The sequence below is a fragment of the Chlorocebus sabaeus genome, chromosome 1 (genome assembly GCF_047675955.1).
Source record: "Chlorocebus sabaeus isolate Y175 chromosome 1, mChlSab1.0.hap1, whole genome shotgun sequence".
Lineage (NCBI taxonomy): Eukaryota > Metazoa > Chordata > Mammalia > Primates > Cercopithecidae > Chlorocebus > Chlorocebus sabaeus.
In genome coordinates, this window is record NC_132904.1 from 13013730 (window position 1) to 13083983 (window position 70254).

Here is a 70254-nt window from a genome sequence, read left to right on the forward strand (position 1 = left end):
GACCTAGAGGGAGAAATTTGAATATGGACAGGGTATTAGGATTATAGAATTATCTTTAATTTTCCTAGTGTGATGATAGTATTATGATTACATAGGAGGATATGCTTATTCTTAGGAAATAATACAGGTAGAAGAATTTAAAGAGGAAAAGTCATGATGTCTGCAACTTTCAAATGGTTCAACGAAAACGCATATATACAAATGTATGTCTATTTATGCATACTATATATGTGCTATATATATATACTCACATACATATGTATATCTAAAGAGATAGATATATGTGGAGAAGGAGGGAAAGCAAATATGCAAAATGTTAACATTCTAATCTCAGGGGAGGTACAAGGGTGTCAACTGTACTATTAACTCTTCTGTATGTTTGAATTTTTCCATCATGAGTAAAAATGATACTAGGCTTAATTTAGGGCTGAATCCATATCAAAATCAGCTGGGTGTGGCAGCTCACACTTGCAATTTCAGCACTTTGGGAGGCTGAGGCGAGAGGATTACTTGAGACCAGGAGTTTGAGGAACCAGCCTGGGCAACATACCAAGTGCTCTGCTGAAAATAAAAACATTAGCTGGGTGTGTTGGTGCGCACCTGTAGTCCCAGCTACTCAGGAGGCTGAGACGGGAGGATTGCTTGGGCCCAGGAGTTCAAGCTGGCAGTGGCTATGGCTGTGCCACTGCACTCCAACCTGGGTGACAGAGCAAAACCCTGTCTCAAAACAATGAAAAAAAAGGCTGGGCATGGAGGCTCACGCCTGTAATCCCAGCACTTTGGGAGGCCAAGGAGGGCAGATCACGAGGTCAGAAGTTCGAGAGCAGTGTGACCAACATGGTGAAACCTTGTCTCTACTAAAAACACAAAAATTAGCAGAGTATAGTGGTGAGCACCTGTAGTCCCAGCTACTCAGGGGGCTGAGGCAGGAGAATTGCTTGAACACAGGAGGCGGAGGTTACAGTGAGCAGAGATTGCACCATTGCACTCCAGCCTGGGCGACAGAGTGAGACTCCATCTCAAAAGAAAAAAAAAAAATTGAAAAAAGAAATCAAAATAAGACTCGAATTTAAAAACAGCATTAACAATAGTCAAAGACTGCTTTCTGTTTCAGGCTTGGTGTTAGAAATTCTGCATACTGTTTAGAAGATACCAGCCATTCTAGCAGGTCGCGGTACTGATGAGCCACTCAGGGACTGGGCTGTGGCCATGCTTCCCCAAGACCAGCTAACCCTGCCCAGGTCTACCACGCACCTGCAGAGGCAGTGTCCTTTCAAAGAGAACATTGACAAGTCTACCACCAACTGATTTTTGAAAAATAGAAGTCGAACCAGAAGCCGTTTCTACCTTTATTGATGCAAACCATCAGTGTAGCACAATTGCCTGTTTTACAAATGGAGAAACTGGGACCTAGTGAGGGGAAGGGACTGAGTCAAACCCACACAGTAAGTGACTGGCAGAGCTAGAGTTTGCACCCAGGTCTTTACACAACCAAGCTAAGGTTTTCTCCGTCACACCCTTTCATCTTTTGAAAGATTGGGTTTCAGCCGGGAGCGGTGGCTCATGCCTATAATCCTAGCACTTTGGGAGGCCGAGAAGGCGGATTATGAGGTCAGAAGTTTGAGACCATCCTGGCTAACATGGTGAAACCCCGTCTGTACGAAAAATACAAAAAATTAGCTGGGCATGGTGGTGATCACCTGTAATCCCAGCTACGCGGGAGGCTGAGGCAGGAGAATTGCTTGAACCCGGGAGGTGGAGGTTGCAGTGAGCTGAGATCGCACTACTGCACTCCAGCCTGGGCGACAGAGCGAGACTGTCTCAAAAAAAAAAAAAAAAAAAAGGAAAGAAAGATGGGGTTTCTCCTAAACATTTGCATGGCTCTCTCTGCCACTCTCTCAGAACCTAATGCCTTACACTTTACAATCTATTTTAAAGCCAGCTGCAATCTATAGAATGCTAGAAGCAGCAGATCAGAAGTGGAGAAGAGAGGTGCTATGGCCAAGCTAGTGACCACAGCACGAAGTGGCAGCGAAGGACATGACAAAAGAAGGAGAATTCGAAGAACCTCAAACTCCAGGGATATTCTGTGCAAGGGCAAATGATACTGAGAGCATCCCTTTACGCAGGGATTTTGTAAGACAGTGGAGAGCAGACTGCTATCTCAGACAACCTGAAAACCTGGGTTGGGCGCAGTGGCTCACTCCTGTAATCCCAGCACTTTGGGAGGCCAAGGCAGGTGGATCACCTGAGGTCAGGAGTTTGGGACCAGCCTGACCAATATGGTGCAACCCTGTCTCTACTAAAAATATAAAAATTAGCTGGGCATGGTGGGGTGTGCCTGTAGTCCCAGCTACTTGGAAGGCTGAGACAGGAGAATCACTTGAACCAGGGAGGCGGAGGGTACAGTGAGCTGAGATCGTGCCACTGCACTCCAGCCCGGATAACAGAGCAAGACTCCATCTCAACAAAACAAAACAAAACCAAACAATCTGGGCTACCACATGTATCGAGCCGACAACTGGGTAAGAAATGGCTTATCTGAGAGGACAGGGTTCCCAGGAGCTATGAGGGCTGACTTTGCTGTATAGATCATCGCACTAGTCTTTTGTATGTACAAATCTCATCTTCCCAGTGAAAGTGCAACTTTGGGAGAGCAGAGGCTATGCTCCAACCAAGTTGGGGCATTGTCAGGCAGTGGTCTTCAGTTTGCAGTCTGGGTCCAGATCCCAGCTCCGTCAGTGACTACCCATATGTCCGGGGAAACTTGCTGAACTTCTCTGATCCTGCATGAAATGGAGATGTTAACAGTAACAGCAGCCAGGTCACAGATTGATGGGAAGATTAAATGACATTGAGATTAAATAACATTTACTTGGCTCAGAGTCAGTGGCCCAGTAAAGATTCAAAAAGTGAGCTCTGCAAATACGTGGGGAAAGAGAGTCCGGGTGGAGGAAGGGCAAAGGTGATGGCTCAGAGGCAGGGGTGTCCCTGGGGTGCCTGTGGAACCTCAAGGAAGCCATGGTGGCTGGGGCAGTGCTAGCAGGAGGAAGGGAAGCAGTGGGTGAGACCATGGGGTTGGAGGGGAAAATTATGTTTTACTTCATGTGTTTATTATTTTTGGGGTTCGCTTCTATTTATGGAAAGATACTGATTTCCCATATCTTGCTGCTACAAAGTGCCCCTTTAAAATAATATAGAAAAAAGAACGAGTGTGGAAAAAGCCCAGAATACATTGCAGCTCACAAATAAGCAAAACTCCTGAAGACTATCCTCAGATGACCGAAATTTGGAAAATGAGGAAGGCAGGTCCCTCCCTCTCACATTATTTACTTAGCACAAGGAGGTTTGAAATCCCGAGGCTGAAGTTTTACTGGCAACCTCGATGTCACAACTGGGATCTTGAATTCTCCTGACCTCAGAGCTTTCAAGCCGGGAGACTCCTGGATCATGTCATCCTCCCACCCCCACTTTACAGATGGAGACACTGAGACCCAGGGAGGCAAAAAGATTCACGCAGAGGGTCTTGTTCAGAGGGGAGAACTGTATACAGTTTCTATGGGACTCAACTCCCAGCTGCCCTCATCCTAAATCCAGGGATTCAGATACACAGGCTCCCCCAGAGACTTCTTAGTAGGTTGAGGCAAGGGAAGCCCCTGCCTGTGCCGTTCTGGATACCTTCCTTCCTGGCTCCCCTTATATCCTCCTGTGCATCCACCATTGATCAGAGAAGGCAGACAAGGGAGGTCAGAGGGCATGGGGGGCACCTCGGGGCTGCAGGCCCAGGAGTTTGCTCTGGAGGCTGGCAGGGAGGGTGATGGGTCCTGGTTGTGCCCAGGTTCAGCTGAGGTAGCTCTGGTCAACCAAGTCAGGTGCAGAGATGTTCCTGGGGGTCCTGGGAGTTCCTCTAGTGCCTGAGTATATAGGACCATTGCTGCCTCAGCTACCACTCCCAGGCCAGGCAGTTCTAGCTGCAGCACTGTTAGCCCCTTGCCCGTCACAGCTCCCTTGGGAACTGGTTTCTCTCCACGCCAGGGAGAAGGGGCCACGCGTGGGTTCTGAAGGTCTGGGGAGCCGGGGCCAAACCTCTTCACCTCTGATGCTGCTTGTGTTGTGTGTCCTGTTGAGTCACAGTCTGGTAGGATGGCGGGGGCTCCAGCGGCAGGCCTGTGAGATGCAATGGTGTGTTCGGAACAAGGCATGCGTCGTCATTCTGCAAAAGAAAAGTCACCGTCCCTGCTGCTCACAGCTGTGGAGCGACTGGCTGCTTCCGAAACACTTCTCTGCTAGTTCACTTCTGAAGACTCAAGTTCTCCATGAACATGGGGAAACTGAGGCTTGAGAGAGGAAGCGACTTCCAGAGACCAGCGTGTGACTCCCTCTACCCTCCTTGTTCTTGAAAAGGGAGAAGGGGAGGCCCACATGGGAGTCAGTGGATGGGGCCCTGGTTCCTGTCCTGCTACCAGTGTCCTGGTGACAAGGGGCAAGTCACTCACCCTGTTGGGCTTCCTGAGGGGGGCTGGGCCAGGTAATGACCCAAGTCCCTTCTAGCCAGGATACACTCTAGGGGCAGGTCTGATGCCAACAGTGTCTGCCAGTGAGTGCTGCCACGCCTCCATCCCCAATTCGTGATGAGGGTGGCACCAATTCAGTGTTGGAGAGCCTGTCCCTGGCACCGTCCTTACTGATGGGGAGGGCGCAGGGACCACTGGGAGACTAGCATGGCTGCTTACTGGCTTGAGACCATGGGAAGTCACTGAACTCTTTAAGCTTCATGTTTTCCTCTTTAAAATGGAAAAGCAGAACCTGCCTCCCAGAATGGCTGTGAGAGTCAAGGAGGTCTCAGCCAGAAGCACAGCCCACAAAAGATGTCTGTGTCCTAACCTCTGGTCACATGGCAGAGAGGAATTAAGGTTGCAGATGGAATTAAGGTTTCAAATCGGCCTTGAGATGGGGAGATTCTCCTAGATTCTCCCAGTATGATGACAAGGGTCTTTAAAGGTAGAAGAGGGAGGCAGGGTTATTGGAGGATGTTGGGATGCTGGCTTTGAAGGTGGAAGAAGGGCCCAAGTCAAGGAATGCAGGCAGCCTCTAGAAGCTGGAAAAGACAAGGAAAGAGATTATTTTTGATGCCCCCGGAAGGGATGCAGTCCTGGCGACACATCTTGATTTGAGCCCTTGAGACTCATTTCAAACTGCTGACCTCCAGAACTGTAGGATAATATAGGTGCCATTTTTTTTTTTTTTTTTTTTTTTTTTTGAGACGGAGTATTGCTCTGTCGCCCAGGCTGGAGTGCAGTAGCCAGATCTCAGCTCACTGCAAGCTCCGCCTCCTGGGTTCACGCCATTCTCCTGCCTCAGCCTCCCGAGTAGCTGGGACTATTGGCGCCCACCACCTCGCCCGGCTAGTTTTTTGTATTTTTTAGTAGAGACGGGGTTTCACCATGTTAGCCAGGATGGTCTCAATCTCCTGACCTTGTGATCCGCCCGTCTCAGCCTCCCAAAGTGCTGGGATTACAGGCTTGAGCCACCGCGCCCGGCCATAGGTGCCATTTTAAGCCACCAAATTTGTGACAATTTACTACAACATCAATAGAAAATGAATACAGCCACCTGCAGCACTAGCATGGTGCCTGGGACACAGCAAAGGTCAATAAACAGGAAAAATGACTGCTCATAGCTACAGCTAGGTGTGGGGCCTCCGTTTTCCCTATCCTTAAAAGTGGGGTTGGCCTCAGTGGCTCAAGGCCCCCATCTGGCTTTCTGATGTCTTAATGAGAAGACTTCCTGTCAGGCGGCCAGGAATTCACAAAGACAACTTCTCTGCTTGATGTTGAATGAAACTCAGAGGCCATCAACTTATATATGCGTTACGTGAACACTCACTCGGTGTGTGAGGAGGTCACTAACACGAAAATCAGCGTCAAACTTGCAGAATTATGGGGGATTTGGCACTTTCAAAAATAGTGTTCTACAGTTGAGATTGTAATATGATTTTTTTTTCTTTAAAGAAATAAGCCTTGGAGATCACTTCTGGTCAGGGTCTTTATTTTTTATTTATTGATTTCTTTTATAAAATATCCTTATCCTGAACTGTTGAGGATCTTTGGGGTGAGGAGAGACTTGCTTTCTATTTTAAAATATATCTAGCCCCAGTCGGCCGTTCTGCCTTCCCCATGGGTAGACGAGGGCGAGACTGTGGGTTAGACATAGCTCAGGCTGAGTCCTGGATTTCCTGATTGGCTGCTTCGCCTTGGGAAGTGATGTGACCTCTCTGAACCTCAGCTTGCTAGTCTGTAGTATGGGAATTTAGGTACCTCAAAGGGTTGTTGAGGGCTGGGCACAATGGCTCATGCTCGTAATCCCAGAACTTTGGGAGGCCAAGGCTGGCGGATCACTTGAGGTCAGGAGTTTGAGACCAGCCTGGCCAACATGGCAAAACCTCATCTATACTTAAAAAAAATACAAAAATTAGCCAGATGTGGTGGTACGTGCCTGTAGTCCAGCTACTTGGGAGGCTGCGGTGGGAGAATTGCTTGAACCTGGGAGGCGGAGGTTACAGTGGACTGAGATCGTGCCACTGTACTCCAGTCTGGGCGACAGAGTGAGACTCAGTCTCAAAAGAAAAAGGGTTGTTGAGAAGATAAAGTTAAATACAGCTATATTTATCTGTATATCTGCACATCTATATCCATCCATACATCATCCATCCATCCATCCATCCATCCATCCATCCATCCGTCCATCGATGGATGCATTGATTGATCCATCAATGTAGTGCTTAACAGAGTCTCTGGAATTCTTTAAATGCCCAATCTTTGATGACTCTGTCTCTCACTTGTTTCCACCACAGCCAAACTGCACACACACTGTAGCTTCCCCAGGCCTTCTCTGTCCTGTCTCCAAGCCAGTGCTCGTGCTGTCATTGCTCTGCTGAAAGTCCCTTTTCCATTTATGCCTGTGGGTTTGAACCCTGCCCAGTCACCACAGGCCTCTGTGATGCAATTTCCCCAGGGCCTTCAGAGCTGGTAGCACAGTATCCTGTTGTTCTGGGCACCCATGGCGTTTCCTCTCAGGCAGCCTCACCTTCTTCTCCTTGGATTGGCCTCCTCTCTCGCCCCCGTGCCTTGGCTCCCTTACCGGACTGTGGGCTGTCGCTTAATGAATGCTCAGCAAAGTGAGGAATGAATGAAACACGCTCCTCTTGTAACCCCCACATTTCTTTCCTTTCTGAGCCCTCTGCTGCCTCATGCCCCCACTTTTTTTTTGTCTTCCTGGGAAGACAAACCCTTGTCTTACCTTTGCAGATGGACGGTCCCCTCTCCAGGCTGTGACTGCTATGGGCACTGGCAGGAAGAGCTCCAGGACCGTGAAGCAGAGCAAGGCCAGCTCCAGCCTCTGGATGTGGACCTGAGAGGGGAGAGGGATGGAAGGCAGGGCGAGACCTTTCTGGGTGTCTGCACCCATTACGTGGGCTTAGCCAGGCAGGGGTCAGATCCACAGCAGACGGCAGTTGGGGCTTCAGCTCCCAGGTGTGCGTGGGGAGGGCAGGGTGGGTCTCTGTGGGATGGGGAGTGGGTCTGTCTTGGTCACTGCCCTACACTCAATGCCTGGCACTTATAGGTCTTTGGTGAGCATTGGCCTAATGTTTGAGGGCTAGAGAATCTCATGGGTCCCTGGTAAGACTGAAGGTAGCCTTAGGGTCGTCTGATCCAAGCCTACTTGACAGATGGGGATACCTAGTCCCAGAGTGAGGGAGCATATTTTACAGCAGGGGAGGGGAAGAGCTGTGCAGCTGAGAGACATCTCCTAGTATCACATGCATTTGACGGGGAAGCATATGTATATGTGTGTGTGTGCACGCACATGTGTGTCCATGCATACTCACACTTGCGTGTGATGTGCATGTGTATGCACGTGTGTGTATGTGCTGGGAGCAGATAAGGAATAGCAAACCACTATGGTCAGAACACTTGTGGATGGTGGCTCACGCCTGTAATCCCAGCACTTTGGGAAGCTGAGGCGGGAGGATCACTTGAAGTCAGGAGTTCGACACCAGCCTGGCCAACATAGTGAAACCCCGCCTCTACTAAAAATACAAAAATTAGCTGGGTGTGGTGGTGGACGCCTGTAATCCCAGCTACTCGGGAGGCTGAGGCAGGAGAATCGCTTGAATCTGGGAGGTGGAGGTTATAGTGAGCCGAGATCGCACCACTGCTCTCCAGCCTGTGTGATAACAGTGAGACTCTGTCTCTAATTAAATGAATAAATAAATAATTAAAGAATTCTTGGAGCCTGACCCAGAGGCACCCAGTGGTCTGCCTTCGGCTTCAGAGGCGGCAGTGGCATGGTGAAAAGAGCACCAGGCTTGGAGTCCAAGACCCACTAACCTAGCCTCTCTGGACCTCAGTGTTCACTCCCAGAAGTTGAGGGTAACAAAGTGGACTTGGCCAGCTTTGCAAGGCTGCTGGGAGGCTCCCGGATCACAGGGGCCACCAGGGACACCATGCTTAGAGCCCTGGCTGGGAAATCAGCAGTTTTAGGCTGTGGTCCTGGATTTGCGGCCAAGTTGCTGCTTGACCTCAGGCAGGCTCCTCCCCGTCTCTGGCCCCATTTCCCCATCTATAAAAGTGGACTTGGATTCAGTGATGCTGATCGGTGGGCAGCCCAGCACCCCCCTTTCCACCACACCTTGGGAGGGACAGAGATGGGTTGGCCAAGGGCTCCTGGGCTCCAGGAGAGGCTTTCTGTGAGCTAGAAATCTCCTGTTGGCCAAACCCAAGGCAGCACCTTCACTGAAGTCAGAGGACGCTCTAGGCCTGGGTACTCACCGTGGAGTTGGGGTACATTCTCCAGATCGGGGACTCAAATGGGCTCTCCAGAAAGAGATCCTTGGTGATGACGAAGAGGCCAGACAGCACACAAAAGAGGCTGACGAGGTTTGCCATGAGGCACAACATCTTCTATAGGTGAAAAATAAAGGTAACAGCTGTCCAAAGGGTGGAGACCTGGGGCTAGGTCCTCCCCTGATGCTTGCCAGTAGCTTCCTCTGTAGCCTCAGGACAGACTCTGCCTGTCACTGGCCCCTCAGCTCCTCACACAGGAGCTGAGCCACTGACCACTGAGGAGGGCCCAGCTGGCCCTCGCCTTCTGTGGGACAAATTGGGAGAACCTGAGAGCTGCCTTCAGCTCCAAGAGCTTTGCAATAAAGGATGCCCCATTGCCTTCTCCCACTCAAAGCCAGCCCCGACCATCCTACATCAGCTATGCCAAGTGTCAGGGATTCGACAAACAAGTGACCCCTCATCCAGCCCCTTCCCCACCAGAAAGGGCAGGAGGTGCTCTGAAAGTGCCCTATCCTCACATATCCTAGTGCCAGCCCCTTTTCTCTGCCCACCCACCATGGTCCCTGAAATGCCTGTATTCATTGTCCTCTCCAGTTAAGCATCATTCCAAGAGCCTCTTGCCAAGTGCAAACCTTCCTAGTGAGGAAAGACTATGCACGTGTGGAATCTGTAACCTTTCATACTGGAATGAGTTTCTTTACAGTAGGAGTGTCCTTATGCTCAGGTATACAAAGCAGGAGGCCTGTGGTTCTAAAAGGGGCTCAGCCCAGGAGGGTGAGGTCTGGGGAATGGGCACGTCTTTGTCAAGCGTCTCCTGCCTCTGCTGGGTAAACTGAACAACCATCGTTCTATTCTCTGTGCCCTCTGAGAAAGCAGGGAGCAACCACAGCCTAGCCAGGCTGAGGGACACAAATAGGGAAAGACCTGGCTCAGGATTCGGGGGCAGAAGGAGGGGCGGTGGGAAGATCTGGGTGTGGGATGTGATTTGCAGGGATGTTCCTTCCATCATCCATCCACCTCCACCCATCCAGTCTTGTGCTACGTGTCTACTCTGTGCCTACTTGGGCCACCTTGGGCTACCAAGATGCTCAGACATATTCTGCCCACACAGAACTTAGTATATGGCAGAGACAGGTAAGTCCACAGAGTGTGGGAGCACGGAAGGCAGCCATGGAGGTCAGAGAAGACCTCCGGCAGGACAAGACATACAGGTTGTCTTGAGTGGTCCGGAGTAGGTCAAACATGGGAGCCATGTGTGCAGGGGAGAGGGCAAGGTGTTTGGGCAGTGGCCAGCACAGGCAGAACAGGGAGGACCACAGTTCCACCTGCCTGGCTCTTAGAGAGGAGAAGTAGATGCAAATCCAGCTGAAGGCTAGGGCTTGCAGGCTATGTGGTGATTAATGTTAAAACTCTGGAGGTTTGAGAGGAAGCAAAGTTATGTCCTAGACGGACGGGTCAGGGTGCCTGGGAGCCATTTCCTTCTCTGCCTGACTGCACTGGAAAGAGAGAAGCTTCAGATCATTCTTCCTTTCCTCCCACAGCCAAATCCGTCAGCCTGTCTGCATCTGGACCCTTCTGCTTGGACATCCTCTGTTGTCCTGAAGGCAAGAGCCTGCTCTTAGCAAGTCCTGGAGAAGTACCCTCACAATCACCCCTACACACAGATGCCCTTAACAAAGTTCCCCCATGCTCGGATGGAAGAGAATGATTTCAGTGCACCCACTCACCAGGTAAGTTTTAGAAAAGTTCTTCATTGTTATCGCCAAGATCCCTGAAATGAGAAACTGCAGGACAGATTTGAAAGTCAAAGGAGAGAAGCTGGGCTTTCTCAAAACCCACGAATTCCCACCCTACCCCTATTCTCCAAGAAAATCAACCTTGGCAGCCAGTGGGGTGGAGAATACTATTCCTCCCGCAAAGTGAGCTCCTCTTGCCTGCCACGTGACCCATCCCAGGTGCTGCCCCACCTCACGTCTTCCCATGTGCACAAACCTCCATACCTGCTCCTGTCTCTACACCTTGGACAAAGCTGTGCCCTGTACTTAGAACTCCCTCTTAGCCCCTCCTACTTCCCTCATTTTACAAACCCAAACCATCTCTCTGGGATCAGTGGCACTATCCCCTCTACCCCGACCCTTTCTCTTTTCCTGAATCTTGCAGTTTGGAGGATATGAGTTATTGATTCCAAGGTCTCTGGGAGCACCTCTGCAATCTTTCTTTCCAATGTTCACTGAGCACCTACTATGGGCTAGTCCCTGGGAGCACAGGGTGAATAGACACTGCATGTGTAGAAAGTTCTATCACTGTGCAGTGAAAGCCCTATCCTGTGGGCAGTGGGCACAGAGGACTGATGTGAAAGGTAGATTGGGATACTTGCCCAAGACAGTGCCGTGGAGCTTGGACTTAGCGCATAGGCAGGACTCCACCTGGGAGTCAGGAATGGGGTGGGCTCTCTGGAGACCTGAAGGAATGTAGAGCTTCCAGGAAATGGTACATGCACTGGTCCAGTGTCATCTCCCATTCTGGCTGATGGCCTTGGGAGGACGGGAGCCACACCTTACACCCTGTGTGTTTTTGTAGCCCAACCCCAATAGGGCACCTGTCGCTGGATCCAGAGGCAGCCTGGCTACTCAGAAGGCCGGGGAAGAATGAAGCTGTCCCTGGGTCCTGCTCACCCTCCTCTTTGCCAAATGCATATATTCAATTATGGGAGAGTGGATAGCCTCCGAATGCTCTCTTGGGACTCAGAATTGACAGGGGCTTCCTGGAAGGAACTATTTCCATGGTGACCGAGATAAAAGAAGCAGAGATAGGAGCACTGGAGAAAGGGCCTGGCTTCTGCCGCACTCCTATTAGCTGTCTCTGTCCCATCTTGCATCCTGTCCCCAACGCCAGGGCCTCCTGCAGGCCTGCCTTGCAGACTCCCATACCCGGTCTGTGTTTTGCCTTCTACTCACAGAGGCAGCCCCCCAGAATGGATACCAAGACTTCAGCACCACCAGGTGAAGGCTCTTGACTGTAGAGGCCAGGTAGCCCCCAAAGACCAGGTGCAGCAGAGCGATGGTGATTTGGAAGGCCTGGATAGGGAAGAAAGAATGGCTGGGGTGAGGGCATCGGTGGCTGGCTCTAATTGAGGCCACTGGTGCCCTGGACCTACTGGCTGTGCTGAGTCCCTTCCATCCTCTTAGGGATCCCAGAGACCAGGCTGTCTAAGAAGGACCACTCGCCAGGATTTCCTGCAGAAAGAGCTGAAGCTGCCAAGGGCCCCATGGGTGGGAGCTGTGTATCCTGGAGCTGGCAGCCTTCTCCTACCATTCTCCCCAGGACGGGGGCCCTGTCCGAACCTCACAAGGCAGTATAGGTGTGGGCAGATTCTCTCCGATCCTCAAGGCCTTTTCCAGCTCAGATGAATGTTCAGCAGGAAAGCTGGAGCCTTTCTCTCTTCCATTTCTCCTCTTGGGGTCCCCCAGCATCCTCCTCATATCCCCCTCTCCTCTTCCTCCCACTGCTGGGACCCTGGGAAGTGGATGCTCACCCCCAGCTCCTTGAGAAGGCTGCTCCTCTTCTGGGACTTCTCGTGCCAGCGTGGAGGCGGGAGCTTGGACTGGGTCGTGCTCTGGGGTAGACTTGTCTGCCAGGGCTGGACTGGGCTGAGGACTTGCCATGACGGGAGCCCCCTAGCACAACCGCTGGGAATAACTGTGGAGTCTGCTTTCATTGACGCTGGTTGGGGGTCCTGGCTGCAGCACAGGGAGAAAGGCCATCAGAACCCGTCTCATTTCTGAGGCTTGTGGCTGGGAAAGCCTCTGCCAATCACCTCTGTTTACAGGATTGGATCTTTCCAGAACCGTGGTTGCCCTGTCCAGCAATCCCTGGTCTTGATTTGACCTGGAATAATCTGGCCCCTGAGGCTGGGAGTAATTGCTGCTCATAGCCTTTCTGGGGTTCCAGAGACACAGTTCCTTTTGGGGCAGAAAAACAAGGACCAGGCAAACTTCACAACCAGTGGAAGACACAGCTCACCCAAAAGTGGCCAGACTGCAGTTTGGAAGAGTTGGGAGCTGCGGGAGGTGCGGGTCAATGGAGGGGCTTTGTAAACAGTCTCCATCCACTGGTCCAAGATGAGTGACTGAAGGCAGGTGGGAAATAATTGTCCTACCTCCTGTGGTAGTACCCATGCCTCCTGGAGAGAAGGGAAGAAAATGTCTTCCACCGAGGACTTTTTATGAGCCAACACTGAGTCAGGAAGTCCGTATTTAGCGAAGCTAGCATTTACAAATACTTTCCCTGCTCCAGGCACTGAGATAAACCTTCTACATGCATTACCTGATTTTGTCCTCATTTCAACCCTATGAGGTAAATACTGTCCTCACTCTCATTTTGCAGATGAGGCTCAGAAAGGTTAAGCCACTTGCCCATGGTCACACAGCCAATAAGTGACTTGGACTTGAAGCATGGCAGGCTGGCTCCAGAGCCCGGGGCTGAAGTCCTTCATGCACTGTTGACTCAACAATTGAAAATGAAGGTTCTGGATGTTCTCATGGGCATGAAAGGAGTTGGGAAAATACTTAGAAGCGGGCTGGACACACGACCTGCAGACAGAGCCTGGTATTGTGTATACTGATGCCGCGGGATGTACGAGGGTTTGGGGGCTGCCTGGGGACTTGGTGAGAAAATCCAGGGTAGCCTTTCTGTCCCAGAAAGTGGAGAGCTGGGCAGGGAAGAAAGGGAGCTGGCTGGTGGGGACTGAGGTCAGAGATGGTTTCTCCATGGGGGTGGGGCTAGTGAACAAATCCTTGAGAGAGAGTGGGCTGGTCTCAGACTCTCTCCTGGATGAATGAAAGGGGAGGGGCATTCCTCTCACTTTTAAGTCTGACTTGTGGATCCAGGAAGTTCCGTTGAGTATCCACATTTTCCACAGGGGTGCAGGGAAAGAACCTCGGGAAGTCTGGAGGGACAAATAGCCCAGGTGACTATATCCTGGATTGGGTAGAGGGGAAAGGAAGGGACATTACCAAGAGCCAAAGAGCCAGATGGGGCCTCACAGTTGGGTGAGCACTGTATGCCGGGCGCTGTGCCAGGCGGCAGTTTTGCCGGGCAACCTCCCTTAATACTCAGGAAGTCAGCACCACTGTGTAGAAGAGGAAACCAAGGTTCAGAGAGGTTGCCTGCCTTGGCCATGGTCACACAGTGAGGAAGTGCCTGGAATTGGAACCACGCGTGGTCTTACTCCATCACCAGTGCTCTGGGCCTGGGCTGCTGGGTGGGAGCCCCCGATCGGTATCTCCATGGGCCTGCAGTGGCGACCCCTAATTTAGTGGGGCGAGTGGGCAGAGGGTCTCCGTCTTTCCTGGGCTTCAGAAGCTGAGCTCATAGACACAGTGCCGCATGACTGTCTTTGTGACTCTGCCCAGCTATGCTTGGGAACTGTCCCTTTCTCAGCTCCCAGCCTTCAGGAGTCCTTCTGACACCGCTGGCTGGACTAAGGGATGTATCTGGTGGCAGAGGCCTGAACCAGATTAGCCACCGGCTTCACCTAGACTCTGCATACCTGGGAGGACAATCCCTGGACCCAGGCCTGGACTCCGCTGCAAAGAACAGGAGAAGAGAGGCTTCTTATAGGGCTGCCTCAGATGGAACTGGTTGTCCATGGGGAGAGTGAGTGCCTGGGCACTGGAGCTGCACCTCCACCTAGACATTCACTTGTGAGAGCTGTGGCAGCAGGAATGGTTCAAATATCCACTAGGGTGTTGGATTCAAGAATCCAGAATAACCTTCCTCAAAGTATATTCCATGGAACATTGGTCCTGATGGATCTGCAGTCCAAGGGTTCCATGATCAAATAAGTTTGGGAAACCATGGATATCCTCTTCACCCTTTTTCTCATATGAAAGGTGCTGAGATTTTCTACAAGTGGCACACCCTGTCTTAGTATTAAGGGCATTTCCCAAACTTAATTGGTCATAGAATCTTTATTTATTTATTTATTATTTGTTATTTTTACTTTTGAGATGGAGTTTCACCCAGGCTGGAGGGCAGTGGTGTAATCTTGGCTCACCACAATCTCCGCCTCCCAGGTTCAAGTGATTCTCCTGCCTCAGCCTCCCGAGTAACTGGGATTACAGGCGTGTGCCACCACATCCAGCTAATTTTGTATTTTTAACAGAGACGGAGTTTCTCCACGTTGGTCAGGCTGGTCTCAAACTCCCGACTGCAGGTGATCTGCCTGTCTCGGCCTCCCAAAGTGCTGGGATTACAGGCGTGAGCCACTGCGCTCGGCTGGCCATAGAATCTTTTTTCTCATAGTCTGGTGGTTCTATGCAATTGGTATTCTATGGGGTCTGCTTTTGGGCAAAGTGGCCTTGAAGGTTTGAATTTCTGGTCCTGGGCTCTGGTTTTTGGCCTTTTCTCCACTTGTGATTTGCTCATGTGCGTATCACAGTGGGAATGGAAATTGAGTGATGGTCTCTAGGGTCCCTTCCGACTTTAATGTAGTGCTTGTCTCACGGAACAGGGAGCTGCTACAAGGAATTTTATACAACCAGGAGAGGAAGGAGTTGCAGAGGGTAGACCTCAGTCATCATGGGGAAAAGTTTGTTCTGACTCTCTTGTCCGCTTTTTCAAGACAAAGCATGAACTCTGATTCCTTAGAACACTTATTCCCTGCTGTCCTGGCCCACCTCCAGGACCTGTGCAGGGCTGCTAGGAGGTGACAGTGTGCTGACAGACGGGGGCAGGCAGCAGGCTGCTTGGGGGCATGGAGGAACTTTTTTAGCCTTGCCCTGCCCTCCGCCAGCGCCCTCAGCCAGCTCAGGACCACGCTCTGCACGGGGCCACGCGATGCCTTGGTCCCGTACGTATTCTCGTTGTTCCTTCAGTTCTGGGAGGGGAGGTAGGACAGGGACAGAGCTGGGTAGGGCCCTCCAGAAGTCCCCAGTAGAGCAGCAGAGTGGGCCCGGCCATGAGCCCTGGACGTTGTCGGCCAGAATGGGTGCCCTGTGCAAAGTCCTGGCTCTGCTCCCCGGAGCTTTGACCGTGGGCAGGTTGTTTACATCTCAGCATCTGAGTCTTCCCTCACCCTCTCATGGGGAGGGCCACTGCCTGTCCCTGCGGGGTAGGTGGTAGGGAGTAGCTGAAACAATGCTTGCAACAGACAGGGCCTGGCATATAGCAATCAATGTCAGCCACAGTCGCCACTGGCCTGTTATGTGTCTAGAATCCCACGAGCGAGCCTCCACCTTGTCCTCGTCTGCTTCTCGGTTAAGACATGAGACACCCTGTCCCTGTCATCTGGGGTGGTGAGTTTATTGCCTCCATCCCATCCTGCTTACAGAGGGAGAGAGCCATGAGAGCCCGGGGGCCCTGGGGTGGGGGCAGGGGGTCATGAGGGAAGAAAGGCGCTGAGTGTGTTGAGCTAGTGATCCAAGATCCAGCACTGTCATTCATGGATTTGTTCATGGAGTTTCTACACCGGACGCTGCAGGGACCGAGGCAGGAGTGAGTAAGATGTGTCCATGGGAGGTGAGCAGGCAGAGGAAACGTGGCATGAATAATGTGACCCTCAGCAGACTGTGCAGTGGAGCCCTAGAGGACAGAGAGAGCTTCTCAGGGTGTGTGCGTGTGTGTGTGCGTGCATGTGTGTGCATGTGTGTGCATGTGTGTGCATGTGTGTGCATGTGTGTGCATGCATGTCAAGGACAGAAAGGCAGGAACTAAGAGGTGCTGAGTGACAGGCAGGCTGGTGTTGGGGAGTGGGGTCCCTTCGAGGATCAGTGTTTCAGTGAATGCCAGTTAGAAAACCTCCTATGACTGTACTGAACCAGCCTCCTCCTCAGTGAATGCCAGTTAGAAAACCACCTATGACTGTACTGAACCAGCCTCCTCCTGGTGCTTCCAGACAGTGTGCCTGGTGTACACAGAGTTCACCCCCAAGCAGCTGGAAGACCTGCAGGAAACAGAGGCCTCCGTCCAAGGAGGGGGTCAAGAATCTGGATTCTAGTCCTGGCCCCTTGTGGCCCTCGATAAGTCCCTTCTCCTCTCTGGGCCTCTGTTTTCTTGAACTAGTCCCTCTGTGTGTATGCCTTTCCAGACTGCAAGAGAAGCGTCTGGGGCTCCTCTAGCTCTAACGGTCAGTGACTGGCAGCAGGATGGGGCTCCCCGAGGGAGAGGCCGATGGTGTCCGCTACTTCCCAGATCCACTCTGCTGGGAGGGCCCACCCATTCTCCAGCTGCTATAATTGTTTGTTGCTAAAGGCTCACATCCGCTCTCTTCTGGGAGTTTAAATTACACCGCCCCAACCTTACAGCCAACAACTGACTGGCTAAGGGTATAAGAGGCCGGTCCCCTGGCTTTAAGGTGGGACCAGGTCCGTACACCTGAGCAACCCCCCAACTCCACATGGAGACACAACATCACTCCCCTCTGTTCCTGCCATGGGGGGACCACTCACCCCAGGGCCTGGGACCGCAGCTCTGAGCTTTCAGCTGTGCTTTGCCCTCTGGTGCTGCCGGAGCTCCCCAGAGACAGCGCTGGGAAATCAGCACATCTTTACAACGTTAGACTTTGGATCTTCTCCATCCTGGACCCACCCCCTGCTTCATGCCCCAGTTGCATGGAAGCTGTCAAAGTCTTTCCTCCTCCCCCAAGCCCCGGCAGGTGAAAATCTTAGTGCCGTTGTTTATGTCTCACCTCGACAGTTGCAAATCTCCTTTGGCAAGGGAAATGTTGATAATTTAATCTGTTTTCAGAGCAGGACAGATGGAGTGAAGGTGGTTGTAATCTCCTTAGATCCTGGGAGTAGAGTAAGAAGTTGAACCTTTTGAAAGAATTATTTTAATTTTGGAAAATTTCAAGCACTCACAAAAGTAGAGAGAATGGTCCCGTGACCCCTGGTGCCCATCCCCAAGCTAAAGCCCCCATCAGCAGCTCTTGGCCAATCTTATTCTCCCCCAAAAGTAAGCAAAACCCAGACATCTTCCCATTTTATTTATATGCATTTTCATATTTATCTCTAAAAGATATGGACTCTTTAAAAAAAAAGTGTGACCACATGATCAGAACAAAAAAATTAAAACTGAGTCCTGGTACTCACTGAGGCCTATTTACGCTCCAGGTTTAACCCTGCAGCCCCACAGAGCTCTGCTGAACATTTGAAAACTAGTCTTTTAAAGGGCTGGGCTGTGGCTCATGCCTGCAATCCCAGCTCTTTGGGAGACCAAAGTGGGAGGATCACTTGAGCCCAGGAGCACAAGACCAGCCTGGGCAACATAGCGAGACCTCATCTCTACAAGAATCAAAAAATTCGAAAATGAGCCAGGTGTCTTGGTCCATGTCTATAGTCCCAGCTGCTCGGGAGGCTGAGGTGGGAGCATCTCTTGAGTCCAGTGAGCTGTGGTCACACCACTGCGCCTCAATCTGGGTGATGCAGTGTGACCATGTCTCAAAAAGGAAAAAAAGAAACTACTTTTGTAGAGCAGTGGCCCCCAACCTTTCTGGCACCAGGGACCCGTTTCGTGCAAGATAATTTGTCCATGGGCCGGGATGGGGGTGGGAGATGGTTTTGGGATGAAATTAGTTCACCTCAGATCTCAGGCATTCAATTCTCATGAGTGCACCGCCTAGATCCCTCACGTGTGCAGTTCACAACAGGGTCCGCTCCGCTATGAGAATCCACTGCTGCGGCTCATCTGACAGGAGGCGGAGCTCAGGCGGCAGGTAATGGTCACCTGCTGCCCCTCACCTTCTGCTGTCAGGCCCGGTTCCTAACAGGCCACAGACTGGTATAGGTCCATGGCCTGGGGGTTGGGGACCTCTATTGTGGGGCACAAGTTTAACCGTAGGAGTCAGAAAAACCTGTTCTTATCTAGTTTTTGTACTTACTGAGTAACAAATCACTAGTCAGAGCTCCAATTTCTGATTATCTCACAAATGTCTTGTTACTTTTGATTTGTTCAAATCAGGATCTAGGATCCAGGCATGGCCCACAAATCGCATCGGGCAGAACCAGTTGCCACATCTTGTGCCCTGAACTTTCCATGAGCACAGTGCCGCTCTGGGAAGCATGCAGGTCTTCCGTGAGGCTGTTCTGGTGAAGGAGGTGTGGAGTGGGCTCCAGTGAGCCCCAGATCCAGAGACCCCTAGATCTCATGACCCCAGATCCTACAACCCCCAGATCCAGTGACCCCCAGATCCAGCGACCCCCAGATCCAGTGATCCCCATATCCAGTGACGAGCATATCCTGTGACACCCATATCCAGTGACCCCAGATCCTGTGACCCCCAGATCCAGCGACCCCCAGATCCAGCAATCCCCAGATCCAGCAACCCCTAGATCCTGCAACTCCCAGATCCAGTGACCCATAGATCCAGCAATCCCCAGATCCAGCAACCCCTAGATCCCACAACTCCCAGATCCAGTGACCCACAGATCCAGCAATCCCCAGATCCAGCAACCCCTAGATCTCACAACTCCCAGATTCAGTGACCCCCCAGATCCTTGGGCTCTTCCTTTTCCATCTGGCTTCTCTCTCCACATTGCTATGCTGAGGGTGGACAGGGAAGTGCGAGGCAGAGCCAAGTGGCTGTGCAGATCGTCCCTGATGCTGAGACTTACTGACTTGGACTTGCTGAGCACAGCATAGCACTTCAGAGCTGACTTTGCATCTGGGATGCCTGAGTTCAAATCTTGATTCTGCCACTTAATAGTTGTGTGACCTTGGGCAAGTTATTTGACCTCAGTGGAGCTCACTTTTCCCCTCTGTAAAATGGGCATAATAGTACTCATAAACTTACTGGAGGGTTAAATGAGTTAGAATATGTAAAATGCTTAAAAGCAGTGCCTCACATGTGTCAGTGGCCGTGCCTAATTATTTTAGTTGCTGTGTGCTTTCAGGGTCGCTCGTGCTCAGCTGTCATGCATGTTCCACGTGGTATGACTTCAATGTCACACACACAATCAGGCGAGAGGCCACTCGCCCCTCTCGGACCTGCTGGACTATGCAGACTTCTCCTGAGGGCGAGGGCCCAGGCTGAGCAGCAGCTGGTAGCTTTGAGAAAGATCCGTTTCTTCTGAAGGCACTCACCTGCCCACTGTAATGCTGAGACACGTGAGGCCAGTAATCACTGTCAATGGTTGCCTTGCACCCATTCATCACCCACGACTTTAGCTTCTCAGACACGGGGTGAGTGTTTTCCCAGGACCAGTGCTTTTTTGCTGAGTTTAAGAAGACAGTCCCGATACCCTTGTTCATCAACTGACCCATTAATTGATAGAACAGCTAATGAGCACTTACTTGGGCCAGGTACTGTGCAACATGCTGGGGATTCAGGAGTGGGCAAAAGGCTGCCCCTGGCCTTGAGGAGCTCGGATTTGTGGTAGTCAGAACAACGGCACCTCAACAATGTCCACATCCCTAGAATCTGTGAATACGTTACCTTATGCAGTGAAAAGGGCTTTGCAGATGTGATTAAGTCAAAGTTGTTGGTAGGGAGAGATTACTCAGTGCGCCCAATGTGTTCCCAAGTGGGAAGCAAGAGGGTCAGAGTTAGTGGGAGAGCTTGGCAGGTGGAGGCCAAGGTCCCAAGCCAAGCAAGGCAGGTGGCCTCTAGAAGCTGGAAAAGGCAAGGAAATGGGATCTCCCTGGAGCCTCCAGAAGGAACTCAGCCCTGCTGACACCTGGATTTTAGGACCTCTGACCTCAGAACTGTCTAATCATAAGTCAGTGTTATGTTAAGCCACTAAGTTCATGGTAATTTGTTACAACAGCACTAGGGAATGCATATGAAGTCCATTGAATAAGATGAACAGGGAGACACGTAACTGTGCTGTGGATGGGTGAGTGATGTGATACTGAGATGTGGGTGTGGTGAGAGCCTGGAGGAGGTCCCCTAATCTAGAAGGGGTTGGGGAGATGAGGCCAGATAAGGCTTCTTGGAGGAAGTGGTATCTAAATGAAGGTCTGAAGTGGGGTTGGGAGCTAAACAGGACAAATAGGAGGGTGGGAAGCAGGCAGAGAGCAGCCTTCCAGGCAGATGGAGCTCACAGAGGCTCCGGATGTCTCTGGATCAAGTGTAAGAGCAGGGTGAGGAGGGATGGGGCGGGAGAGGTGAGCTGCTCATCTCCAGGGCTTTGTAAGCGTTGCTAAAGCATTTGGACTTTAGCCCAAGGGCAAAGGAGAGCCTGAATAAGTTTAGGCAGAACAGTAACATGATGACTTTGTACTTTATAAAAATCCCTCTGGCTGTCATCTAGTCAAGAGATGCATGGGGCAGGCTCAGAGCTGGGGACGTGGCAGGAGGCTGACGCCGGATGCAGGTGAGGGGTGGCGTGGTTCAGAGGAAGAGGATGAGGACAGTGGAGAATCAGTGGAGAATCAGTGGAGGATGATTCTGTGTGACTTAGAGAGGGTGGAAACCAAGAATGATGCTTGGGTTCAGTCTTGGGTGGCCCAAAGTCTATACGGGCGTCAATTGACATAGGAACACAGGAGGGGAAATGGCTTGAGTTGGAAGAGAAGATGTAAATTCCTTTTTGGTGAGACATGGAAGTAGATGCTGAGGCTGTCTCAGTAAAAGAGATCTGGGTGGAAGATAGTGATTTGAAAACTGTCAGGATGGTGGTGGATGGCAAATGTGAGCTCTGTGAAAATGGGGCTCTTGGTTAATGTCTGGTGTCTCCAGAGCTTACACAGCACACACACAATCAACACTTGCTGAATAAAAGATTAAATGAACCCGAAGTGGTGGATGAGATCGTGTAGATAGTATGTAGTGTACATGGAGGAAAGTCTATGGGTAGGCAATATTTAAGAAATGGAGAGAGCTATTATTAAAACAAGGATTTTTAAAAGTCCATTGATTTTGGTGATGAGGTCAATGCAATAACCTTAGAGAGAGTGATTTCAATGGGTTGAATGGCAGTGAGGAAAATAAAGGAGAGGAGAAGAATTAACCTGCAGCTGAAGAGTTTTAGGGGGTATAGATAGGGCTTTTTAATCTGGGAGAGAATTAAATACATTGAATTTGCATTTTCAAAATTACAAATTTAAATAAGCAGAACTGTAACTGAGGCAGACAAATTCTAAGGCGGTCCCAGTAACCCTTCCCTTTGAGTGTGGGTAGCACTTGTGATTTGCTTCTAACCAGTAGCCTATTGCAAAGGTGATGGGATGGTACTTCCATAACTATGTTGTTATATAAGTCTTCATCCTGCTAGCCAACTTGCTATAGGGATTGCTCCCCAGCTGGTTTCAAAGAAGTAAACGTCCATGTTATGAGGCTCCCTTGGCAAGGAGCTTAGCATAGCCTCTAGGGGCTGAGGGTAATGATGCTCAGAGAGAAGTTATGGCCCTCAGTCCCAGAGTTTCAAGGAAATGAATTCTGCCATCAACCTGAGTGAGCTTGGAAGTGGATTCTTCACCAGTTGAGTCTCCAGATAAGAGTGCAGCCCAGCCACCATCTTTTTTTTTTTTTTTTTTCTGAGACGGAGTCTCGCTCTGTCGCCCAGGCTGGAGTGCAGTGGCCGGATCTCAGCTCACTGCAAGCTCCGCCTCCCGGGTTTACGCCATTCTCCTGCCTCAGCCTCCCGAGTAGCTGGGACTACAGGCGCCCGCCACGTCGCCTGGCTAGTTTTTTGTATTTTTTTTAGTAGAGACGGGGTTTCAACGTGTTAGCCTGGATGGTCTCGATCTCCTGACCTCGTGATCCGCCCATCTCGGCCTCTCAAAGTGCTGGGATTACAGGCTTGAGCCACCGCGCCCGGCCCCAGCCACCATCTTGAGTGCAACTTTGTGAAGCCCTAACCAGAGGACCTGACCAAGATGCACCTGGATCTGACCACAGACACTGTGAGGTAATATATATGTGTGTGGCTTTAAGTCATTAAGTGTGTGGTCATTTATTGTGCAGAAATAGATAGCTAATATAGTAACTTTTCAACTTATTTTTTTCCACTTAAAAAAAAATGGAGGCAATAACATACAGTAAAGTGCATAGGCGTGTCCAATTTGGTTAATTTTTATCTATGTATACATTCATGCAGCCATAACTCAGATCAAGATATGGAGATCTGCACTGCCCCAGGAGATGACCTCACACTCCCCTCCCCTGCTGCTCCCAAGGGTCAACAACTGTGCTGACTTCTACTACCGTTAGTTTATTTAAACCATTCTTGAAATTCCTATCAGTGGAATAATACAGGATGTGCCCTTTTATATCTGTCTTCTTTCACATCAACATTTATCCATGTGTTAGATGCATCGGTAGTTTGTTCTTTTTATTTATTTCTTTTTAATGAATATAGAACAGTTTATTTACCTCTATGGTGGATGGACATTTGAGCTATTTCAAGTTTTTGCCTATGATGAATAAAGCTATCATCAAAATCTCCTGTACATGTCTTATAATGAAAAATGTCTCATTTCTGTTGGGTCTATATCCAATAAAATTGTTGGGAATAAAATTGTTGGGTTATACTGAATGTGTATGTTTGGCTTTAGTAGATATTGCCAAACATTTTTTCCCAAAGTGGTTGTATCAATTTTTACTCCCACCAGCAATGTATAAGAAGATTAGCTTCCTAAGCTAATCAACACTTCTATAGTCAGTCTTCTAAATTTTAGCCATTCTGGTGTGTTGTGATATCTCATTGTAGTTTTAATTTGTATTTCTCTAAGGGCTGATGATGTTGAGCACATTTATTGGCCATTTCTTATTTTATTTAATTTATTTATTTTTGAGATGTTGTCTCACTCTGTCACCCAGGCTGGAGTGCAGTGGCTCGATCTCGGCTCAATGCAAGCTCTGCCTCCCGGGTTCACGCCATTCTCCTGCCTCAGCCTCCCGAGTAGCTGGGACTACAGGTGCCTGCCACCACGCCTGGCTAATTTTTTGTATTTTTAGTGGAGATGGCTTTTCACTGTGTTAGCCAGGATGGTCTCGATCTCCTGACCTTGTGATCCGCCCATCTTGGCCTCCCAAAGTGCTGGGATTACAGGCGTGAGCCACCACGCCCGGCCATTTATTGGCCATTTCTATATCCTGTTTTGTGAAATGTCTGCTTAAGTTCTTTGCCCATTTTAAATTGAGCTCTCCATCTTTTATGTATTTATTTATTTAATTTTATTTATTTATTTTTTTTGAGACAGAGGCTCACTCTGTTGCCCGGGCTGGAGCACAGTTGCACAATCTCAACTCCCTACAGCCTCTGTTCCCCCAGGTTCAAGTGTTTCTTCTGCCTCAGTCTCCCAAGTAGCTGGGATTACAGGTGCACGCCACCACACTCAGTTAATTTTTGTATTTTTAATAGAGACGAGGTTTCACCATGTTGGCTAGGCTGGTCTTGAACTCCTGACCTCAGGTGATCCAGCCACCTTGGCCTCCCAAAGTGCTGGGATTACAGGCATGAGCCACTGTGTCTGGCCTACTTATTATTTTTAGGAGTTATTTATATGTTCTGCACATGAGACCTATGTCAGATATGATGTATTTCAGAATTTTCTCCCAGTATATGTTTTGCATTTTCACACTTATAACGTGATTTTTGATAAACAGACTCTTAATTTTTAATAAACTCCAATTTCTTTTATGGTTTTTATGTCTTTTATGATTAGTGTTTTTTGCATTTCTGGTTTAGTAAATCTTTGCTTATCCCCAAATAATATTTTCCTATGTTTTCTCTTAGAAGCTTGCTTTGTTATACAACTTAGGTCTGTGACTCAGCCTGAATTAATTTTTATGTGAGGTAGGAATTAAGGTCCATTTTTTTCTATGCCAATTTCTAATTGCTTCAGCACTACTGATTAAAAAGAATGTCATTTATCCACTTAATTATGAGTGCCTTTGTCATAGATAAAAGGACTGTATGTGAGGGTCTGTTTCTGAGCTCTCTATTTTATTCCATTGGTCTTTTGTCTATTTTTGTGCTAAAACTATGCTGCCTAATTATTCTTATGTGGTAAATCTTGAAATCAGATTGTTTAAATCCTTCAACTTTGTCTTTAAGGTTTCTTGTATTTTTTAAGATCCTCTGAATTTCCATATGAATTTTAGAATTAAATTGTCAGTTTCCCCAAAAGAAACTGCTAAAATTTTGAAGAATCATATTGAATTTATAGATAAATTTTGGAGATCAATGCCATTTTAACAAACTTGAGCGTCTCAGTTCATGAACATGGGATATAGTTTCATTGACTTAGATCTTTGCTGATTTCTCTTAGTAACGTTTTGTAGTTCTCAGCGTTCTTTCTCACAGAAATTATATCTCTACCTCCCGTTTACTCCCAGTAGTGGTAGAAAACTTAATTTTGCCAATTCAGGATAACTCAGTCACTTCCAATGACTTCCAGTCCATAAGCCCTCAGTCCTCATCTGTCCTTGCTGGCCTCTGCTGAGGTGTAGTTTGTCCTTGCTGGTCTCTCAGTGGTGGCCACTGTCCCCGCTCTTATCTGCTGCTCATATTTGTTATAAAGTTATAGTTTCACATAATCCACATTGCACATCTGGCCACTGGCCAGCTCAGGAAACACATGGAGCTTTGTCGTGCTTGGACTCATATACTACGTGGGAATGCAGGACCATTGTGTCACCAGGCACAGTCCCCGGCCATCTTCATGTGCGGCTCCATGCTGTCTGGACATGGGACATCTCTAGGGACCTTGTAGTCTTTAATTCCTCTTAATGGACCTGTGGCTTTTGGCCTACACACTTCCTGAGGGATTTGGTCAGCAGAGGAGAGAGGGCAGCAACCCCAGCTTGGGGCTAACCTCTCTCTTTTTCTCCCTGTCTCTCCCACAACTCCTCCCCTCGGTTCTGAAATGTCTCTAGTCTCCTTGATATAGCAAGAAAACTGGCCCTAAATCTTCAAGTACATTTCCTCCAACTCTGTACTTAATGATCGTCAAATCGAAGCTCTAAATCCTCGATTCTCCTTTCTTGATTGTAAAAGCCAAAGCTTGTTGTACCCCTTATCCCCACTCTGCACTGGCATGATCCTGAGAGCGAATGCCCCCTTGAATGGCACCTCCCTTGCCCCACCCCCGCTCCAGTGTTGTGGTCATAGCACTGAGCCACCTCGTGGATCACCCTTCCTTTGGGAAGACTTCACAGAGGGGGCAACATTTAAATAGGGTCTTAAATGAGAAGTGGGAGTTTGTTGGGTGAAGAAGAGTGTGTGTTGAGGAATGCAGCCCTGCCTTAGTTTTTGGGATGAAGAAACAGAAGGAAGGAGGAAAAGGGGCTGGTGGGAAGCACTTAGGTTTGTACTAAGGGGAGACCAAGTGGTGAGAACACGGACTGTGACGTCACATGGAACTAGGTTTGAATCCCAGTTTTGCTCCTAACTAGCTCGGTGGCCTTGGGCATATAAATAAACATCTTTAAGCTTCAGTGTCCTTAGTTGTGGAGTAGGGATATGAATGCATGTTTGTCTGAACTGAGATGGGGACAGAGTAAGTGTAAGGATTATACCACACAGAGCGAGGCACCCAGAGGTGCCCTTTTGTGACAGTGGGACAGTTACCCAGTTCCTCTGATAAACGTGGATGACCCTTGGAAGCCCCTGAGGTTAAAAAGAAAAAGTCATTGCAACAAGACCAGTTCAAAATTTAAGCCACATGGTTTATTTCCTTCTGTGGTGTGGATGAGACAAGCCATCTCATCTACCAGGGCTGGTGAACACCAGGCTGACGTGTCTCCTTGTCCCCTGGAGACGAAGCCCAGGTCCCGTGGTAACTTTCTGTGGTAGCCTTGTCTTTGGGCTGTGGGGGTGGGGAAGGGAGTGCTGAGAGGCACAGGGAGGTCCCGAACTGCCACTGCTGTGCCCCTGTCGATGCTGACTGTTGTGGCGCCTCAGGAGTGGGCTGGCGCCAGCTCTCCCCTGCAACCTCCCCTACCTTGGGAGATGGTGGTGGGGGCGGGGCCAATGCTGACTTCATATTACAGACAAGGAAGATGAGGGTTTCCAGGAAGCGGGGGGACAATGCCTGGCCTACACCCAGGAGCTCAGGGAGCCTGGGGAGCTGGAAGGGCCTGGTGAACCTTATCTGGTTCAACATTCTAGTTTCCAAATGGGAAACCTGAGGTCCATGGATGTGGCAACAGATGACAAAGGACGGAGCTGATCTTGGGGCCAGGAGACCTGCGGTCAGGCCACTGCCCTGCTGTGAGGCCTTGGTCTGGTAGCTGCACCTCTGTGGAATGCCTGAGTCAGACTCTTCCATTCTGGAGGTTTCCGGGCTCTCTGAACTTAATGACCTCCCCGAGGCCTGAGGGTCGGGGGCAGGCCTCGAACCTGAGTCTCCAATGAGGCCAGGATTTCCCCAGTGAGCAGAGAAATGCTTAGATGCACAAGGCGGGTGTCCCTGGAAGGGTGATGGGGCTTGGGGAGCTGAAGGACGCACACCCCTGACATCAGCCTGGTGTCTTTTAGAAGGAAACCACTGGGAAAGTGTGGGAGAGACGTCCCTAGGCATGCTTCACTCAGACGCCGGAGTGTGTGTGGACGTGGTGAGGGAGGGCAGCTGGGATGGGGCTGGCCCCTGATGAACAACGTGGGGGTGGGGAGAGGCTGGGCCCAGAGGGAAAAGGCTGGACTCCACCCACAGGTGCCACATCTGCTACTCAGACGACTCCTTGGGCATATATGCCACATTGTCATAGGCAGGGGGTGGAGAGGCTGCCGGGCTGGGGATGTTGAAGTCTGCGCTGAAGGCGTTTGGCAGGAAGATCACAGGCTGCAAAGAAAACAGCACTGAGCGTCCTGGAGGACGCTGGAGCTTCAGGGTAGTGTCGCAATAGTGCCCCCTTGTGGGTAATCTGAGAACAGCGCCCCTGGTACTGAATTCCGCAAATATTTCCAACAACATTTACTGGGGCCAACTATGATCCAGGCATTGGGAGTACAGCAGTGAACAAAACAGACAAAAGTCCCATTTCTCCAGGCACTAACGTTCTGCTGTTCTTTTTTTTCTTTCTTTTGAGATGAGTTTCCCTCTTGTTGCCCAGGCTGGAGTGCAATGGCGCGATAGCGGCTCACCGCAACCTCCACCTCCTGGGTTAAAGCTATTCTCCTGCCTCGGCCTCCCGAGTAGCTAGGATTACAGGTGCCCACCACCACGCCCAGGTAATTTTTTGTATTTTTAGTAGAGACGGGGTTTCACCATGTTGGCCAGGCTGGTCTTGAACCCCTGACCTCAGATGATCCACTCACCTCAGCCTCCCAAAGTGCTGGGATTACAGACGTGAGCCACCGCGCCCGGCTCTGCCATTCTTTCTCTCCCTACTGCCCTGGCCTGGTTCAGAACTTCGCTCTCTCTTGCCTGCACCATGGCACCAGCCTCCTTGCAGCTTCCTGGCCTCCAGCCCCTGCTTGTCCACCCTCTCCACCCCCCGGCACTGGACAAAGCCTCTTGATTGATTCCCCTGAACCAGCTCACTCCCCTGCTCAGACCTTCGATCCCCTCACCCTCAGTGCACCCCATCATGTACCTGCAAAGAGCACCCCACCCTGTGGCCTGCATTCGCCTGCCCGAGGCAGCCTTTGCTCCAACTGGTTTCCCTGCCTTGAACACTCACTCCAGCCCCTTTCTGTCATCACTGTCCTCCGTTCTTTTTGGAAATCAAAGCTTAATTTCCATCTCCATCATGCTGCCCTCCCTGATGCCCCTGTCTCCCATGTAGCCTGGGAACCCCAAAAAGTCCCACTCCTCTGGGTGCAGCACGGCCGCCATGCCCCCAGCCCAGGATTTCCGTTCTGCAAGGCTCCCTGCAGGGCTGCACAGAGTAGTGGCCCTGTGGGTGCTGGTGCCACCCAGTTCCACTGGGAGAACAGTCTTGTCTTCACTGACCTGTGAAGACGTCTTTAGTTTTGTTTTGGTTTTAGACACAGCCTCGCTCTCTCACCCAGGCTGAAGGGCAGTGGTGTGATCATAGCTCACTGCAGCCTCAACCTCCTGGGCTCAAGTGATCCTTCTGTCTCAGCCTCCCAACTAGCTAGGAGTACAGGTGCATACCACCACATCTGGCTAATTAAAAATACTTTTTTTTTTTTTTTTTGTAGCGATAGGATCTTTTTATGTTGCCCAGGCTTGTCTCAAACTCCAGGGCTCAAGGGATCCTCACATCTCATTTTTCAAGGTGCTGGGGTTATGGGCATGAGTCACCATGCCCAGCCCAAATACTTCTTTGGGCCGCCTGACATGGATAGGACACCCTTGCTAGCGCTGTCTCTTCATATTGCTTCCCAGAGTGCAGAGGGAGGGGGCTGGAGACAGAGTGCGCTCCCAGCCAACTGCGTTCCACAGAGGCTCAGGTTTAGTGGACATGGGGGTGGGGGTACTCACCGCGTTGACCTGGGCGCAGGTGGCTTGGCACCCGAAGTGAGTGGCAATGACTGTGATGAAGAACTCCAGGATGGTGAAGATAGTAAGCACGGCCAGATAGCCCCTGTCCACATCCTGGGGACCAAAACCCACAGAAAGGTGAGTCCAGAGTTCTAGAGTGAGGGGGTCCCCCAAGTGAGAACCACTTGCCCAAGGTCACACAGTTAGTTGGGGGCAGAGCTGTGCCTAGAGCCAGTACCCCTGCTGCCAGTCCTGCACCCTCCCCTTCACCCTGCAGGCTGCCTCCTTGCTCCTTCTGATGCCCATCTTGGGGAAGGCTGAGAGGATCCATGGATTTGTGGGGTCTATAGGGACTGGCAGGCCCTGCCAACGTCCTGGCACTGCAAATTCTTACCCCCCTGCCCTCCTGGACATGGCTGCATCATTTTCCAAGTTTTCCCATCCCGGGGACCATCTGACAACGCACCCAGTTAGTAACACCAAAATCCATGAGCAGAATGGCTGTCCCAGCAAAGGCCGCCATAGCGCTGAGGATGTTGGCGCCCAGGCTGCTCCTCACCTGCAGAGAGCAGAGAGACAGGAGCAGAGGGAAGAGGCAAAGAGAAGGAGAAAAGGCAGGGGCCGTGGCTCAGCTGCCCAGCCCCCAGCACGCCACCTCCCACAGCCAAGGAGGCACTGGCTGCACCTCCCTGCACGCAGCTGTGTTCTCATTGACGGCTCTCCTTTTCTGTTCTCCTCCCCTGGGACCTCAGGAGGAGGTCTTGTCTCTCTTTCCTTCTTTAGGAAGCTGCTAGGGAGAAGGGCAGCACCTCCTTTACAACCTCTCTGGGTGGAGTTTGCAGCCTTCGGCCTATCCTGGACTGTGGCTCCCTCTCCCCCAGGCCCAGCGCCTCGCAGGAGCAGCTGCAGCTGAGGCCTGTTCAGGGGCATGGGTTGGGAGAGGCCCTTTGCTGTGGACGCTGAGGCCTGGTTGGGAGAGAGGCTGAGTTCATTTCCGTGAGGTCCCAGGAAGTGGCTGGCGGAGTGAGGCACACACTGCAGACACTGGTGGGGCACCAGGCAGGGGAGACAGGAGAGGCAGGAGCTGAAGGTCTGAAGTCTGGGTGGGCTGAGAGGCCTGGGACTCCAGGGTCTGAAGAGCGTGCAGGAAAAGTGACTCCCGGGGTGGTCCAGGCAGTCACCCAGGCATCCTCATGCAGCCAGAACCCGACAGTCTCGTGACCCAGAGCTGGAGCCTTCTGGTTAAACTGCCCCAGGATTAAAGGGGGAAACACTCATGGGTGAACTGGGGACTCCAGGACCTCTTCAGGTTTAAAGACTCCTGATTCTGCTTTTTAAATGGCAATCAGGAGGTCATTGGGATCAGAACAGCCTCACATGGAATCCATTCATTGATTAAGCCAAAAGCTTTTATTGAGCACCTACTGCATGCCAGGCACTATGCAAAGTGCTGTGAGTCCAGGAGAGAGTAAGTCAGGTCTTGTCCTCCTGAAGCTCATGGCCTGGGGGACCCTGAGTTTGGTCTGGAGAGTCCTCTCTTCTAGTCCCGCCCCTCCACAATCCATTCTCTGCCCTGCACCTGGGATACCTCAAGTAAGGAAACAGGGCAAGGAATCACCTGCTGAAGCCTCCGTGGTCTCTCATTGTCCTTAAAATAAATCCTGAACTTCGAATTTAGGCTTTGAGTCACCTCCTCGGCCTCTCCCTCTCGGCCCACCCCTTGCCTGTGATGGTCCGGCACTCCAGTCCCCCGTCCAGAGCCCATGGCATTTCCCAGCTGGGCTCTTCCTTGGTTGTCCTCCTCTGAACTGTTCCGTGACCCCTGCTCAGGGACCCCAGACTGTCCCAGCTGAGCTTAGAATTATCCTGCCTGCTTCCTTTCAGCACTTTTCGTGCTTGGCAACTGCCTTCTTTGTTAGCGTGCTTTATGGACGTCTTACCAGGCACCAAATGGTAAGTGCCACGGCCTTCGCTGCGGTGTTCATGATCTTCACTGCTGTGTTCTCTGAGCCTGACATAAAGCTCACGCCCTCCTGTTCAAAGCCTCCGTCAGCTCCCAGCGCCTGCAGGAGGCACCAAGCCTTCCACGATCCAGCCCCATCATGGGATTAAATCTCTCCATCTAATTTCTTTCCACTTTCCTTCCCCTACCTTTGCTTTCATTGGACGGAGCCATGCGTGTTTTCAGCGGCGACCCTGCCCACGCCCCTCCGTGCATTCTCCAGCTTTCCCTGTGGCATTTCTCAGTCCTCTCTGCTCACCAAGGCCCAGCAGGACTCTTACAGGAGATCTTCTAGCATCTTTCCTTTCTCGGAATGACCACGAGCATGTGATCCATGGACCTCACTTTCCACTCCGGCTTGTGTATTGAGAATATCCCTGTCTTCTTCTCCTGTACATGACTGGTCTGCGTCTGGTCTGCCTGGGTGGTGCTCCTCCCTTGGCCTTTAGCAGGTTCCCCGGAAGTGCTGGGGAATGAGCTGAAGGAGTGAGTGGATGGGAGGGGCAGGGTAGAGTGAGATTTAGCCGTGGCCTCATCCCCGCCCCTGGGTCCCCCTGTTCAGACTCACCAGGCAGCTGGCGTGGTTCTTCTCGGCTGCCACTGAGAGGGATCCGGAGATGATGAACTGTGTGGGGAGAGGGGACCCAGTGAGGCCTCATCCAGGACCCCAGGCAGGGCACACCCTGCTTGGGATCTGTCGGGAGGTGCCAGGGAGAGAGAACAGCCTCCTGATGCCACTTTCTCTGCCAGGCAGGCACCTTGGGGTCTCTCGGTAGGGGTATCCCCTGTCCAGGGAACTAGGGCTGTGGCTTACAAGGTGAGTGTTTTCATGGACGCCATATCATCAGGGCCTTGTGGGGAAGGCATTGTTCCTTCAAACATTCACTCATCAAACATTTACTGAGTGAGGCTGAATGTGGTGGCTCACGCCTGTAATCCCAGCAGTTTGGGAGGCCGAGGCGGGAGGATCACTTGAAGTCAGCAGTTTGAGAACAACCTGGCCAACATGATGAAACTCCAGTCTCTACTAAAAATACAAAAATGAGCTGGGCGTGGTGGCGCGCACCTGTAATCCCAGCTACTCAGGAGGCTGAGGAGCAAGAATCACTTAAACCTGGGAGGCAGAGGTTGCAGTGAGCCGAGATCGCGCCACTGCACTCCCGCCTGGGGGGCAGAGTGAGACTCTGTCTCAAAACAAAAAACAAAAAAAACAAACCTTTTCTGAGTGGCAGTTATGTGCCAGGAACATAACAGAGTTGAATAAGGCAGACCAGATCTCTGCCCCTATGGAGCTTACATTCTAACTGGGGAAGACTGACATTTAGCAAACAGTGAAGAAAGTACAGACAGTGGTGTTAAGAGCTGTGATGAAGTCATAGCACTCACTGGGGCTACTTGAGGTTGGATCAGGGTCGTCTCTGTGAACTGGGATGACAACAGCCGGGCACGAAGCTGCCCATAAGGATAGCCCAGGAACCTGCATCATGGCACCTATGTACTTGGCAGTCGCCTGACACACTGAGGTGGGGCTGGCCCTGCATCTGCTGAGCTGAGAGGGTGGAGCTGAGCAGTGCCGCCTCACTCTGGGCCTGCAACTTAGCAGGTCTGCAATTTGCAGGTGGCACTCGGCTGCCATGCTGGGGAGACCACAGGGTCAGCGGGGGGTGGAGGAGGCCCTGCGGGGACATGGAGACAGAGGACCAGAAGGGAGTCACTACAGGTCTCCAGTAGGTGTAGACCCGCATGGGTGGGAAGAAGGGGACACACTCAGGCTACGCTCTGGGGGGTGAGCCAGCGGAACCTGCTGCTGGGGTGGATGTGCAGCAGGGAAAGAAAAGACTCTAGGATGACTCTTAGGATTTGCTTTGGCAGTTGGATGGCTGGAGGTGCCATTTGCTGAGATGAGGAGATGATAGGAGTAATAGTTTTGCTTTTGTTCCTTCCCCCATTTTTGAAGCTTTACTGGGCATATTTGTGATAAAGTTCGGTGGAATGGGGCTCAGAGGGGAAAGTGACCCGTTTGTTTCTTCCTGTTGTGATTTCTCCCCGTGGACTCTCGCGATTTGCAAAATTTTCCTCCACCTTCAGGTCACTATGGACCTTTCAAAGGGCCAGAGCTTGTCCCCAAGCATGGCCAGGTGACCATCCTGATCTGGTTGTGATGTATCAGCCACTTTGTCCTCCCTGAACCCCATTCTGGTGGATTCTGTGCTCTTGCTGGAGGCAGCCTGGGCAGGGGAAGAAAGTCGCTGTGCCTTGGTTCTGGAACCAACACTCACGCAATGGAGACCTCCTTTATGCAAATCTCTGGCTTTCTCTCCAAAAAGGGGATCACTCAACAGTCTCCATTTGGTACAGAAGTTTAGGGTTAGTAATCCACTCACCATGCTCATTATTGATGAGCATGATGTCCTCTGCAAATCTATGGGGTAGGCAGGGCCAGATCTATGAGCCCAAGTTTTAGATGAGGAAGTTGAATCTTGAGATTCAGCAACATGCCCGAGGGACTCCACCTTAACGTGCGGTGGAGCTGAGACTCAGACCCCGCTGGCCTGACCCTGAGGCCTGTCCTTCCTTGGGGTGGCTGGAGGCTCTGGTGATATATTGATGGGGGTGCAAACACCAGGGTTCACTGCAAACACTCAAGTGCCCTTTAATGTTGGCAGTGACAAGGACTCACCTGCCTGTTGTCCGGCAGGGGTGAGTGGCCAGTTTGGCCAGACGGAGGTCAAAGGAATGGGCTCAGGGGTTTCAGTGCTGGTTGGACTCCCAGGGGATGGCGGGGCTCATGGAGGGCTGGGACCCAGCTCAGGGAGCTAGAGGGTTTCTGCAGGAGGGGTTTGGATGTGGGGTGAGGCTTAGGATCTGGGTAGTATGGGTGGTTTGGACCCAGCCCTGATGACCTCCATCCTTTTTTTCTTTTCTTTTCGAGATGGAGTCTTGCTCTGTTGCTCAGGCTGGAGTGCAATGGCAAGATCTCAGTTCACTGCAACCTCCCCCTCCTGGGTTAAAGTGATTCTCCTGCCTCAGCCTCCCAAGTAGCTGGGATTACAGGCGTGCACCACCATGCCCGGCTAATTTTTGTATTTTTAGTAGAGACGGGGTTTCACCATGTTGGTCAGGCTGGTCTCCAACTCCTGACCTCAAGTGACCTGGCGGGCCTCCCAAAGTGCTGGGATTACAGTCATGAGCCACCGGGCCCCGGCCTTTCCGGTCCTTTTTGGCAGCTTCTCTGGCTGTTTGCTGGGAGCTTTTCATCCGCAGGAGTGGGGTCAGGCTCAGGTTTATGGTGAGGGTTTGGGGGAAGGAGTTAGATTTAGACTAATTCTTCTAGGAAGTGCTTCCAGGCCCCTACCTAGGAGAGGCTGTGCCCAGGAGGATGGTGGGGCTGGGCCCATGGGGGAGACGTGAGCCTGGGCAGCATCCCCCCTACCCTCCCTCTCCATGGCCCCAGCATTCACGCAGGCTCCTCCCCAGAAGGGGACACCGCCCTCGATGAAGAACATGCCCACGTGCCCGCGGCGAACCATGAGCAGCACGCTGCCAAAGCCCAGGTAGATGAGGCCGACGAGGATCTGCACCGTCTGCGGGAAGCCCCGAGGCTCAGTGCTGCTGGCCCTGTTCCACACCGCCCCCTGCCGGCCCCGCCCTCCTCTAGCTTGTTGGCGACTGGGAAAGAAACTCAGATCCTGTTCTTTAGAGGCGACATTATTACAGCAACCAATAAAGACACTTTTAAGGAGAAAGCTAGTTCCCCGCAGCCTACCAAAGCCCAGCTCTCAGCCGGCCTGCCTCCTGCTTTCTGCTCTGATCCGTGGATCTCAAGCATCGCGGTGTCGCTATACCTGACTTTCTTAGGACCCCATTCAATGAGCCAACGTTCCCCGCACCGCATGCCTCACCTTGCCCATCCTCATTCCCGAGCACCCCCTCAGCCTGCAGCGAGCACCTTCTCCTAACAGCATCTTTCTATTTCGGTGTCCACCACTGATCGCCCCAGCCCTGCCTCTCAGCCTGCTGAAATCTCCACTGGGATTTTTTGTTTTTTTTCCTCTAAGAGTTGGTTTACCAGCACCCTACTAGTCTATGCTCAGAAGTGGGATGGTCTTCCCAAGTGTGAGCTTCTAGTAAGGTCTGCCACATAGCAGAAAGATTGCAATGCTTTGAGTAACTATTGAATTCTGGAACTGAGTGGAAAGAGATGTTGAAGACCATTGGAATCCAGCTCCAGGGCTTCCACGGGGACTCCGGTGACCAGTACTCACCACTACCCAAACAAGCATGGTCCTTTTATGGGCAGTTCTGACTGGGAAGAACTAGAATTGTCATCTCAGCGTCACGTGGAATACATAATTCTTTCTAACATGAGTGCTAAGAATTTGGATATCTGTGGGCATGAGCCCCTGATGCTTCAGTTTCTTTTTCTCTTCAGTGACCTGTCTTTCATCTTTTCCGTGTCCTCACAGGGCACAGCATGGCATGGCATCCAAGGCGCCAGCGTGGCTCCCCTTCCTGGTAGACCTTTCCCCTGCGGGTAGCCCACCACAGTCACTGCCGTTACGCCTTGGGAAACACCCGCTGCTGCTTATTGAATGCCTGTCTATGCTAAGCACTGTGCTGGGGGTTTTACAGATGTGGTCTCACTTAATCCTAACGAGAAGAGGTAGGTTATTACTATTATTATTGTTATTTTTGAGGAGTTTCGCTCTTGTTGCCCAGGCTGGAGTGCAATGGCGCGATCTCAGCTCACCGCAACCTCTGCCTCCCAGGTTCAAGTGATTCGCCACCCTCTTGAGTAGTGGGGATGACAGGCGCCTGCCACTGCTCCTGGCTAATTTTTGTATTTTTAGTAGAAACGGGATGTTGCCATGTTGGCCAGGCTGGTCTCGAACTCCTGACCTCAGGTGATTCACCCACTTCGGCCTCCCAAAGTGCTGGGATTACAGGCGTGAGCCACTGCACCCGGCCAGAGGTAGGTTATTATTATCCTAATTTTGGAGACGAGGAAACTGAGGCTCAGAGATGTTCAGTAACTTGCCCGAAGCATCCCAGCTACGAGGCGGCAGGCCAGCTAAGTCTGCAGTAGTATTCTCAGTGTGTGGCATTCCATAACTCCTATTTCTGTTTTCCACTTTTTTGTGCTTTTCAGCAGTTTGTTTGTCTCATCAATTTTTTTTTTTTTGGGGGGGGGAGAGCACTGGTCCCCAGGGTCTGCTTTGGTTTCGAAATTCCAGCAATTGTTGACCTCCTCTTTGTCCACTGTCTCCATGGGCCACAAGTCAGGGGCTGTGCGGTCCTTGGTGTCTGTGCCCCCAGTCCAGTACCACCCCTCCACCGCACCAATGGATGTGGTGCAGCTATTAGGGTAGAATTCCAGCATGTTTGAGCCAGAGGTCCTGGATGCCACAAAGCAGAGGCGTTGAAAGTAGAACTTTAGGGTCAGCTATCCTTAGTTTGCAGGATGCTGTTTATCAGCTATGTGGCCTTGGGCAAATGACTTAGTCTTAAGAAACCTCAGTTTCCTAGTCTGTCCAATAGGACCAATGATCCTCTTCTTACAAGGTGGTGCTGAGAATCTAGCGAGACGATGCATGCAAAGTCCCCGGCACAGTACGTGCACCTCTGAGAGATGCTTCATAAGCAAGAGCTGTTATCATCTTCACCTTCATCATCATCACCATTGCTTAATCTATGCTTTCATCTTCCACCTGGAGAAACTGAGGCCAAAGAACAGACTGAAGAATCTACATATGTGTGTGTATAATTAAAATAGCAGGAGGCCATTAGCCTGTCTCCATAATTTGAGTTCCTACGTAACGAACTGCAACCCAACCAGATGCACTGAAACCTAACTTAGGAGTATATTTTTGTAACAAATAGCTGGGTTTCAGCTAATGACAAACAGCTTCAGCCAACTGATCAGACCGTGCCCAAATAAGGCAAACGCCTCATGACATCATGTCCAAATAAGGCAGACACCTAGCTGTAGCCGATGGGGAGATTTCTCTACTTCACTTCTGTGTTTGGCCTATAAGAGCTTATTGCTCACACAGCTGGATGGAACTCTCTGAACCTCTTCTGGTTTTGAGTGCTGCCAGATTCCTGAATTATTCTTAGTTCACATAAACTCTGTTAAATTTAATTTGTTTAAAGCTTTTCTTATTCTTTTTTCTTTTTTTTTTGAGACGGAGTCTCACTCTGTCGCCCAGGCTGGTGTGTTGTAGCTCGATCTCAGCTCACTGCAACTTCTGCCTCTCGGGTTCAAGCAATTCTCCTGCCTCAGCCTCCTGTGCCTACAGTGCCTGTAGCTGGGATTACAGGCACGTGGCTCCACGCCTGGCTAACTTTTGTATTTCTAGTAGAGACGGGGTTTCACCATGTTGGCCAGGATGGTCTTGATCTCCTGACTTTGTGATCTGCCCACCTCAGCCTCCCAAAATGCTGGGATTACAGGCGTGAGCCACCACGCCTGGCCTAAAGTTTTTCTTTTTAACAGTACATGTATATATACACGTGCAAATGTGTGTATGTATCTTTCTATCTCTATCCGATATTTTATGCCTTCAGTATTTTATCAAGACCAATAGCTCGGCCGGGCGCGGTGGCTCACGCCTGTAATCCCAGCACTTTGGGAGGCCGAGGCGGGCGGATCACAAGGTCAGGAGATCGAGACCATGGTGAAACCCCGTCTCTACTAAAAAATAGAAAAAAATTAGCCGGGCGCAGTGGCGGGCGCCTGTAGTCCCAGCTACTCGGGAGGCTGAGGTAGGAGAATGGCGTGAACCCGGGAGGCGGAGCTTGCAGTGAGCCGAGATTGCGCCACTGCTCCAGCCTGGGCGACAGAGCGATACTCCGTCTCAAAAAAAAAAAAAATAAAAATAAAAAAAAAAAGACCAATAGCTCAAGGCCATCTGAGATTGAAATCCTTCATGCACTGTCAGCTTTGTCAGGGCTGACTTTCATCTACCACGTTCGCTCCATCTCATCTCCCCCTTTCCTTTGCTCATTACGTTCCAGCTATGTCAAGCTTCCGCTTCTTCCTTTAACAACCACACTCATTCCCAAGGCCTTTGCACCTGCTGTTCTCTCTACCTGGTGAACCCTCCCTCTTCAGCCCCTCCACCAGCTATTCCCTTGGCTGGCTTCAATCTAACAGCCAGTTTTGGCTTAAATGTCATCTCCCCAGAGAGAAGTTTCCGTCTACCCTTGCTAGTATTTCCCTTAGTCATAGTCATCCTTTTCAACCTTACTTTTCTCTTTGGAGGTTTCTGAGTCATTTCTTTACTGGTTTACTCTCTGAGCTTTATGTGGGAAGGGTGCTTGTCTACCTGGTGCATGGCTGAATCTTGGAGTCACTACTAAGTATTTGCTAACTGCCTTTTCCCCTCTCCAAAACATGCATGAATGTTCCGGTGCTGGGATACTCACTACCTGCCTCAAGTTGTGCAGAGAGGCTGTTCTTACCCCCAAAACTTTGGGCTCTCCTGTCAGGAATGTCTCCTCTGGCTGTAAGTCAGGTGGCTGTGTGGCCCTTGGTGTCTGTGCCCCCGGCAGTGGCTCCTCAAACTGCATAATCCCTGGAGGTTGGCACATGGACGTGGGCAGAATGGCTGGAGGTGGGTGGAGGCCACTGGCATTGCTTGGCGGGGTGACGACAAACACCCCATTGCCGGTGGGAGCTGTAGACATCGCGCTCGGAGAGCCTGGAAAACAGAGGCTGGGGAGATAACAATGGTAATGATGATTGTTCCACATGTGCATAAAGCTTTTCAGCTGATAAGCAGCATGCCCACCTGCCCTTGCTTACTGCAGCCCTGTGAGGATGGCCCCAAATGTTCCTATCAAAGCTGGGGAAGCTGAGACTCAGAGAAGCGAAGGATGTCTGAGGTCAACGGCCTCTAGGTGGGGTAAGACTGCGACTTGAATTCCAGTCTCTGGTTTCACAGGCCCTGATCTTAATCTCCGAGCTATATTATGTGGAAAGCTCCTCTTGGAGGAGTGTATATTTAAATGCCCTTCTTTTCCCAGAAAGGGCAAGTGACTTACCTAAGGACACACAGCTAGTGCTGGGTAGAGCTTAGCTAGAGCACTGGTTTCTTCACCCCAAACCAGGACTCACCGCCACTTCCTGCCTCTCAGCTCATGGCTATTGAGCTAGTATCAACAATTCCCCTGGGTGTGGGAACTTCCCACCTGCTGTGGGAAGGTTTCTATTTGGCCACCCAAGCAATTACCATTGATGTAGTCAAGATATGTGTAGATATGGAACTTTATGCAGAGCTTATAGCTTGCAGTGAACGCTAAGAATGAGTTCTTAGACAGTTCCAGCTGAGCGGGGCTTGGTGGGGAGGCAGCTCGTCTGAGAGAGTCCACCCCAGCATCTGTCCGCCAAGCATTTACTGAAAGAGCTTGTCAAACCACAAACATCCACTCGATGGCTTTTTGAGGGTCATGAGACACCTATGGCCTTGTAAAAGCACTCAAACTGCCTTCTTAGGACGCTGTTTTCAGCGTTCCTTATTACACACCTCAATCCTTGTCCTGTTTTTAGGGTCAAGGAGTTACATTCTCATGCACAAATAACATACATACAGTGCCTCAGTATTTTTCTGTGCCCCGACCTCAAATGCCATGTACATAAGCTTGGATATGTTGCTGTGCACCCTCAACATCTCCCCCATCTTTCATTTTTAGAGTGTATTGGTTATTTAACGAGAGGTAAGCTTTTACTGCTTTTTCTTGGTTATAGATGTGCTGAGTGGCAGCACAGAGCCATTTTACATACCTAGCAAACACATATAAGAAAGAATAAGTATAGCGGCCATTACCCAAATGCGTATGTTTAACCCACATAACTAAGTGTTTGGGTTTAACTATTGAAAGCCTTTTGGTAATTGTTGAAGGGTATTTGTTTATAATTGCTGTGGCCATTTTTTAAGTTGCTTTTTAAATTTACACTTAAGAGTGGAGATTTGAGAAGATGAATGGTTGTGATAAGCCTCTTGTGGGTGTTTTCACTCTCTCCCAAGCATATTGGGAGCTATTATACGGCAGAGGTATGACATAGATAGAATTATATTGCCAGTTACAATATAAATTTTGATGGGTAATGAATGCCTGCTGCTGATCTCCCAGCCATTCAACAGCGGCTCTAAGAGCCTCCGGGCGAGACAGAGTAGTTTTATGAATATTTACCTGTTTCTGAAATGTGGTTCACCACTGAAGCTGTGTGAATAGATTTTGTTAGAAAAACAGCTGCAGTAGCAGCAGTTGCTAATATAATAATAGCTGAGACTAAAAAAAGCAATTAAAGTGGCCAAAAGTGTTTTTTTTCTGAGTATGAGACAGTGCTTTTCTAAATAGCTACAGGGTCAAATCTCCTTCCCAGCTCCAGGTTAAATTTATGGGCAGCCAAAATTCTGCATGCCATTTTAAGATCATGACATAGGTTATATTTAACGATGTAACATTTCGATGAGACAGGCATGCAGCATACCAACTACTGGAAGAGACTTTAGTACTATAAAAGGATGGATTCTGCTCTATGTTAGGAATACCTCGCCCAAACAAAAGTATATAAGGGTGCGTAGTACAAGTCGTAACTGTGTCAGTAACATTATTATGGAAAGAGAGGGGACAGTTGCCACCACTAGTAATATACTCACCATGTGAGAGAACCCGTTCAAAAAAAGGAAGTCCTAATCTCCAAATGTGGGTATGAGCAGGGCTTAAAGCTTGTTTCTTTTAGTTGTAATATTGGTCCTGAAAGCCCATCCTCTGACCAGGTGATAGACTTATTGTAGGGACTCCCAGATCCAATAGTCTGATTTGCAGACATAAGATAACCATGGGGACTCCAATCAAGTAAGGTGCCATTATCAAACAGAGGCCCTTGACACAGCGCAGGCTGTCTGGACGGAGGCCACTGAATGGCCTCAAACTTATATCGCCAGTCCCTACTCAGATGGCATATAGGAAGATCAGGCACTTGTGTAGCTTCATTAGAGACCTCAGTAAAATCAGTGGTAATAGCAGAAATAAAGGTCAAGCTTGCAAGCTTAGCATCCCTTTTAGGCTGATAGTAAAGATACTCCTGAAGAATAAGAGTAACACACTTATCATGTGCTATTGTGGAAAAACAAAGAGGGGGATTACTAGACAATAAAATCAAGGAGTCATTAAGTTTAATCCATCCCAAATTTTCCATTAAAGGGTAAGACAGGGGCATCCATTGACCTCTTGTCCAAGAAGTATCATTAGATAACAAAGGTGGGTCAGCATCCCACCATGAAATAACATTAAAAATAGGGAGACTTAGAACATGACTCCAGTAAACATGCTCTTGGGCTGATCCCACTTGGCAAAGGACAAGAATTACCAGCCACCCCAACATCTATGTCTGTCTTACTTTCTCAGAAGTTTTCCCAATTACCGCCAGATACATAAGAAACTGATTCCCTGCAGTTACAGAGGCTTTTATGGCTGCAAGCCTGATAGTTGCCTGTTGATCCATTTTCTTTAGCTGTCCCCAGGTAATGTCAGGTGCCTTCTGAGTCATCACCATCATTGTCGGTTGATTCTCCAACGACAGGTCCTGTTCTTGAGAAGAGGGCCCCGTAGTCCCCCTTTGTTGTTTATTAAGATATACTTTAAGAGTTTGATGACCGGTTGAGTTATAGAGAATCCCAGTCTTGTGCTGTATGTTGATGTTATTGCCAAAGTTGTAATGCATAGCCAAAGTGAGCACTAAGATAGCGGGAGCCATTATCAGTTTTAGAGTTTGTGGAAGGCCTAGAGTCATAATAGATTCAAACAAATGAGCAATTGCATCTTTAGTTTTTTCCTCCGGCCTAGGGGGTAGCATGTGTTAGGCCTATATAAGTGTCCACAGTAACGTGGAAAGGTTTAAAACGTCCAAAGGGTGTATATTGAGTAACATCAGTTTGCCAGGTAGCCTTAGGCACCAGACCTCGTGGGTTGCCACCAAGCCCTAAGGAAAAAGGGGGCAGAGAATGCCATTGGCAATCAGGATAAGTTTTAATAATCATGTGAGCTTGAGCAAGTGTTAAGTGAAACTGTTGTTTAAGACTGCATGCATTCTGATGAAAAAAACCAGCATGATCAGCTTGAACTCGCAAAAAAGCAGGAGAGTTTGCAAACCACATCTGTGTTTGTACCAGAGCATTAGCTCAAGCATTAGCTGATAAGGGACCAGGTAGGCCAGGATGAGAGTGAATATATGTGATGTAAAGAAGGTGATGATCGAAGGGGGCCTGCTCCTCCACTCCTGTGGGTATTTCTTGTCAGGTGGAGACAAGAGACTGAGAAAAGAAATAAGACACAAAGTATAGAGAAAGAACAGTGGGCCCAGGGGACTGGCACACTCAGCATGCAAGGACCTGCACCGGCACCAGTCTCTGAGTTCCCTCGGTATTTATTGATTACTATTTTCACTAGCTCGGCACAGGGAGTGTGGCGGGAGAACAGGGTGAACAGGGTGATGGTGGGGAGAAGGTCAGCAGGAAAACATGTGAGTAAAGGAATCTGCGTCATAAATAAGTTCAAGGGAAGGTACTGTGCCCGGATGTGCATGTAGGCTAGATTTACGTTTCTCCTTACCCAAACATCTCAGTTAGTAAAGAGCAACAGAGCAGTATTGCTACCAGCATATCTCGTCTCCAGCCATAGGGCGGTTTTCTCCTATCTCAGAATAGAACGAATAGTCAGCTTTACACCGAGATGTTCCACTCCCAGGGACATGCGGGAAACAGAGGCCTTCCTCTTTTACTAACCCTCCTCAGCACAGACCCTTTAGGGGTGTCGAGCTAGGGGACGGTAAGGTCTTTCCATTCCCACGAGGCCATATCTCAGGCTGTCTCAGTGGGGGGAAGCCTTGGGCAATACCCAGGCTTTCTTGGGCAGAGGTCCCTGAGGCTTTCCGCAGCGCATCGTGTCCCTGGTTAACAGAGAATGGAGAATGGCGATGACTTTTACCCAGCATACTGTCTGCAAACACATTGTTAACAAGGCACATCCTGCACAGCCCTGAATCCCTTAAACCTTGATTCAATACAGCACACGTTTCTGAGAGCACAGGGTTGGGGCTAAAGTTACAGGTTAACGGCATCTCAAAGCATAACAGTTTTTCTTTGTACAGCTCAAAATGGAGCTTCTTTTGTCTTCCTTTTCTACGTAGACACAGTCACAGTCTGATCTCTCTTTCTTTTTCCCACAATGATGGGCACAGAGGAGCTCTTACGCTGCAAGAAATGAAGGTAGTAGGGGTTCATTAGTAATGCCCTTCACATGTACAAGATCTACATGAGTGATACTACACACCATATAAGTGGAATCACTAACTATATTTATGTCTTGGGGAGGAAAAGTTTGTAAGGCCAATATCAGGGCACCTAACTCTGCCTGTTGCGTAGTTTTAAAATGTTCCTGGATTTTGTGCTGCCATTTCTGTGTGGCATCTTGCCACACTATAGCTGCTCTTCCAGTTTTTCCTAAACCATCTGTAAAGACAGTAGTGGCATGAAGCAAGGGCTCAGAAACAACAATAGATACAAATTTAACAGGCACAGTTTGTAAGAAGTTCAGGAGCTTAGAGGCTGGTAAATGGAAGCTGATATTACCAATAAAGCCAGCTACGGCGACTTGCCAGTCAAGATCACAAGCTAGAAGAGTATGAAATTGTTTTTTGCTTAGAGGTAGGAAAACAGTAGCAGGGTTATTTTTGCCATATGCCTGGTTAGGCCACAATTATAATATGTGGCTCCGGTCATCACTGCAGCAAAAGTTTGAGTCAGATGAGTTGTAGTGCCTATATTTTGATATGCTTTAATAAACACACTGATTTCAGTGGCAGTGGCTTAGACTGGAGTTATTGCTGTCTGACAATCGTTATGTGCATTTTCAAAAGCCAATTGTAACATAAGAAGTTTGGTAGCTTTAGGATGGGGTACCTGTTTTTCAATGGCTGCTTGCAATCAGTTGATAAATTTAATGTATGTTTCTGTGGCACCCCGTTTAACTGTTAAAAAGGAACCCTGGGATTGTCTTACGGTTTTTTTTTTTTTTTTTAAATGTTTGTATTGCTAGCTGTGAGCATTGAAGAAACAGATGGCCATCTGCTTGAGCCTGAGCCTGGGCTGAAGCTAAAGGCCCTGTTCCCAATAGTATCTCAAGTTGTATTGGGATATTATTATCCAGATTTTGCAAGGACTGCTGCATGGCTAAATCACTGTCCTCGCTCCCCCACACGGTATATTCTGCAGCTGAAATCAAAACTTTTACCCAAGTTTTCCAATCACGTGGAATCATCCTATAGCCATTTCTCAGAGCCTCAATCATCCCCTGCGTAAAGGATGAATGTACACTGTTTTCACGGATACTTTCCTTTAACTCGTTAAAGACAGTAAAAGGCAAACTGTCATGCCGTCTCCTTTTGTTTTGAACAATAACAGGGAATGTGCCAAAAAGCGCCTGAGTCTGCCATCCTAAGTCCCTCTTGGAGGCACCCCTTTCCTAAGGAAGTTTGACGAGGAGATTGAGACCATCCTGGCCAACATGGTAAAACCCCATATCCACTAAAAATACAAAAATTAGCTGGGTGTGGTGGCACATGCCTGTAATCCCAGCTACTCAGGAGGCTGAGACAGGAGAATCGCTTGAACCCAGGAGGCAGAGGTGAGCCAAGACCGTGCCACTGCACTCCAGCTTGGGCGATAGAGCGAGACTCCAGCTCAAAAAAAGAAAAAGAAGAAAAAAAAAGATACAAACACAAAACCTTAAAATTTAAATGAAACAATTTTAACTTTGTGAGCCCCTCACTACTCTCTCCGTATAGCTGTCATTTCACTAGAGACAGGTGAACACTGCGTCTGAGACCCACAGTGGTGTGTGGGCAGGTTTGTGGACCTTCTGGGGTGGGGAAGGACCAGCTCCATGCAGTTCAGCTGGGCTTTTCCTGGGCTTTCAGATCAGACGGGGCCTGCACAGCCCCAGAAGGGGGCACATGTGTAATTAACAACATCTCTCCTGGGCAAGTGGTGAGAAATTTGAGAAAATGGAGAGCTTGTGATCCTCAGGAGAAAACACCTACAAAAATAACCTGCCTGTCAACAGGCAGGTTAAGTGAAATCATGAGCATGAAAGTGTCACATAGTTCCTGAGATTGCAAATTCCTCTCTCTTCCTAGCCCTCTGCAGCCACCACCAGCACCTCTGCACCCTGGGGCCAGGGACTAACCCATCCGCCACAATCCAGAGGCTACCTGGCTCATGCCCCGGCTCTGTGCTACCCAGGAGGACTCTCTTTTTCTTACTAACCCATCAGTCAGCATGCCCCAAAACACAAATGCATGTGTGTCAGGGACGGACAGGTGGAGGAGGGAAAGCCACCGTCCCCTGCCTCTGGGAATCTGCAAGGTACCCACCAGAGGAACAGCCGCCTGTAGCAGAGACACAGAAAATACGCAGACATCACCAAAACGCATGTCATCACCCAATGAAGGAGCAGTGGTAGTAACAGCCCCTCCTATGCACAGTCCCCTCACAGTTTATAAAGAGCCGTCACCTGTATGAGACCACAGAACCATCCAGTAGCCCTGTAAGGTAAGTGTTATTCAGCCCATTTTGCAGACCAGTAAACCAAGGGCTAGAAATAGCAGTGTGGGACGATGGGACAGGTGTGGGCCTTGAAGGCTGATGTATTTGTCAGAGATGTTAAAGGGAGGTTTCAGCTGAGACCAGGTAAGGAAGTGAGCTGTGCTGTAGACGGACCAGTGGGACGTGCGGAAAGCAGGTGGCTGAGAACCTGCTGGATGCCTTTTGCACCTCCCCCATGGGGCTGGGAGTGGGGATTGAGAGGGAGTTTAGGAAAGAACTTACAGAATCACTTGAGCACTGTATATTGGGGAGGGGGATGCATCCTTCTTCATCTTAAGACAAGGCAGAGAGGCTGGCTTTGAGGAGACTCCTGGGAGAGATTTCAATGTACAGCCTGCACAGTGGACCTGCCAGATTCCTGAGTTGAGGGAGGAATTTTTTTTTGGGGGGGGGTACACAGGAGAGAGATCCCATGTGTGAGGGGCATCTCCATAGAACCCATGAAAACTCCTGCAGAGAAGTCAGCGTTTCCTCTGCCAGCCTCAGGGAGGTGACGCTAGCTTCCAACAGTATCAGGCAAGTACGCATTCCTACCCTGTTCCCCCCTTTCCCCATTATTCAGCCTTGGAGAGGGCAGAAACCACAGTTAGTTCCCCGGGAGGAGGAGGGAAATCCGGTGGGAAAAGGGAGAGGAAGCCCACCAGACACCCTTTCTCACCTGCCATGTGCCCGAGCTGAGAACCGAGGGGCCCCAAATCAGGTCGTGACATAACACAAGATTGAACACTTTAATTACTAGATCACAGCTGTTTGTCTTGTCTGAGTGCGGTCAGAAAAGCCACTGGACTGTGTCAATTTCAGCCTTCTATGGTTGCTGTGAGTTTTAAAAGAGTTAATACCCAAACTTGCGCCTAGCACAGTGCCTGGTACACAGGAGGCATGCCATGCCTTTTAGCTTCTATTATTGTTAACAACCTTATGAGGTTGGTACTATTAGTGTTCCCATTTTGCGGATGAGGAAATTGAGCTCAGGATATTCAGTGACAGGCTGCCCCAGAGTCCTAGGCTGAGCCGCCCTGAGCAGCCAGCACTTGTCTTGTAAGCATCTCTGTTTATCACCTTTATTCACGAGGAGCCAGTAGCAGCTTTGCTCTTGGACTGCAGCTGCTGCCTAGAATGGGGCATTACCAGCTGGAAGAGAAGGTGTCTGGTACAAAATTCACAGGAGCACATCTGGGTGGGGAGGACCTGCACATCTGCACGTCTGAGAAGAGGCAGTTTTGCTGAGTGGTTAAGCTATAGGCCTTGGGATCAGCTTGGTAAGGATCCACCCTACTATTCAATGAGCTTAACCAGCTGCATGACTTTGGGCAAATTGCTTAGCCTCTCTGGGCCTCAGTTTCCCCCTCTGCCAGATGGGTGGCGGTGAGGGTGGTGGGTGCTCCAGGCTCCTGAAGATGCTCCATCTACTTTGCCCATTGGTTGCTGTGGCCCCACCGCTTTGTGGATCAGGCAGGAATTCACCCCTTCTGTCTAAGTCTGACCCCATGGCATCTATCTGGATGCCAGAGCCAGGAGGCTGGGCCGGAGTTCCTCCCATCTCAGCCCTTCCAGGACAGCCTAGACCTGCCCCACAGGCCTAGAAAGGATGCAACAGATGCAAACACACGATGGTGGATGCAGGCCTCCCCTCCCTTCCCATTCCCCAAGCTTGGCCCCTTGGCCGGGTTCTCCTCTACGCCACTGTGCTCTCCATCCTCACTAAGGGCCAGGTGCAGGGACAGCCTTCCGTTTCCTCATCTATAAATGAGAGGTGAAACGATTTGCCCCTCGGCGCCTTTCCAGCTAAGAAGCCCTGCCGGGTCCCTGTCTTTTTCTTGCAAGGTGCCTGCATCTGAGCAGGCATCACCTTTCTGCCCAGGCTGTGCACTCCATTTCTCTGGGAGAATGGTTAGGGCCCGAGGGTCTCTAGGGGATGCCTGAGTCATCTCAGCCGCTGGCTTTGAGGAGAGAAGACAGAGGCCCCTCCTCTACCCCACTCACCTGTGCAATGGGGCCCATGGGCTCTGGGCTGGTGGTTCCCTGTCGGTGGGAGGCCAGGAGTTCAGAGGGCCCCGGAAGCCCTCCAGCCCCTTAGTGCCAGGTGGGGGATAAGACGCACAGGGAGGGTCGCACCCTCCTCTGATGAGCAGCTCTACTTCTTTCCTTTCCCGGGGATCCCAGGTGCCCTTGCACCAGTTCCCCTGCTACGCCTCGGGGCTGGGTGGCCTGGACTGCCCCCCTAGAAGGGCGGAGGGTACTCACCGTGCTGCCACCGCTGCTGTGCCGCTGCTTGCTCCCGTCTGCCTCTGCTCTCCTGCAGTCAACTCTCCTGAGTTCACACATATTCATGTGAAATCCTTTTATGTGCTTGGGGCTTGGAAATCCACTCTGCTTGCGAGCTGCCACCTCTGGGAAGTTCTCAGGTCCCTCCTGGCTCAGAGGCCTCTGTCCTATGGCCCAACTGAGGGAGCAGAGGAAGCCGCTTGTGGAATCATCGGCCTCCAGGCCACAAGGGTCCAGGGAGAGCATCTGGATCCCTTCCTACAATCTGCAGAAGGGGAAGCGGAGGCCAAGAGAGGCAAGTTGCCTGCTGGGGTCCCCCAGTTAGCGTCGGAGCTGGGACGGCGATCCATACTGGCCTTCATCCTCCTGCTGCTGAGAGGTGGAAACTGAGTAATCAGAGGCCACTTGGCTTTCTTCAACTGGACTTGTCCAGTGTTAGATTAGAGGCCAGGGAGCCCACCATTTCCCAAGGGCAGGAGCATAGGGGTGTGTGTGAGGGTGTGAGCATGTGCACACATGTGTGTGTGAACACATGTGAGTGTGTGCATGTGAGTGTGGATGTGTGTGAATGTGTGTGGGTGTGAGTGTGTGGATGTGTGTGGTGGTGTGTGAATGTGTGAGGGTGGGCGTGAATGTGTGTGCACATACACGTGTGTGTAAATGCATGTGAGGATGTGTGAATGTGTGTGCACATGTAAGTGTGAGTGTGTGCACATGTGCGTGTGTACATGAGCATGTGGGTGTGTGTGCATGCATGTGAGAGTGTGTGCACACATGTGAGTGTGATTGTGCACACACGTGTGTGAGAACACGTATGTGTGAGTGTGCACACACGTGTAGGTCTGTATGCACCCATGTGCCTGTGTGTACACATGAGTGTGTGCATATGTGTATGTGAATGTGTGCACGTGTGTTTGTGCACACGTTAGTGTGAGCGTACACATGGAGTGATATTGGAGTGGCATATGCAGGTGGAGCAACTTGTTCATCAGTTTCTGGGTTCAAGTTCTCACCAAAATTGCCCCTCATGCCTCAATACAAAGTCGGGGAGATGACACAGGACCTGAGGACTCAGGATGGCACAGGGAATGGTCTGGATGCCCATGGCTGGACCAGCTCTCAGCTGAACCAGCACCACACCTCTTGCAGCTAGAAATGGAGTCTCTTTTGCTAAATCTTGAAACTGAGCTGCCTTGTGGCTTCCTTTGCCAATAGAACGAGGCAGAAGTGGCCATGTGTCAGGTCTGAGCTGCTTCTGTTCTCCCTTGGAGCTCTGCAACCACCATGGACTACTCCTGGACCAGCCTACTACAGGACAAGACACATGGAGTGCAGCCAGGCTGGCCCAGTTGTCCCCGCTGAGGCCCCACATATGCAGTCAAGGTCAGCAGGGCCACCTAGCTGACCCTCAGCTGAACACAAGCACATGGATGAGTCCTGCCAAGCCCAGATCAGATCAGGAAGGCTGCCCAGTCAACCAATAGACTCGTGAGCAAAAATAAATGCTTCTTGTGGGATGCCACTGAGGTTTTACAGAACTTTTGTGGCAATAGCTAAGTGCAACAGTCCATTTCTTTATGGTGGCTTGGTCATTGCTCACATCAGCAACCCTTGTAGGCCCAGACGAAGCAAGGCATGCTGAAATTTAAGAACAGGAGCAGCAGGATAAAATGGAAATGTCTAGACTATAAGCCCAGCACTAAGCCCTACCCTCTCCTTGCCCATTGCTGTGCTATCCCAGCTGATAACCTATTTATCTTCCTTGGTGATTGGCTGCCATAGGCTGAGTGATTCTTTCCTTGCTTTTGTTTTTTGGAATGCTCGATTCTTTCCTGTTATTTACAAGTTTTTAGAACAATAGGTGCGCCCTTGCAATCTCCAAAGATGATCACAGATTGTTTTTTTCTAACATGATGAGCCATGTGTTTCAATCCATTGTAGATGTTGTTGCTATATTATTGTGATTGCTATTCTTCTTCTTCTTCTTTTTTTTTTTTTTTTGAGACAGTTTCACTCTTGTCACCCATGCTGGAGTGCAATGGCACTATCTCAGCTCACTGCAACCTCCGCCTCCTGGGTTCAAGCAATTCTTCTGCCTCAGCCTCCGAGTAGCTGGGATTACAGGCGTACGCCACCACACCCAGCTAATTTTTGTATTATTAGTAGAGACGAGGTTTCACCACGTTGGCCAGGCTGGTTTCGAACTCCTGACCTCGGGTGATCCACCCCCACTTGGCCTCCCAAGGTGCTGGGATTACAAGCGTGAACCACTGAGCCCGGCCACTGCTATTATTCTTGATGTTCTAATTTGTTCCTTTTTAAGCTATAATTTTGTCATTATGAGAATATTATATACATGGAGTCATACAGTATGCAATACTTTGAGATTGGGGTTTTCAGTTATGTCCTTGAAATCCAAATTGTTGTGTGTATTGAAGGAAACCAGATTATGTCACCCCCAAATATGCCTCTTTGACATAAAAAGTATTTCAAGCTGAAGGCAATTAAGAAGCAGCAAATGCAGGAGAAGTTCCCTCTATCCTCTTCCTTTTCTGCCTAAAGGCAGGGTATAAATTCTCTTTTGCTGGAGAAGACTCGAGACTCTAATTAGCCCAGAAATGGCTCCAGAGGAAACTGTAAGCAAACCTTACTCCATTAGTTTCTTTCCATATATTTAACTTCCCACCGTTTCCTGCCTTTGGAAGCCCAAAACTGCTTTCCTTTGTCCTGCCATTTCTCTACAAATCCATTGTTCTTTGGGGAAGATGCTATGTAAGCAGATTCTAAGTCACTGCTCCGAGTTACTTTTCCTTGAGGTTTTTCGCAGGTGATGTGTGCTGCGTGGGCTAATTAAACTTGTTTCTCTTGTTAACCTGTCTTGTTGTTAAACAGTCACAGCTGAAAACCCATTTTAGCTTGATTTAGAACTGGTTTAGAACTGGTTTTTCAACAGTGAGCACACATCAGGAAGCACGGAACAAAAATGCACCCTGCCCTTTGCCAGGTTAAAAGATATCGAGAGCCAAAGGAAAATTATTATGAATGAAAAGAAAAAAGACATCAATAACAACAAAAAGAAAATGAAGACAGGTAGAGGTAAAGTTTTGCTTCCCCCACAGCATCAATAGCTTGTTCCTTTTTACTGCTGAGAAGTATCCTATTGTATGGATGTAGCACAGTTTGCTTTTCCATTATTTATTCAGTGAAGAACATTTAGGTTGTTTCCAGTTTGTGTTTATTACAAACAAAGCTGCCATTCACATTTCATGTGGAAGTAAGTTTTATTTTCTCTAGGATAAACACCCAGGAGCAAGATTGCCGAGTCACATGGTAAGTGTATACTTTGCTTTATAATAATCAGCCAAGTTGCTTTCCGGAGTAGCAGTGCCAGTTACATCTGAGACCTCCAGTTGCTCTGTTTTCACCAGCACTTGGTATTATCAGCATTTTTAATTTCAGCCATTCTAATAGGTGTGTAATGGTATTTCATTGTACTTAACGGCTAATGACATTGAACATCTTTTCATATGCCTCTTTGCAACCCTATATTCTCTGTTCAAGCCTTTTGTCCATTTTGTGATTAGGTTTTTTTAAATACTGTTGAGTTTAGAGAGTTCTTTATATATTGTGGAAACATATCCTTTGTCAGATATATGATTTGCAAATATTTTCTCCCAGCCTGTGACTTTTTATCTTAGCAAGCTCTTTCACAGAGCAACTGTTTTTAATTCTAAGTCCAATTTATTGATTTTTTTTCCTTTTGTGAGTTGTATTTTTGGTGTCTAGTTGAAACTCTAGGTCACGAAGATTTTCCTCCACCCCCATACCTGGGAATACTGAACACACTCCACATTGCTCCCCCTCCTCTGTGGGGGAGAACTGTCAGAGTTAGAGCTGGGGACTGGGCAAAAGTTGGACCTACAAGAATTCCATGGCTGAGGCACTGATTTAGAACTGGTTTTTCAACAGTGAGCATACATCAGGAACTATAGAACCAAAATGCACCCTGCACTTTGCCAAGGATAAAAGATACTGAGGGCCAAAGGAAAATTATTTATGAATGAAAAAAAAAGACATCAATAACAAGCAAAAAAGAAGCTTAGGAGTGAAGAGGAGAGGAAATGCTTGTTCATTTCAATCTGGTAACAAGGCTAGGGTCATGGTCATGGAAGTTTCAGGGAGAAAGAAAGATACTGCTGCAGTGTATCCCCTTGTCATTGAGACAGGCATCCCATGTCATCTATCTCTGTGCAAATCAGCTATTTCTTGGTATGAGGGTTCAGGGGGCACATTGCTGGTATGGATAGCATTGACAGAACTGGTGGTAGTTTTGGCAGGGCCAGTGGTAGTGTTAACAGGGCCAGTTGTCACGTTGACAGGGCCGATGGTAGCATTGACAGGACCAGCAGTAGCATTGACAGGACCAGCATTAACATTGACAGGGCTGGTGGTGGTGTTGACAGGGCTGATGGTGGTATTGGCTTGGTTGAAACTGAATACGGTTGGAATCGCTGTCACATTCTGAAAGACAAAGGACATGTGGTCATTATCTTCCTCTGTAGTAAACAACAAAAATGGCCACAGATTTTTCTCCCTCCTGTTTCCATACCCTTAGGTAGACCCTCTCTCCCTAATGCTGGGCTTGGTCATGTGACTTTCTTTGGCCAAGGGGACAACAATAAATGTGACCTGTAAAGTGTCTGCCCATTGGAGCTTGCTTTCTCTTGTTGCTCTTTGGAGCACTGAACATAAAGAGTGGCCTGCCTTCTGGATAATGCAAGACAAGTAGCCCAGTTGTCCCTATTGATTGCCAGCTTGCAAACAGCCAGACATCCATGTGGGACTGCCCAATATCATCCAGCCACCAGGCAACTCACCAACTGACTGCAGACTCATGGCAAGCCCAGCAGAGGTCAGAAGAACTGCCTAGCAAACCCAGGGAATCAGGAGCTAAATAAGTGGTTGTTGAGTAAGCTATTAAGTTTTGGGGTTGTTTGATATGGGACAAAAGCTAATTGACATAGAAATTGGTAGCTAGAAGTAAGATAACAATAATTCAACACATGCATGGGGTTTGGGACTAGGTAGCAGGTGGGGCTGGAGAAGCTGTGAGTAGCAAAGTCTGGAAAAGTGGTGATCTCACTGCTGGAGGAGTCTGGAAAAGGGGAGGGGAAAGTGCCACAGCAGACTGGAGAAATGTTTTCCCATGTTATGTAGTGGTGGAGTGCTGTTATACTTTAGAAGACAAAAATATGTATCTAATAACTTTTGGATTTGGCTAAGGAGATCATCAGGCAGAATATTGAAAATGTCATTTGGGTGCTTCTGGCTGCATATGATAAAATACTGTGAGAAAGTGAGAGGATAAAGAAGGAATTATGTAGTTTGCAAGTGGTATTTAGAGGCAAAGTAGAGAGCCCAGGACTTGATGAGTTAGAAAACAAGATTATCTCTAATTTCCAAGGTCCTCAATGGATAAATAACATTCAAAGTAAAACTAGGCCTAAGAACAAAGATCAAACAAGGATGTGTCTACACAGCCCTTTGTTAAGACCTTTGAAAGGCTTAATCAGTGCTTATTACACCCTTTCAGCTAGACAGAAATGCTTCTAAGAATCTTAAGGTATTGGTCTCACAGAAGCCTAATCCCAAAACAGACATTGGTAGATTTAGAGTGAGAAGTGTATCTAGAACACAGTCTCAGGTGTGGCTCTTGTCAGATGGTGAAAGCCATAATCTGATATATAAAACACCTTTGGAGTTTTTAAGGGAATTGTATTAGTAACAGGATTACCAACTTGGACCAAATCTGACTGAAATTGCTCAAACTGCAAAAAGACCTTTGGGGATCACTCTTTTTTTTTTTTTTTTTTTTTTTGAGACGGAGTCTGGCTCTGTCACCCAGGCTGGAGTGCAGTGGCCGGATCTCTGCTCACCGCAAGCTCCGCCTCCAGGGTTTACGCCATTCTCCTGCCTCAGCCTCCGGAGTAGCTGGGACTACAGGCGCCCGCCACCTCGCCCGGCTAGTTTTTTGTACTTTTTAGTAGAGACGGGGTTTCACCGTGTTAGCCAGGATGGTCTCAATCTCCTGACCTCGTGATCCGCCCATCTCGGCCTCCCAAAGTGCTGGGATTACAGGCTTGAGCCACCGCGCCCGGCCAAGGGGATCACTCTTAATACGGGAAGCAGATTGAGAAAGCAAGATGGAAAATATAGGCCTTTTCTTATGAAAAAAGAAAACATGTTTCTGAGGGTGGAGTCAAGAGTCCAGAGGGTGGAGTCAAGGTCTTGGAGAACAATGGATTAGAAAGCTCTTCTCAGGAAGCAATAGAGAACAATGGAATGGGCAGAATCTTCCAGAGAGTCAAACTGACTCCTAATCAAGAAACATTCTCTGCCCCCAGGGCAAGACAATATGTGTCCCTTAGGATTTCAGAGTTATTATGGAGCAGTGACAATCTTGTGCTTCTGTTCTTTCCCTTATTGAGTGGGGAAATAACATAATTCTATGTATCCTATTTTTCTGTCACTTAAGTATGTTGCATATATGGGGACAGAACTTGCTTTTAGTTCATAGGTTTCTGAGTCAAGAAGAGTAATACACCCAAATCCTCCATCACGTCTAGATCTGATTTGGATCCTAGACTTCAAGCCTGATGCCATGATTAGATGGGACATTTGGGCATCCAAAGTATGGGCTGAGCATACTTTGTATCTTGGACAGCTGTGAGTAATTTGTGGCCAGAGGAAAGAGTATTGTAGACTGCAATACTGGTTATGAATCCTTATATATATCAACCTTTGCTGGGTGACTTTGTAGCTCCTCTTATCAAGAGGTGGAGCTGTTGCTCCACTTGTGGAATCTGGGTTCAGCCGTGTGACTGACTGTGGCCAGTGGGACATTAGCAAATGTGATGCAAGCAGTGACTTAAAGTGCTTGCCTGTAGGGGCTTGCTGTGTTTTGCTACTCTTGGAATCCTATTTTTCTGTCACTTAAGTATGTTGCATATATGGGGACAGAACTTGCTTTTAGTTCATAGGTTTCTGAGTCCCCACAAAGAAGCTCAGGTGATCACACTGGAGGATGAGATAACATGTGGAGCAGAGGTGAACTATTTCACGAAGGTCCCTGGAAACCAACCATCCCCAAGCTAAGATACAAGGGTGAGTTCATCTGAGGCCAACAGAAGAGCTACCTGCTGATCATAGCCCAAGCTGATGATGCACAGAATAAATAGAGCTAAATAACCAGAAGTCACTAAGTTCTGGGGTAGGTTGCTATGCAGCAAAACTTATCCTCTCTCAGGCCTCATTTCTCCAGATCTCTGGTTATCTCTTGCTACAGCCCATGCCCAACCCCAGAGCATGCTCTGATTGCTGGAACAGAGTCCAATGCTTACCTCAAATTGTTTGCAGCAGGTAGCCTGGCATCCAAAATGTGAGACCACACAAGTGAGGATGAACTCCAGGAGGGCAAAGGGGAGAAGACCACCAGAAACTGCCTTTGAATACGTCTAAAGGCAAGGAGTAATGGAAGACTTTTAGTCCTTCGGGTTGATGGTCTAGGTGACAGTCCACATCTGGAATGCCACACACCTCACCTGGAAGGCCTGAGACCCTCTCTACATGTGGCCCTTTGGAGCAGATGCTTGGGTCACCCATTTTATATGCCCTTGCCTTACCCTCTTAGTCACTGGCCTGACTTCCAACTGCCAGCATCTACATTCCTTTGCCTCAGGGCTCCCTCTGGCCTCTGGAGCCTACTTTGCTGTTTGCACAGGCTCAAAGTTCCAGGAAATGAGTGTCTCTTGAGAACAGCCCTCTCTCCATGACTGTCAGGGTTTGGTGTATAAATACTCCAGCTCCTTTACCCCTTAGGTTGGTGTTTGCTTCCTCTCCCAGGTAAAATACTTATATCAATGTCTGCTTCTGGGAGGAACCCAAACTGAGACATTTCAACAAGTGCACTGGCTAGGAAAGGCACTTGTGTGTGAGGGTCTGGACTCCTTGCCTGGGAAGGGGATAGACACCAGCTAGGTCAGGGTCATTAGCTCTGCCTGGCTCCTGGCTTTCTCAGCCATCTTCCAGTATCCCTGCCTCATATTGCCCTTGACAGGTTGGGATGGGTCCTCAGAGCTTCAAGGGATTCTGGCAAGACAGAAGCTAAGGCAGGATTGAAGGGGCCCTACAGAGCTCAGTGTGCTCTGGGCCTGGTCCCTGCCCATAGTAGGGTGAGAGGGGGTCACGGAGTTCCTCTCATCTCTACACATTCTTTCTCTGGAGCAGAGGGTGGGGAGCCCAGGGCTTGGAATGCCTGTTGGAATCCAGTGCCTTTGTGCTACACTGAACTAGTATGCTCCTTGATGACAGAGGTCCTGATTGCCAAATGACCACCTTTAGGATTTATAACTGTTGTGCTCTTGGTTCCACATGACCACAATCCACTCCCTTGTTGGGACATCCTGTTGCATCGTGTTGGACTCAAGAGGCCAGCACCTTGCTGCCACATCCCCAAGATACCAAGTTACACCCTGTGCATCAGGCTTCTTCCTGGGGCCTTCAGGGAGCGCTCCCCTTAGGGACTGCCCTCACTCCTGTAGACACGTCTGGTTTAAGACCCTGTGTCCTGCCAGCCTTCCCTTGCCCACTTGGTTAGTCCCAAGAGAGCATCAGATTGCAGCCAACTGTGGAGCTAGCTACTCTCGATCTTGTTCTTCAGGCCTCCTTAAGTACTGTGTCAGTGTTACTGATGTCCTTCCCATATTTCCATGCCTGCTTCCTGACTTTCATTTGCATGGCTTTACCTGAGGGCTTTCTTTGGCCACAAAACTCCTCTGCCCATGAGCATGGCAGACTGGAAGCACTAGGGAATTGATGCCCCTCAGGGGCAGTTTTTGATCAATGATTGAGGGGAGTTGGTGGATAAATACCCCAGCTCCCTCACTCCAGGACAGGGTGTAGCTAAGGAGCGTATCATTCCCTGGCTACCAGGGCCCCGGCAGGCTCATCTCCAGGAGTCCTTGCCGGATAATACGTTTGTTTATAGTGTGACTTTCTCCCCTTGTTTGTCTTACTTCTTCCCTCCTCTAGAGAGATTTCCTAGAATAACCTCTGAAATACATGACTTGCACCTGAATCCTTGTCTTTGCATCTGCATCTGGAGGCCCCCCCCACCAAAAGACCAGAACTAGCATCAGCACCTCCTGCTTGTGTGAAAGGCTATCCCTTGAGAGACCCCTAGGGGCAGATGATCTTGTGAGTCTGGGTGTGGCAGCCGCGTAGGGCACTTACCTGGTCACCTGCTACCTCCAAGCAGAGAATAGGATAGGTATGAGGAGGGGTCAACTGGCTACACCTCCCTGAGTCTCAGCGTCCTCACTGTGAAATGGGGTTCATCACAGCCACCTCAGAGGGCACAGGGTTCTGGTGATGGTTAAATAGCTTATGGATGTAGTGGTTGTCATACTAGGATGGAATTCTAGGGCAATTCCATTCTGCTCTGGAAGCAACCTCAGAAGCCCTTTTGGTCCTTTGGCAGCACGGGGCCCTGGCAGTCAAATACTCACCGTCACATAGTAAAGGATCAGATCTGTAATGATAACGAAGATCCCGGCAAAGGCGAGTAATGAACTGATGATGTTGAAGCTGATGCTGCTGTTCACCTGCAGGAGAGGAGGGAGAGGAGACAGGGAGCCGGGTGTGAAGAGTCTGAAACCTGGCTTGTGGGGACTCTTGGGAAGTTGGAGAAGACAGAAGGCAGGGCAGAAAAGAAATGGCCAGGCAGGGTGGAGAAGCATTCTCTACCCTGAGAAATCATTGCTTTTTTTTTTCTTAAACTTTTATTTTAAGTTCATGGGTCCAATCCAGATTTGTTTCATGGGTAAACTTGTGTCATGTTGGTTTGTCGTAGAGATTATTTCATCACTCAAGTATTAAGCCTAGTACCTGTTAGTTGTTTTTACCTGATCCTCTCTTTCCTCCAAATCTCCACCCAAAATCATTCCTTAATCAATGTGCAGTGTCCTTCTATGGCAGGGATTGGATTTGTTTGGGAAAACTTCTTGCTGAGCAGCAGAGGGTAGGCAATGAGATTCAGAAAGAGATAAGGCAAAGATGCAGAACTGCTCTGCAGAAGAAATGGGCAGAGATCCCAAGCTTGAATTGAGGGAAGGGAGATGGGGAGACTTGCTCCCGGTGGTGGAAGGCTGGGGACCAGCATGCTGGCAGGATTGGCTGGGGAAAGTTTTCGGAACTGGAAAGTCTCATATTCAACTCTGAGGGGTCTGCTGCTCAGTGCTGAGGAGCTGAAATCCTCTAATGCTTCATTATCCATTCCCTACTCAAGCTGCTTCCCTTTAAGAGGGTTATGGGGATGAAGACCGAGAAAAATGAAAGAGAAAGGGACCGTGTTCTACATTTGGGCTGAGGCCAGGACAGCTGTAAGATGTATAAAGTAGAAATGGAAGTTGAGATTTCAATAGAAAGTCAGATGTCAGCGCAAGAGAGGGCTAGGAGATCCCCAGGAGTCAGCAGACACCTTGGGGAGGGCATTTGACTTCCCAGGGGATATGGAACTTCCCAGTTCTGTTGGGATACGAAGGGGTGGTGTGAGCTTGGCTGATGCTGGGGTGTCTGGAGGACTCTACTCTTCCTAAAGTGGGTGAAGCAAGGCAGACCGTGGGGCCACAGGAGTTTGCCTTGTAGACTGGAGATTGGTAATTGGGAAACCCTCCGTTAGACACCCAGCCCCTAGCTGACCCACTGCTTTCCCATCAAAAGGCAGAAGAAAGATAACAAGCCATGGAGAGAAAGTAGAGAGGGGAAGGAGGACCTGAGAAGGAAGGAGATGAGAGAAGGGCCACTGTGGAGCTCTAAATTTATCCCTAAGCTTCTTAGAGACCGCAACAAAAATCATCAAAACGTGACCAGATACTCTGCTGGATGCTGAGACAGAGAATAAATGCTCCAAAGGTACAAGGGAATTCTGGGCCCTGTGCTCTTGGTTGGGATTTTAAATTGTTCAAGGCAGGCATTGCTCTCACTTCTCTAGGTCCACACAAAGAGGATGGTGGAAAATATCTTAAAGAGATGGCCGAAATGCACACCCATTTTTGTTTGGCTCAGGCCTGGCTTTCTGCTTAATTCGAAGCACCCATAAGGCACTGCATATAAATACTCATGAGTTTCCCGAAGAGCTAAGTTTTTGAATAGTAAAATGCAATAGTTAAAAAGGAACAGTTTCAGAATCAGAGAACTCTGGGGTCAAATCCTAGCTCGGCCATGTACTCACTGTGTGGTCTTAGACAAGCCACCTGACCTCTCTGCTGCTCAGTTTTCTCCTCTGAAAAATGGGGATAATACAGCTTCATAGAGTGGTGGGGATTGACTGGAATAAGGTTTGGAAACGCACTGTACCCAGGGCCAGGGCCAGGGCCAGGCCACACCACTACTGTGAGTCCCCTTTTTCCATGGTAGAGAGTCAAATTCCAACACTCAGGAATCATCAAAGACAGCACTGTGACTCACCACACAAGGACTGGGGTCCTTTGCAGCCCATACTGAGAAGGATCCAGATATAATATACTATGCAGACAAAAAAGAAAAAAAAGAATGACCAATTGTGCAACATGTTAAAAAAGACAGCTGTCCACCCAGAGACACATTTCTCAATCTTTTGTTCTATGCACCTTGTTTCACAAAATGTGTAAATCTGTTTATTTCCTCCCAACGTTTTTACTATCCCAATGGTGAGGCACCGAATATACTAAATACCATGATACTCAAACTCCTGTGGGTCTAGGCTAACATCTTCCTTCCCCCTAAAAACCTGAATTTTGTCCCAGGATGCTGTAAGTCTCATTATTATTACTTTTTGACTGATTCTCCTTGAGTCCACTGTCTGGACATATCATCGCCCAAATGCATTTATTACTCATTTGGCCTCACGCTGCCCTATACTCAACTGTGAGCTTGGAAAATCAGGGGCTGACTAGTGTGGTGGGTGGGGCCTTGGGGCTGGGAGATAGGAGACCTGGGCTGTGGCCTCATCTGCTGTGGTTCTGGACCCAGCTGGAGGGTCCTCTTTAGCCCTTGATGCTGCTAGGCAGGTGATGGAAACATGAACATCAGAAGCAGTAAGAGCTCTGTTCAGTTATGAGAGCCCGGAACTGAGGGGGCCTGGGCTCAGGACGTTGCTCCAGCACTCTCTGGCTATGAGGATGTGGTGGTGTCATCCTCATAGCCAGAAAGTGCAAGAGGAAGATCTTGAGCTTCAGTCTCCTCGTCTGGCAAATGGGCATAGATCATGATTCCGGCCCTCTCTGTCCACAAGTGGACCATGCAGTTCAAGTGAGAGAACAAGGGTGGGATTGTTGATGGGGGAGAATAGGGGCACTCAGGGGTTTTGCCAGCTCTCTTGAAGCTGCCCCTCAAAGGAACTCACTTCCTCCCAAACAAAATGCCCAGTGGGGGAAAAGAGACAGCTGCACGCAGATACAGAATTATTTCATGTATATGCGTTTGTAAACACGCAAAGCCAAGTCACTCGTTGCTTAGGCATATAGGTAAATATGATCAGACCATAAAGAAAAGCAAGGGAGGCCGGGCGCAGTGGCTCACGCCTGTAATCCCAGCACTTTGGGAGGCCAAGGTGGGCGGATCTTGAGACCAGGACTTCGAGACCAGCCTGGCTAACATGGTGAAACCCCATCTCTACTAAAAATACAAAAATTAGCTGGGTGTGGTGGTGCATGCCTGTAATCCCAGTTAGGAGGCTGAGGCAGGACAATCGCTTGAACCTAGGAGGCAGAGGTTGCAGTGAGCCAAGATTGTGCCACTGCATCTCAGCCTGGGCGACAGAGTGACTCCGTCTCAAAAAAAAAAAAAAAAAAAAAAAGAAAAGCAAGGGAATTAAAACATTAAATTGAAAATAGTGTTACCTCTGGGGGCATAGAGAGGATACTCATAGGGATTTAAAAATTTAAAAACTGTGAGTGATGCTTTGTTTTTTAAGTTAGGTGGTGGACACACAGGTGTTCATTTTTTAAAACTTTATTATTTTTAATTGTGGTAAAATACACACAAATTAAAACTTACCATTCAACCCCCTTCAAGTGTTCAGTTTACTAACACCAAGGAAATTCACATTGTTAGGCTGGGTGGGATGGCTCATGCCTGTAATCCCAGCACTTTAGGAAGCCAAGGTGGGCAGATCACCTGAGGTCAAGAGTTGAAGACCAGGCTGGGCAACATGGCGAAACCCCGTCTCTACCAAAAATATAAAAAATTTGGCCGGCCTGGTGGCGCACGGCTGCAATCCCAGCTACTAGGGAGGCTGAGACAGGAGAATTGCTTGAACCCGGGAGGTGGAGGTTGCAGTGAGCTGAGATGGCACCACTGCACTCCAGCCTGGGCAATAGAGTGAGACTCTGTCTCAAACAAAAAAAAAAAAAGAAAAAAAAGAAAAGAAAATTCATATTGTTGTGCAACCAGCCACCCCAAGAACTCCTTTTATCATCCCAAATTGAAACTCTGTCCCTATAAAACACTAACTCCCCATTACCCCCTTACCCAGCCCCTGGCAACCACTATGCTGCTTTCTATCTTTATGAATTTGACTACCCTAGGGACCTCATCTAAGTGGAAGCGTACATGTGGGTGTTCAGTTTATTAATATTTAAGCTCTGCAAGATGAAATACACTCAATGGCCTGTTGGTAAATGATTAACATCTGCCTTATAAGGTGGCAGCAGTGCAGGAAAGGGCCCTGATTTGGAGCACGTGTTGATTTCCATGTCGTATATACACCCAACATGGCTAACTTCCTGCTACCAAATGGTTTGACAATCATTTTACATAATTCCTGGAAGTTTTACAATTGGCTCCCATAACTGATATGGTGGGTAGATGCTGTCTATGGCACACAACTTTACGTACTCTGAGTTACATACGAGATATTTCTTTTTTTTTTCTTTGAGACAGGCTCTCACTCTGTCACCCAGGCTGGAGTGCAGTGGTGTGATCATGGCTCACTGCAGCCTCCACCTGCCTGGGCTCAGGTAGTCCTCCCACCTCAGCATCCCAAGTAGCTGGGACTAGAAGTGCACACTACCACACCCAGCTAATTTTTTGTGTTTTTGTAGAGATGGGGAGTCTTGCCATGTTGCCTAGGCTGGTCTCAAACTCCTGACCCCAAGTAATTCACCTATCTCGGCCTCCCAGAGTGCTGGGATTACCTACGTGAGCCACCCTGCCTGGCCATATCAGATAAATATTTCATAAAAGAGAACCTAGAGAGGGTGGAAGTGGTGAAGCACATAATAATGAGTCTTTGTGGCCAATAGTTCCCTAGAGGCTGGGTGGGGGGTATGGGAGATGGGGAGGGTGGTGGTGGGAGGGAGTGTTGCTGGGGCAGGGAGATGGAGGGGTGGTTGGATCTTCAACGCTTTGCCGTATCTGCAGGTTGGAGGCTGGCTCTAGTCTATGGAGTCATATTACTGGGAATGGGATTCCATGCTCCTTCTTCCTCCACTTCCTTCTTGTCCCAGTCTGGTGACCCAGGAAGGAGACCATATGGTCTTGTACTCACGGATAATCCTCCCCAGACCGGGTAGCCTGACACCCAGGTCACAGAAACATAGTGATACAGCACAGGGTTAATTGCAGAGAAAACGTGCGTCAGGCCGATGAGGATCTGGATGGCCTGCAGGGAGAACAAGTCACTGTGAGAGAGCAGGACTGGGGCCTGTGGGCTGCGGAGCTGTGCTTTGCATCCTGGCTGTGCCCCAGAATCATCCCAGGTGCAACTGGTGTTGGGACTCATCCCAGACCAACTGGATACAAATCTCTGAGGGTGGGGTCCATGCCTGGGTGTTTTTAAAAAACTTCACAGGTGATGCAAATTTGCACTCAGGCTGAGAACCACAGACATAAAGGAAAGGTAAGACACCTATAACAGCAGGAAATGTCTTTCCTTTAGACTGAGCCCACAAGTGTGCAGAGACACGGGCCGAGCCCGGGTCGTGGCTGAAAACCACTTGGACTCCTGTCCTGGCTGCAGCACTGGCCGGCTGTGTGGTCTCCAGCAAATATCCTCTCTGCCTCAGGGTTTCCTTATTTGCAGGGAAACCGAAAATGTCAAATCCTAGAAAATGTAGCATTCCTATGTGTGATGTGAGCATCGTTCTCCAGCAGTTGTTGGCCAAAATTCATGTGATGAATCCGATTTTTCCAAAATAGATGATTCTGACGATTCAGACCATTTGGTGTCAGTTCTGTTTAGAAATAACTCAAAGAAAGGTCTTTATATTTTATTTTCACTCTGAAAATCAGCCAGATTTGCTTCAGCCTCCAGAGCATGTTTATGAGAGGCTACGTATTTGCAAGATGGGGGTAGTAACAGTATCCAGCTTGTAAGGCTGTGGTGGAGATTAAAAGTGTCTATGAAACTTGCAGCCCAGTTCCTAGCATGCAGTAGGCGTTTCTTTCTTTCTTTCTTTTTCTTTTTTTTTTTTTTTTGAGTCAGTCTCGCCCTGTCACCCAGGCTGGAGTGCAATGGCGTGATCTCGGCTCACTGCAAGCTCTGCCTGCCGGGTTCATGTGAATCTCCTGCCTCAGCTTCCCAAGTAACTGGGACTGCATGTGCCTGCCACCCTGCCCAGCTAATTTTTAAAATATTTTTAGTAGAGATGGGTTTCACCATGTTAGCCAGGATGGTCTCGATCTCCTGACCTGGTGATCCGCCGGCCTCGGCCTCCTAAAGTGCTGGGATTACAGGCATGAGCCACTGCGCCCGCCCTGAATGCAGTAGGTGTTTCAATGCCCTCTGCTGACACCATTCATCTTCCCAGTACCGATATTCTCTTTGTGGCCTTCTCTATGACATCCCCACAGTTTCCCTTGGCAACGTACACACCAGGGGAGCCTCTGTTTTCTGCAAGTCCTGTGTTTTTCCCCCTTCCTCCTTGCTTTTCCTCCACTGTTGCCACTGTCTGAAATCTGCTTGCTTTACTCTCCTCCTATTGAAATCCTACCCTTACCTTAAGGGAATCAGAGAGATTCTTTTTCTGACTCCTGATCCAGGATGAATCCTCTCACATTTGGGGCTCCTACAGGGTTTACCACTGGCTTCTCTGGGCCTCAGTTTCCTCAGGGATCAAATAACCAGCGTAGGGCAGCCGCTCTCTGCCCTCCTGGTCCATGAGTCTATGAATTGGTGACAGATCTGGGTTTCATACGAACATCCCTTCCTAAGACGACACGCTTGACTCTGTCTGTAGGCCCACTTTATCAGTATGTTAATGAACCCCTTTCCTGTTTAGAAAAAAAAAAATAGTGCCGCTTGCTGTCAGCACTCATTTAATTTTACACACACACTCTTGAGGTTGAAGCAAATCTGGCTGATTTTCAGTGTGAAAATAAATGATAAAAACGGTTCTTCGAGTGATTTCTAAACAGAACTAACATCAGAATTGTCTACTTCGGAAACACTGGATTCATCAAATGAATCTTCAGCCAAAAACTGTTCGAGAACAATGTTAACACCATGCGTAGAAATGCTACGTTTTCTAGGACTTGACATTTTTAGCAATTGAGAATTACTGTATTTTGTAAATGGGAATACTACTACTAAAACCAGAATGCTATAAATAGAATGACGTCTCTTGTTTCCAAGGTCGATATGCTAGAGCAATGCGAAAGTTATAATAAAAGGGAGATACTGCATGGCAAAGTTATCTCAGGGTAAATACTGCAGCCGCAAGTGCTGCTGGAGAATATTCTTGGGACAAATGGGAAAAGGGCTAAGAGGCAGGCATGGTTTCCTTCCCAAATCAAAATTATAATTGATTCAAGATAGCCCACATTTTTGGCTTTTTGGCTTTTCATTTTGTTTGGCCAAGTTCCCCAGACTTTTGCTCTGACTTAATTCTGTTTTGACAAATTTTCAAATCCTTTCAAAATATCTTAGAATAATTGGGAGTCAAAGTTAACAAGCCTTTACCCAGTGTTAATTAATAATAAGGATAGTCATTGTAATACAAGATTATAATTACTACACAATATCATAGACCAGCTTTACCTTTTGGAGGATTTCCACACACATTTATAATCTCACTCGATGCTCGTGGCCAGGATTTCTATTCCTGATCGCTGTTTTATAGAATTTAGTTCCGGATTTGATTTTGATTTGTTTGGGAGGCAAACAATGCCCTGTTCCTGGTACAATCTACTTGTCTACTCCTGAAGGATCCTGGATTAAATGAGGAGGAATGGGTCCCCTTCCTGAACCTGTCTTTGTCTTCCTGCCTCCAGGAGGCAGTTTGTAACTTCTCAAAGAAGCCAGACAATTTGCACTTTGGGCACTGCCAATAACTTATGCATATCTCACGGCAATTGCCAGAAGGAATTGTAATTACGACAGCCGCCATGAACAAAGACCCTCCTTGGTCTTCGTGGATCATGTCTTGGTTATCTCGGAGTCTCCAGCTCCTTGCAGGGTGCCTGCCGTGTTGAATGGATGAGTGCATAGAGTATGGGCATCTGTGACATGCCAGTCTCCATACTAGGAGTTGGTCGGGCATCCAGTGGGATCTGGCTTCTGCCTCAAAAACAGAATTGAACTGAGTTTTGCAAGGTGCTAAGTGAAACTGGAGGAGGCAGGAAAGAGGCAGGGGCCCTCTTGATTGAAGAGGAAATCACAAAACCTCGGAGCTGGAAGGAATTTAAGAAAGCTGAATCTTCTTATTCTAAAGATGAGGAAATGAGGACCCAGAGCGAGGAAGAGATATCTGCAAGGCCACTCAGCAAATCTAGCTGGCCTGAGACCTGGACTGCCTGAGTCCCCGCTCAGTGGTGTTTTCAGTGGAACTGTTGCTAACCCATGCCCCTGATAGATAACTGTGCAAGGGGGGAAAGTTCACTGATTATTCGGCCTCCCCCAAAGACCATGGGTCTCCTTGGGGAGTGGGAGGAAGACAAGGGAGAGGGGCCGGCATCTGGGTGACTGTGCTGGGTCCAGCCTCCAGAAACCACCCCCCACACCCGCTCCATCTCCGCTTTACCCTCTGAACACATTCCCTTCCTCATCCCCGAGCACTAGACGTGGGCTTATGAAGTGACCCAAATTGGAGAGAAGGAGAAATCACACTCACCCCTAATGTTCTGACCTCCTCATTTATGAATTTCTTGGGATTAAATGCAGTAAATGATGCAAATGATGTGTTCCACTGGGATGAGTCTGAGGTGTGTGTCAGCCCAGGGTTAACATTTGGAGGATTCTGAGGGTCTCCAGGCCGTGTCTGGAGATTCGTTGTTCCCTGTGTGTATTGGATCACTCCAGGCACAGTCTGCAAACTGGCTGTTCCCACCGGATACGGTTGGTGATACCCAATGGGTTGACTCTGTGCACCTGCCACTGGGTTCTGGCTCACTACGAGTAGATTCTGTAAGTTTGCTCTTCCTGTATCACACTGGATTACTTTTGGTGAGATTGGGTAAGTGGTCACCCCTGAAGGCTGCAGATGACTTCCAGAGGCCACGGGGTAGCTGGGCTGGATGACGTGAACACTGCCTGGGGCAATAATGCCGGGTACACTGTTGGCTCCAATCGCCTGTTCGGTCATGGTGCACAACTGCTGCAAAATACATGAGAAGATGCGTTTCCCTCTTCTGACAAAATGAATAATGCATCTTATCTCATTCTTATCTTTAGTTTCATATTCATTAAAATAAGAATCACCTACCGTGGTACCAGACAAAATAAACTTCTTGCCTTTCTTGGCAAGAACATGCTGTTTTCCTTTTATGGGTTTGGATTTGCAAGACTAAGTTTCCCAAGGCTACTTCGCTCCTTGTAGACCTTTCATTCACAGTCTGGGTGGTGGCTTTGCTTAGTCCCCTGCAGTTGGCATTTTAACCTACATGCCTTGAGTTCGTTGAGTGGGCACAGGCTACCTCCCCATCTTGCCCCCTGCTCTGGCAACAGCTGATTGATCTGGGGGTGAACAACTGACCCCAAACGCTCTGGTAACTTCTTTCTCCTGGGAATTTGGAATTGGACCCAAGGACTACTGTGGGATGGGAGGCTATGCAGAGCCGGACGGGTCACATTTATGTTGTGTGCAGGGGGAGCAGAGAACATCAGTTAGCAGAGTGAAGAGAATAAAGCTGAGAAGCACTGGGGGAGGGAGAGATAAAAGAAGAGGAGAGAAGGAGAGAGAGAGAGAAAGGAGAAGGGGGAAGGAGGGAGGAAGACAGATACACAGACACAGACAGACAGACACACACACACACACAGAGAGGGAAGGAGGGAAGAAGACAGATAGACAGACAGACACACACACACACAGAGAGAGAGGGAAGGAGGGAGGAAGACATACACAGACACAGACACACACACACACACAGAGACAGAGAGAGGGAAGGAGGGAGGAAGACAGATACACAGACATAGAGACAGACACACACACAGATACACAGACGCACACACATACATACACACACACACAGATACTACCTTGGTCCTTGATGTCCTTTTGACTCTTGGTTCTAGGTTCTCATTTGCCCCAGCTGTACTTCTGTCCTTGAAGTCTATAACTAGTTAACTCATTTATGGGTTTAATTTAATTAAGGTATTTCGTGTATGATTTCTCAACATTAATTGGTTCCGGGGTGAAAAAACAGACTGTCTTTCTGAGGCTTCTTGGGTGTTGTTGACATCCTAGGAGGAACCAGGGACCAAGTGGCCTGGGAATGATTATCCCTTTCAATCTCTTCATGGGTCTTGTGCATGTTGGTGTTGGGATTGGGACCACGTAGAAACTTTCCTGTATTTTCCTTGTGTTTAAACCATTATGGTCCAGGGTCCTAGAGATTATGATAGTGATCGAGCCCTTAACAGCCCGCAGTTTCTACTCCATCTTGAGCATTAGAAAAAGCTGAGAAGGGAATCACTTGGAGGGAGACCTGGGATATTGTTCCAATTTGATAAAGACTGATACGCTGGACTTAGAGCATTGCTTAATGCTTTTTATGCTGGTGAGCAGGTGTGCAATGGGAGGAGGTAGGCACGTAGCCCTCAGAACATTATAGGTATTATTAGATGGAAAGATATCCCATTCAGATGAGAGATAAGGTTACTAGTGTACTTTACTTACTAACTGTTGTGGCTGGTGGGCTTATCCCTTTACTTAAGTTATACACTCCTTACTGGCAAGACACCAAATCCTATGGCGCAAAATAAGGTGTGCAGGACCCCAGAAGTGTGTTCTCAGGAGGCTTTCTGTCCTCTTTAGATCACAAGCATAAATTGATCCCCCTGTCCCAATTGCATCCTGTGTGAGAGAAACACTCCAAATTGTCAATGGTCATCTTGAGTTTGGTGCTAGCTGATGAATTGGCATTATTTAAGATTAATCATCTGTAAAATAAACTCAAAAGCAAGACAGTATCAGGGTTAAGACCTCAGAGAGCCCTAAGTCCACTTCTCAGTTCCTTCATTTATTAGTTGTACGACCTTGAGCAAGTTGCATATGTTCTCAGTTTCTTATCTATAAAAGGTGCATAATAATGGCACCTTCTCCAAAGGGTGTTTTGAAGATTGAGAAAACTGCCAGCATGGAACCTGGCACAGAGGGAACAGTTAACATTTGCTGTTTGTTGAAAGGTAGAGACCACCCATGAGAAGGGCCATTGTTTAGCAAAGTCTTGGAACCAACCCAAAGGCCCCTCAACAATAGACTGGATAAAGAAAACGTGGCACATGTACACCATAGAACACCATTGCAGCCATAAAAAAGAATGAGTTCATGTCCTTTGCAGGGACATGGTTGTAGCTGGAAACCATCATTCTCAGCAAACTAACACAGAAACAGAAAACCAAACATAAGCGGGAGTAAAACAATGAGAACACATGGACACAGGGAGGGGAACATTACACACTGGGGCCTGTCAGAGGGTGGGGAGCAAGGGGAGGGAGAGCATTAGGACAAATACCTAATGCATGTGGGGCTTAAAACCTAGATGATGGGTTGATAGATGCAGTCAACCACCATGGCACATGTATACCTATGTAACAAACCTGCACATTCTGCACGTGTATCCCAGAACTTAGAGTAAAATTAAAATAAAATAAAATGTAATAAAAGTGTTACCTCAATCTTAAAAAGGAGAAGGGCTACTGTTTTGAATATTTTTCCTAATTGACCCCAAACTATTTTGATTTAGTATTAATAGCAGTGGATCTCAAAGTATGGTCTCTGGACTAGCAGTATCAGTATCACTGGGAACTTGTTGGAAAGTCAAATTCTTGGTCCCCTCCCCAGAACTACTAGAAAGTCCAGGGGCAAGGATCAGCCATCTGTGTTTCAACACACCCTCCAGGTGATTCTCATGCTGCTGAAGTTTGAGAACCACTTCCATGCAGAAATGCCATACACTTCTCCTTTGTGGTTTCACTTCTCTTTCCTTGGATCCCAACAGTTCAAAATATTGGTTATATAAAGCTTCAGGAAATTCCTAGCTTTTTCCTTATTTTAAAATCTAGTTGATCTCTGAGGCCCCTTTCCATGCTACTCTTCCATAGGAAAAAGAACTGTCACTGGTCTGTCACCTGACGGCTAAGGCACTCAACCCTTGTCTTCTCATTCCTTTTGATCTGACCTGCCTCTTTGCAAAGTAGGGAGACCAAGGCTCTGAAAGTGGAATAACTTCCCTACAATTATGCAACCCACAGGAATAGATCTGAGACTCAAATTTACCTTTTTCTGACTGCTATTTACATTTCACTATGTTTTCATTTCCCAGAAGAAATGTTCTACCAGTGACAAAGGGACAGTAGAATGTTCAGCTGCATGAATGGAGGCCGTGCAGGCAGTGTGAGCCACGTCTGCCTTAGACCTTGGCATTCCTTGCTTTCTTGAAGAATAACAGGTTTCCCAGGAGGGTGGTTTAGAATAATAACTACAGCATCCTTGGATGTGGATGCTTCACAACCCTATAGATATAAGGCGGTTCCCCCAGCAATATATTATTGTTATTACTATTTTTTGGACAAACTATCTGAGGCTCAGAGAGGTTAAGTACCTTGACCATAATCACACAGCTAGGAAATGCTGAAGTTAAGATTTGAAATACA

General features: G+C 48.9%; 3 protein-coding genes across 3 annotated transcripts; all 3 read right to left on the reverse strand.

Moving 5' to 3' along the window:
* Positions 1-1407: 1407 nt before the first annotated feature.
* Positions 1408-17468, reverse strand: MS4A10 (membrane spanning 4-domains A10). Its single transcript, XM_007996672.3, has 8 exons — positions 17297-17468; positions 12382-12586; positions 11804-11923; positions 10574-10630; positions 8832-8963; positions 7300-7410; positions 4095-4213; positions 1408-2786 (listed from the first exon to the last, which is right to left on the reverse strand). Exons 2-8 carry the CDS (start codon positions 12562-12564, stop codon positions 2705-2707), a joined length of 804 nt encoding a protein of 267 aa, XP_007994863.3. The 5' UTR covers positions 12565-12586; positions 17297-17468; the 3' UTR covers positions 1408-2704.
* An 8997-nt stretch (positions 17469-26465) lies between these two features.
* Positions 26466-38895, reverse strand: MS4A15 (membrane spanning 4-domains A15). Its single transcript, XM_007996732.3, is given in 7 exon segments — positions 26466-27483; positions 27486-27575; positions 29184-29297; positions 29650-29742; positions 31754-31810; positions 34647-34769; positions 38650-38895. Coding segments are annotated over 7 exon segments (723 nt in total). The 5' UTR covers positions 38875-38895; the 3' UTR covers positions 26466-27462.
* A 13400-nt stretch (positions 38896-52295) lies between these two features.
* Positions 52296-66742, reverse strand: MS4A18 (membrane spanning 4-domains A18). The gene is made up of 6 exons (XM_007996770.3): positions 66272-66742; positions 62710-62823; positions 59649-59705; positions 57689-57784; positions 55523-55636; positions 52296-52643 (listed from the first exon to the last, which is right to left on the reverse strand). Exons 1-6 carry the CDS (start codon positions 66740-66742, stop codon positions 52359-52361), a joined length of 1137 nt encoding a protein of 378 aa, XP_007994961.3. The 3' UTR covers positions 52296-52358.
* Positions 66743-70254: the final 3512 nt, after the last annotated feature.

What these genes read in the sequence shown, in the direction of transcription:
- MS4A10 (XM_007996672.3), bottom strand. Translation starts at nt 12,564, where the DNA reads ATGAAAGCAGACTCCACAGTTATTCCCAGCGGTTGTGCTAGGGGGCTC. An exon ending in GCCTTCTCAAGGAGCTGGGG is followed by an intron (nt 11,924 to 12,381) that starts GTGAGCATCCAC and finishes TTCCCTATCCAG; the next exon opens with GCCTTCCAAATCACCATCGC. An exon ending in CATTCTGGGGGGCTGCCTCT is followed by an intron (nt 10,631 to 11,803) that starts GTGAGTAGAAGG and finishes TCTGTCCTGCAG; the next exon opens with TTTCTCATTTCAGGGATCTT.
- MS4A18 (XM_007996770.3), bottom strand. Translation starts at nt 66,742, where the DNA reads ATGACCGAACAGGCGATTGGAGCCAACAGTGTACCCGGCATTATTGCC. An exon ending in AGGAGGTCAGAACATTAGGG is followed by an intron (nt 62,824 to 66,271) that starts GTGAGTGTGATT and finishes TTCTCCCTGCAG; the next exon opens with GCCATCCAGATCCTCATCGG. An exon ending in TGATCCTTTACTATGTGACG is followed by an intron (nt 55,637 to 57,688) that starts GTGAGTATTTGA and finishes CCTTGCCTTTAG; the next exon opens with ACGTATTCAAAGGCAGTTTC.